Source organism: Leiobunum rupestre, chromosome 4 (genome assembly GCF_980474605.1).
Source record: "Leiobunum rupestre chromosome 4, qqLeiRupe1.1.hap1, whole genome shotgun sequence".
Taxonomy (NCBI): Eukaryota; Metazoa; Arthropoda; class Arachnida; order Opiliones; family Sclerosomatidae; genus Leiobunum; species Leiobunum rupestre.
In genome coordinates this window covers 74018355-74090443 of record NC_143387.1, presented here as the reverse complement: position 1 = coordinate 74090443, position 72089 = coordinate 74018355, and the positions used below count along the sequence as shown (strand labels likewise).

Sequence of the window (72089 nt, the reverse complement as noted above, 5' to 3'; positions counted from 1 at the left end):
TAGTTTGCACCGAAGGGAGGGGCCTATGGTCTCCAAGGAAACTGGGAGGGCGATCAAAAATTCAAACCATTTCGCGCGTAGCTACTAAATAGGTAGCCATTTTGTTGGTAATCTCGTCAAAGCGACAAAACTAATTAGATTTATGCTTTCAAATTTTAAATGGGCCCTAAACAAAGTCAGATAAGATTCTAAGGCCGGGTTATTTAAATAAAATATCAAATTACGACAGAAATATCTACGAAAAGAAGTTGACAAAGCTTATCAAAGTTAGGCCTTTGCGGTCATCCTTTTTACAATTACCTTCGCTATCGAATAAACAATTTTCGCTCTCCCTTGGTAATTGAACTACTCGAACAATTTTTAACCAGGCAGAAACTAATTTCTTAATCATTTGAAAATAATTAAAATCCGCAAACAGACGATTGAAACTGTTAACCCTCCCGTTTTACTAAGAAATCTACACCGGCAAAATGGAGGCATAGTTCATTCTAGCTCAAATTAAATATTTATTCTTGGTTCTTATATCTATACTTGGAACTGCGTCATTGATGACGTAGGGATGCAAACTATGTATTGATTGTTTATTTATTTATTTCCAAAAAGTAAATAAAGTTTAATTTTCAACAGGGGTAAGTTGGATATCACGTGATTGGCTGTGGCCAAAAGTTGCCAAGGGTATAAAGCGAAGGTCGCGAATTCGTTTCCCCATCTCGCAAATAACTAATTAGCATTTTAAACGGCGAAAAAACGAAAAAACGAAAAAAATGACACCAAAAGTAAATAAGTTGACGTAATCGTGGGGGTCACATATTACCAACCATATCTCGGTTCGACCTTGTCCGATCGTGACCAAACTTGTTGATTTGATAGACCGAGGCTTAGTGGTTGTGGACAGTGTTCGAGCGTCGAGGTCAAAGATCATCTTCAAGGTGAAATTTGAGATTTAAATTAAATTTTGTTTTTGACTTTTTCCAAGGACAAAAATTTTTGTTTTTGAAAATATTTTGGGGGTGTTATGGGGGGGGGGTTTTGGCGGCCATCTTGGCGGCCATCTTGGATTTACATGTTCATATTTAGTTATTCTCTACTTACATGGGTTGAATGTGATCACAGACCAAGAGGATCTTTAATGGGTTCTCTCGAGCCTACACCATATTGCGCCGGGTGTGGACAATGTGTCCAACATCATTATTAAGAACTCTACCCTGGCTTTCCGCAAAGCACTCCTCGCCAGGGTCGTCTTAAAGCATGGTATAAATGGGCTACAGCCCAGGGCCCCGAGCCAGTTTTGGGGCCCCGGAAAGGCCAGCCATACAGCCTCTAATTTAGGGATACGGGTTTAGTTGGTTAAATAATATATATGCTCATTTAATATTATGTATCTTTTAGTTACGTCTAAAGTAATTAGACTCATCGCCACATCGCGTATCATACGGTACCAGCAATTTCTAAACCTAAAGGCGAGTAAAAATCTTATTTTCAGTAGGCCTATGTTATACTTTTGAAATTAAAAGTTTTAGGTGGTTATTGTGTAGTTGAATTTAGACAACGGACATACGAAGGCTGACCGTTGGAGATCGCAAAGGTCTTAAGAAATAATTTAGCCCAGGGCCCCAAAAGATCTTAGACGGGCCTGCTCCTCGCTCTATATAAAAGCTTCTGGGAGGAGGATTCCATGCCCTCCAGGTTGAAACATGCAATCCTGCACCCGGTCTTGAAACCAGGCAAATCGCCCACAGAAGCAGTTTCCTACAGGGACATCTCACTGCTCCCAAACCTGGGAAAGATCAATGAATAGCTGGTTCTGAGCCGTCTGGTTTGGTATCTGGAGACTTCTCCCTCCCTCCGTCGAGAACAATCCGGCTTCCGCAAGCGCCGACAAGCAAACAACAACGCTCTTCGGCTTGCCCGGGCTACGCTACCTCCCGTCCACCCTCGGGGATATCAAGAGTGGGCCCAGCGCCGGCCCTAGGGTAGAGCAAGCGGAGCGGTCGTTCTAGGCGCCAGGTGGAAAGGGGCGCCAAAATTCCTGTTGAGAAGCGCGGGACGGCGTGTCAGACGGTAGAGCTGCCGTGGAGAAAATTAATTTGCACAATCTCGCTCTACCCTGACCAATGGCTAGGGACGGCGCTGAGAGTGGCTGCACACAAGAGATTAGGTTGGCGTGGAACGCAGACTGCCAATCGCTTACGGCGCCTTGGCCTCTACGGGAGGCTAAGCCCGTCCCTGGCTCTAGTGCCATCTTGCAGCTAAGCTGAACGACGGGAAGACACGTTGCTCACGCGTCTTGGTTGCGGACGGCTGCCCACAAAATCGGTCTTACATCGTTTCTGATTTAGTGCCACGGACCCGTGTCCAGTGGCGTAACTAGGAACTCCACCCCCCCCCCCCTGCGAAAAACAACAAGGGGTGCTTTTAAATAGCACCGATTTTAATCAGAAACGTTTGGGGGCCCCCTAGTTCTCGCCCCCCCCCCGCGTCGCGGCGTCTGCGGGAGCGCTATTTACGCCACTGACCGTGCCATCAGTGCGGCGCAGTGGAAGACGTCGCAAATATTCTTTTCGAGTGCCCTACAAATCTGGCGACGCACCACCTTCTTCTCAATGTTCTGAAGAAGCGCGTTTTCACAGCGATTTCGGTAGGGTCCTCCGCGCACTCCATGTCAGCATGCAGGATGTACTCGCTACACCTTGCGACATCTTACGAAGTGCCTTACATGGATAGCTTGTATCTCTCTGAGGGAACATTGTTAATTTGTTTCCGAAAGACTCACCGTGCAGTATCTTCCTACTACTGTCAATTTTTTTGTTATGTTTGGTTTGCTATACAGATTTTTCTTTTTTCTTATTGCTAACAAAGGTGCGTATGGTGTGAAGGCATTCAGCAATGCACACCAAATTAATTTTCCCGTTAATCTGACCCCACCATCTTAACCAATTGTCCAATTGCGATAAAATTAAAGCACGTGTAATATCTATTGACATTGGGTGTACTTGTGGTATTTGCAAATACCTTTACATTATGGAAACTGGCGAGTTTTTCTCTACATACCTTCAGTAGCCCCACCAGGATTTTTTCGCCAGTAGGAACGTTATAATTTGGAGGCCCCATCTAACTTAATTTTTCCTTGCAATCACATATCATTATAGGATTATAAGATACTAACAAGGAGACAACCCGAGGTGTTACACACCGATTTTGTTCAAACTCGGGGGATTTTTAGACCTTCATGTAACTTGAAAAATCCTAAAGGGAATTTATTTTTTCGCCAGTAGGAACGTTATAATTTGGAGGCCCCATCTAACTTAATTTTTCCTTGCAATCACAAATCATTATAGGATTATAAGATACTAACAAGGAGACAACCCGAGGTGTTACACACCGATTTTGTTCAAACTCGGGGGATTTTTAGACCTTCATGTAACTTGAAAAATCCTAAAGGGAATTTATTCAATGGGCAACGGTTTTGCCATGTCAACGAAAAATGTTTTTGACAACATAAAATTTAAGTTTTCCCATTGAAAATAACATGGGATTTCGACTGATTCCCTGTGAAAAATTTAAAAAAATTTAAAATACCAAAATTATAAAAAAATTATAAAAATTGACGAAAAAAATCAAAATTGATCACATTTTGATCAATTTGAACCAAATGGGTGAAATTGAACCGATATGGCTAAAATGGGAAAAATGTGAGGAAAAATGCAAACATTGAAAAAAGTATTTCAAAATTTATTAAATTAATTTTTTTTTCAAAATTGAAAAAATATTGATAAAAAACAGTAGTTTCGATCAAAATTCATAGGAATTGACGGAAATTTATAAGTTGTGTAAAATTGGATTAATGTATAGATAAATTGCGATTTTTTGAAAAACAAAGTATTTATTTTTGTCAATTTGATCAAACTTGACCAAAATTGGAAAATAATAGTATGGCCAGATTTGAAAGTCTGTCCTCGCCCATTGTTGTCCGTAGACGCGTATTAATTCTGTTGAGAGTACTAACACTTCTTTCTGAAATTGTATTTGCCTCGGGAATGCACAGGCATAGCCGGCTGAATGAAACTAGGCCATGAAATCGTGAACGCAGACTGCTGGCACTTCGGTTTTGCGGTTGCCGCTAGATGGCGATTATTGGTACTTGAAGGGAGTTTTATTCAGCCGGCTATGGCACAGAACAGTTTTATAGTACTTGACTAAATCTGGAAAGCCATCTTGCAACGTTACAGTGGCGGTGTAAGGGGGGGGGGGTGAGGGGGGCGGTCCAGCCCGGGTGGCAGGGTAGCTAGGGGTGCCATTTGCCTGTCAAAAAGTTCGGTATGGTGGCGGGCCATAGCTAGGCAGGGTTGGGCGAGGAGGCCGCCCCGCCGACGTCACAATGCCGCCCCAGGGAACCAGCCATCTTAAGCCGCCACTGCAACGTTATTAAATACAGTCAGTAACGGTGCTTAGGTTTTGTATTTAATCAAATTTCTGGCTATTCCGATCTGCCCTTTTAAAGCATGTATATCAAAATTGAACCGCTTGTATGTTTTACAATGAGATTTAACGTCATTTTCACCAAAGAAGGTTTGCGACTGAGGATCAGACGTGATTATTCCTTTGAAAATGCCAGTGTTTTCAAAAAATCTAGATTTCATTTCTGATATAAATTTATCAATTAACTCGTAGTAGGTAGATCTCATCTGATCGATTAAGGTTTTGGCCTCCATTTCTCAACTCCCTGTCTGGCACGTAATGACACTATGATTTAGCCTCTTGTTAGGAATAATCTTCGCTATTGCGATCAGGCACGGCGATAAGGGCGGATTCTGCCATCTTTGAAGCTTCTTCCCAAATGTTTTCAAATCGTTCAGAGTTTCTTCAACCTAGCAGCTTCACAAATAGCAACCGCTTCCGTGAAAATGACTTTTGGACTTTGCAAATATTCCGAAAGAAAATTGGTAGCACCTAATACTTCATCTAGAGCCTCTGAGCCACAATCAAATTCAAGTTGCTAAAGTTTTGTAATAGGCGATATTATAAAGTCAGATATGCTTGCTCAACTTGTTAAAATGGGATAACGAAATAGTACAGTTAAAGCCTACGGATGAATTCATAGGCTCTTTGGTGGGAAAGCTAATGGAAGCATAGTGGAAGGTGGCCTTTCCCATCAAAACAATAAGGCCACGTTACTTTATTATATCGCCTATTGAGATATATACCCACGACTTTCAGCTGCCTCCTCAGATTTCCCGTTTTCTACCAAATTCTCAAATGCCAAAACTATCGAATTCCACCTATTTCTAAAATTATGGAGGCCCTTTTTTTGCTCCACCACCTTGTGTTGCAGCTTTGTGGCATTTTTATGAACGACATCATAATCCAGATCTTTCTGGGAGTTCTCAAAATATTCACATCTAATAACCGAATTGGTTTGAAAGTTGTAGATGGCTTGAACTAAGCCTAGCAATTCCCGAACTGGCAATATGTTAGAGCAACAGTCAACCAAAACTAAATTTAAACAGTGAGCGTAGCAGTGCACATATGGACAATCGCCGCCCACCGCCGATTCTATTTTCACCTTAACCCCATTTACATGTCCACTCATTACGCTAGCCCCATTATACGTCTGCGCGACACAATTTTCAATTTTGAAACCGCTCTCCCTTAGAAGACTAATTATGGCCAAACTAATGGTTTCAGAATCAAACTTGTGCAAATCTGTTATCTGAAAATACAAATTCGTATTTGTATATTTTACTGACATTTTATTTGTCGATTTAACAAGAATTTGCTTATTGTAGACCCCAGCCTTAAGTTCTCTGCTCACAGTAATAAGGTCGACAAACGTGTTCGTTCCGTGGCTGGATTACTTCGCCGCAACCTTAATTTTCGTTCTCCCAAACTTGCCCTTCCCATCATTGATTATTGTTCCCCCATCTGGACCCCCCATTTATCAACTGATCTCTTAGCTCTGCAAAAAGCGCAAAACCAATTTTCCAAACTCGTCACTCAATTCCAAAAGTTCCCTGCCCCTTCTCGTTTAAAATCCCATCCATATTCGCCACAAAATTAATAATTTATGTCTACTCCACGCGCCATTTTTAGTTCCACATCGAGATATATATATATATATCGAAGTGGCACTATTGCTATTGACGGAATGTCTTAAAGTGTTTGTTTGTTTGTTGTAGTTTTTTTGGCGTGGAAAAGCGACGACACGGTAGATGGAGCTGCGAAAAATAATAAATATAATAAATAAGTGTGGCACTTTCTTATCGAAACAGTGTATGGTCAGAAGTAATAAATAAGTGTGGCACTTTCTTATCAAAACCGTGTATGGTCAGAAGTAATAAATAAGTGTGGCATTTTCTTATTAAAGGGAGAGTGACCGAAAAAAAACAGTTGGTCTCATTCGATAGAACTCTTTGACGCGCAAGCAGTGCCATTAATTTCCGCCCCCTCCGACCAACCCCCGTAAAGGGAGAGTTACCGGAAAAAAAAGTTGATTTCATGAGGGTGGGTGGTGGCCACTCTTTAACATAGGATGGTGAATTTTATATCAAACAATAGGAAATCACATGGGCTCAACAGCTTTTTTATTAGCTTGCCCATCCCGGTCAGCTGATGGTGGGCGGCATCCACTCTTTAACTTAGGGTGGCAATTTATTTATCAAACGATAATAAATCACGTAGCCTCATTAGCTTTGTATTAGTTTGCCTACCTGTGTCTACTTAGGGTGTATAGGTTTGTCCACTCTAATACACTGATGTGGAACTAATATTACTAATATTGACGACAAAATATACTAACCGAACAAAATTTATTTCGCTATAGTTAACATTTATTTTAAAAACCAAACATTATTTACCTTATGATTAAAAAAATACCGTTTTGTTAAATAAATAAATATAAACAATTTAAAAAAAATTTCATATGAGATTGTGTTGTGGAGGTTGTGGGTGTCGAGTTTCGTATGTATGGGTGCTTTCTCTCCAACTCTTTCATATTGACTTTTGGGACGGACCGAGTGCTGAGGGTTACGATAAACGTCTCAACGTCCAAATGGCAGGGTTTCCACGAATTGTTTACGGTATTCGTCTTAGTATCAATTTGCGATCGCATCGGGCGGGATCCGAACCCGGCCCACCTGCATGACAGGCGAGTGTTCTACCACAGAACCACCGATACATGTGACGGTTCAAAGAAAATTATAAGCTCAGCTTAAGCGGAATCATTTATTACAAATTAACAGAGCATTAAATTTCAGTTTTTAAAATAGAACGAAATTTCGTGTTCCATTTAAATTATTGCATCGAATGTATCGTCTTCTCTGTTGATTAAAAAGAATGCGCCGCCCAGGATTCGAACACGAGCCGTTCTATATGACAAGCGAATGTTCTACCACAGAACCACCGATACACATAACATTACTTAGAAAATTATAAACTCAGCTTAGCAGAAGAGTATATTAATGGTTTTTAAAGTCTACATTTTTTACGTATGAAATTTTAAAGGTCAAATCTTGTTTTAGCGCAGTCAGCAAAGATAAGAGGGTTAAAGGGTAGAACCTGGGGATGATCCACTTTGTTAGTTTTTTTTATTTATTTACAGGTCTTTATTTATTTATCGTCTTAAATATAGTTGTAATAACGCAAATGCGTTTATTTAACGATTATTGATATAAGAGCTGCCGTTTAGTCATGTGGCTCTCTGTGCCTTGTTGATGGTAAGGTTTTTGCTTCTTGGTAATACTTTTGGTGTGGATATTTGGATATCTACGATTCCTAACGCAGTCATTAATTTCCTGGGTGTGCGAGTCATTATATGATATTGGAAATTGGACGGCATTGGTCTTTTGCATGCGGTATGTGTCACAACGTCCACTGGAAGTCTACGAGTCGTCCACTACCAGAGGTCGAATATAGCTATTCTACGGTATCTTCATCAAGGGCGAGTGTTGAAATAATATGAGCGTTAAAGTTGCGGCAAGTATTTCGTAAGCGAGAAAAATACCAATACCCTGTGTAGATATTTCTTTCATTAAAATTTGCTTCGTATTATATTCAACTGATAAACTTGTACTGTAAAAAGGGGTAAATTCAATTGTGCATTGTTTTAGTACGTCTAACTCACTGTTGTAACTACTTAATTTACTGGGTGAAAACTCGGAACAACTCCTTATGCGTTGAGTTTGCAAGTTCTCTCCCCACTGGTTTAAGGGGTTTTCCCCCGAGTTCTTCGGTTTCCCCTTCTATAAAAACTTGTCGAGGTTAACGGTAATAGTTAGTGTAGGGAGCTGTTGGCTCATTCTCGTGGCATGCAGGGCTTGCCACCACCCTCCTACGCATTGTAACCCGGCCACCTGAATTAATGGCTTCAAAAGTCGCTGGATGACTTAGGCCTAAGGTGGTGCCTTGTATATTAGCCTAGCTGATTATTATTATTATTAATATTCTGAATAAATTAAAATCGGTTGTTTCGTCTCAATTATTTTAATCATAATTAAAATTTATACCAAGAGGCATAGAACCAGGATTACGTTTTTGGTAAATAACTCTGAATTGCGGAAATATCTTTAAGGGTCGTCTCGAGAAATTAATACAACTAGGGACAATTCTTCCGAGGAGAGGTATATTTTGTCTTGCCAACTTGTTTTTAGTGTTATTAACATTTTTCAATCTTGAAAAAAAAAATATTTCAAACAATTTTGAGATAGTTGGTCGAATTTAGTTATTTTTATATAATTTTTACAAGAATTTAAAATTTATTAGTTTAACTAATATCGGCAGATCTCCGAGTAAAGCCAGAGTTCCTACACAGTACTGATGAGCCCCAAGAGGGCGAAACCGGTCTACTGTTGGAATCTCTGGCTAAAATTTTGACTTTTGATACTTTTAAATTGGGCTAATTTAGATCTATTATTTTCCAATTTTGGTCAAGTTTGATCAAATTGACCAAAATAAATACTTTGTTTTTCAAAAAATCGCCATTTATCTATACATTAATCCAATTTTACACAACTTATAAATTTCCGTCAATTCCTATGAATTTTGATCGAAACTACTGTGTTTTATCAATATTTTTTCAATTTTAATTTTTTTTTTCAATTTTGAAAAAAAAATTAATTTAATAAATTTTGAAATACTTTTTTCAATGTTTGCATTTTTTTTCCTCACATTTTTCCCATTTTAGCCATATCGGTTCAATTTCACCCATTTGGTTCAAATTGATCAAAATGTGATCAATTTTGATTTTTTTCGTCAATTTTTATAAATTTTTTATAATTTTGGTATTTTAAATTTTTTTCAATTTTTTATAATTTTGGTATTTTAAATTTTTTTCAATTTTTTTATAATTTTGGTATTTTAAATTTTTTTCAATTTTTTATAATTTTGGTATTTTAAATTTTTTTCAATTTTTTATAATTTTGGTATTTTAAATTTTTTTCAATTTTTAAAAATTTTCCCAGGGGGACCCTTGGAATCGGTCAAAATCCCATGCTATTTTCAAAGGGAAAATTTCCATTTTATGTTGTCAAAAACATTTTTCGTTGCCTTGGCAAAACCGTTGCCCATTGAATGAATTCCATTTATTACAAAATCGGTGTGTAACACCTCGGGTAGTCTCCTTTGTTCAGCTCTTCATTGCAACAACTCTAAAGTAAAACAGCGTATTTATCTATTTAAGTTTCCAAAAAGTGAACGACGGTGGATATTAAATAAGTAATTTTTATTTTTCAAAATTACAGTTCACATGAATGAAATATAAAGATTATCTTTATCATAATCACAAAATATGCGCCATACATTTTGAAGAATCTTGTTTTATGCATGATAAAACAAAAAACAGACGTACACCAACAGCTATTCCTACAATATTTTCTAAGAATAATTATATACAAGCTTTGAAAAGTAAAAATGACTTATGATTTTTATTTTATTTTTAAGTATAGCTAAATTACGTGTTTTTAAATGGAAATAATCATGATGATATTAGAAGCTCAATCAAAAATAATGGAAACCAGTTAGAATTAATCACCCTTGGGAAGTGTCATACAATCTTTGGTATTGTAATGACATATATTCTGTAAGGAATTTAGGAAACTGTCATTAAAACTGTACGATGATACTCCTACAAAGAAGGCTCGCCATTCTATTGCCACATCTTCAAAATGTAAGTAAACAAAAAAAAATAAATATAAATAAATATTATATTGTTATTATACAGGGTGTTTTTTTGCTCGAAAAAGTGATTTTTTTCAAAAACTATGTTTTCTAGAAAGTTTAAATTTGTACTGCACATTATACGTGCCGGGGTACACTTTCTACCAAAATTGCATCTAAATCGAAAAATATTTTAACGTTTTTTTGAAAATTTAAATTTTAACCGCTAGGTGCTATAAGAAAATATTCAATGAGAAAATTGTAGAGCGTCACCGAAAAAGTACAAATAGCGTCGCGTTGGCGCAAAAAAATAGAAGTCTTTTTCACTGACAAAATACGACTTGCAAAATTGAAAAGTTGGGCAAGCTAAAATAACTTTTTTTGAATTCCATTGGGAGAGTAGTGTAACTTTATGAAAGTCAGAAATTTGTTAATGTGGTGTTAAATGCAATAATTAATGGCGATTTAAATTAGGTAAGATCTGGTGACCTTGCTGGCCAATGTGCCGAACCGTTTCACCCTATTCATCGTTTTGAAATACAGTATTTCACATTTCGGGGGTCATGAGGCGTGGCACTCTTTTTGAAACCACAATCTGGCTCATTTAGCTATTGACTTTTTCTATTAGTTTTTTAATCTAATAGGCCTGTGTTTGCATCTAGTCGTATTCGAAACCTATTTTAACCCTGATAGGCGAGAAGATAAATAGACCCAAGGTTTAAAGGTCAGTAAAAACCTTAAATTTATTTAGTATTTAAATAACTGTAATACATACTGTGTAACATTATTGTCGTAATCAATTTTAACAATGATGACTCAATATTCCAGAGCTAATCGTACGGAACTAGTGGCCATTTACTACGCGGAAGGTGGAAGAAATCTACGACGAGTGAGTGAGATCTTTGAGCAACGACATCCAGATAGATCATAGAAGACCATCCATAACTACTGTAAGGCGAGCTGTAAATGACTTTCGCCAGTATGGTAACGTACAACCTCGATTTCGTGGGCCTGGTCAGCGGGATTTGGACTTTGAAAACACCGTTTTAGCCTATTTTGCCGCATACCCACGTAGTAGTTGTGCCGCGGCGAGTAAGGATTTGGCTTGCAGTAAAACTCACATTTGGAAAATTCTACATAGGCATAAGTACCATCCTTACAGAGCAACGCTTCACTACGGTTTACGAGATGGAGACGCTCAACAACAGCTGGATTTTTGCAACTGGCTGCTAAATTCCGTGCACGACGACCCACAATTCCTCCGCAACATGCTAATCTCGGATGAATCCTCGTTTGAAAGAGACGGCCCTTACTGTCACAGTGGTGGCGTAAGGGGGGCGGGGGGGGGCGGTCCGCCCCGGGTACCAGGGCAGCAGGGGGTGCCATCGGAGAAGCTCGACGGGGGGTGCAAATCAGAACGATTAAACTTGAAGAAGATGGACCCGTGAAAACTTCTGTACGGTCCTGGGGGGTGTCACAAAACACTGCCGCCGTCCCGGGGACCCAGCCTTCTTAAGCCGCCACTCCCATTACAATCACCAAAATAATCATGTTTGGGAAGACACAAATCCACACTGGGGATATGAACACCATCACCAATTTCAATTTGGGCGCTTGAATGTTTGGATTGGTCTTGTTGGAAACCGGTTAAATGGTCCAGTATTCTTACCGCAAAATCTAAATGGCCAGAGTTATTTAGATTTCTTGAGAAATGAGGTAGAACAACAACTTGACGAAATGCCGTTGGCGCAATGAGCAAGACTGTGGTTTCAGCAAGACGGTGCCTCGCCCCATTGCCACAGAGCCGTGAGAGATTACCTAAACAACGAATTTCCGCAACGATGGATAGGGAGAAACGGTCCCGTACACTGGCCAGCAAGGTCGCCCGATCTGACTCCGTTGGATTTCTTTCTTTGGGGCTTCGTCAAGGACAAGGTGTACGCCACTCCGGTTGAGACCCTTGGAGAGCTGCGTCAACGAATTGTAAGCGCTTGCCGGGAAGTAACCCCGGAAATGATTCAAGCCGCCTTCGACAATATGATTGTTCGCGCCCAAACCTGCATCGCAGCCGAAGGTGGTATTTTCGAAACGTACTTATATATTTTGTTTGTAAGTAGATAAATAAAATCTCTCTTTGTTTCTTAAAAAAATTCGCATTTTTCATCCTACGAAATTAAATCGTATAATACCTTCTTCACCATTGTCTCTTCGATTTTTAAGCGGTGTTTATTGCATTAAACACCAGATTAACAAATTTCTGACTTTCATTAAGTTACACTACTCTCCCAATGGAATTCAAAAAAAGTTATTTTAGCTTGCCCAACTTGTCCCTTTTGGAAGTCGTATTTTGTCAGTGAAAAAGACTTCTATTTTTTGTGCCAACGCTATTTGTACGTTTTCGGTGACGCTCTACAATTTTCTCATTGACGAATTGATAAATACGCTGTTTTACTTTAGAGTTGTTGCAATAAAGAGCTGAACAATATGCTCCAGACATTTAAAGTAATTAAGATTCACAAGACGAAAATGCGTTACTTTAAGCTTTTTGTGTCTAAAATCCTCGATTAAGAATGCGCGCTTACTCCTGGCCGCAGGGCGTCGCTGATGCTAGCATTTTTCTTGTCGTTTTTCGGCGGAGTTTCATATCTCTACATGCCAATATGCCATGATCTATGATTTGAGTGTAGTTAACTATATCGTTGCACCAAGTCGCATCTGTCACGCTGGACTCTTCTGGAGCGAAAATCCCTGTTAAATTTAGTTCAAACATTTGAATTAGAATCAAATTATTTAACAATGAACCTCAAAAGTTTTAAAAGTATGGAAGTTATAGATTCAGAAGGCTGTGACATTGTTAAAAAGTTACAGGTAACCCTCAAATATTGAATGGTTTTAAGCCTTGTAATAGATAAATTTTACTAATAGTAATACGTAAATACAATGACTCATTCTTTAACAGATTGAATTTAAAGACCATGACAATCTAAGTAACAGACTCAAAAAAACCTTATATTATGGGAAAATTCCTAAAAATCAACGTTCTTCTCTTCCTTTAACTGGTAATACTAATAACTGATCTTTTCTACTTTAGGTGCCCAAATGAGAAACTAAAATTTTAATCTTACCTCAGAAGTGGCTGTTGAATTATTTGCCAAATCAGTTCCAAAAGGAAAACTGGATATTGTTGGTGTCGATTTTGCTTCATCGTTTTCTAGGCACGCTTGTATTTCCCCATGTTCATTAATGCTTGCGTTGGTATATTTGGAACGATTACGTCATAAAAACCCAGAATATCTCCAAACTGTTTCCTCGTGTGACTTGTTCTTGGTGTCTATGTTGGTTGCTTCTAAATACTTGTTTGATGATGGTGAAGAAGAGGAAGTTTTCAATGACGAATGGGCAGCCGCGTCCGCGCACTTGGACACCAAAGAATTAAACAAGCTGGAAAGAAATTTTTTGGCTGCAATGGTTGGTTTGTTAGCTGTTACCTCTGAGATTTCTTACACATTAAAAATTTGTTTTACAGAATTGGGAACTTTTTGTGAAACCACAGTCATTTTACGAAATGCTTAGGGATATGGAAAATCGGTGTGTTTAAATTTGAAAAGCTTATTTAACCCTAGGCTAATTTAATATTTTAATGAAATTTAAGAATTGCACATTGGGAAGGATGTAAGCGTGGGTGGTTAACGTACACCGACGTGTATGTCCTCACCCAAAAAGAATGGTTACTTGCTCATTATTGGAACATTGTCCTGGATATTTTCAAAGTAAAGAAATTTAAACTTGCCTTCCAAAAAATAAACAAAATAAAATAAAATTGTCTCACTTAGGTTGTTGCGGTTTCTGTCATAGCCTACGTTTCAGCAATTGCTACTCTAGTCACTGCCACCACCATCGCCCACCAATGTACTGCTATTCTCTCATCTCAAACAACCAGTTACTTTTCATCTTGTAACGTGTCTGCAGGCTTGCCATCATCGTTGAGTTTTGAAAACGCCTTACCGCAACCTTCTGGCCAAATTTACTACTACCAACAATGGCATTCCATCTTGTCCAACCACCTGAACAGTTACAACTACGAAACTAAACCAGAAAACAAAACTTGTACCAGCCAGGAGGGTAAGATGAAATATTCAGGGAACGACTGCGTCCAAGAAAAAGAACCCTCTTTTACCTGGGAAAATTTCTGGATATTTTCAAAGGAACAAACAAGATTTTCAGAACCCGATTTAACTGTCAATCGCAAGTTTTCATTATGGGACAGTTTTCAATATTGGCCTACATGTTGCGGGGTTGGCAACAGTTATTTTATTTGAAATATAATTTGAAATTAATAGTAAAACCTACAGTGACATTGTACCTCATTGTTTAAATACACTTTTTAGTTCGATATGATATATTGGAAAGCTTTTCTGACCCGACTCCCTAATTTTCAGCGCTACGATACAACTGAAGGAAATCTCCATTGTGTTTCTGCTGTTCTTGTTTTCTTTAGTTATATTGTGCAGTTGATAATTACTAATTACATGGTGTGCAAGTCTTCTTCTTTTTTCTTCAAGTTGAGTCTTAAATTAAGCGAAATTTTTCTTGCTTGAGTTCTTAAAAATGGTATTGAGTTCAAAATTTCTGTATAAACAGAATTAATTTACCAACTTCCATACTATACCTAATAAGAAATCTAAAATGGCTCTACTCTAGTATATTTTTTTTTAATGCGAAGGCAGAACTCGAACTTTTCAAGTATGTTTTCTAAATAATTTTTAAAAATGAGTAAGTATGAGAGAAAAGCATTCCTAATATAATTTTTTAAGAAGATTATTTAAACAATGAAGTATCTTGTCTTTATAGTGTTTGCTATTTATGGTTAAAAATGTTTGTGTAAGGAACTAATTTTGTATAGTTTGGTAACACGCTGGAAGATAATCATTTTAAATGTATCCTAACTTTTTATAACTTGTATAAGTGTGTATGCCAGCCTTGCCAGGCAGTTTCTCAGAGATTTTCTACAGGTGTTTTTGTGGTGTTTTGTAAGAAGATACATTCTCTACTAAAAATTTGCAAATCTAAAACCTTTAAAATGAAAGTTTGAGTATGTAAAAATATTGTAAAAAATTGAACTAAATTTACGAAATTTTTGCGATTATACTTAATTTATGCATTCATTTCTTTTTTAAAAATTTCAAGAGCTAACCTAATAGATGTACATGCAATAACAACAATACTCAATCTAAAAATTAGCATAAATGTTCCTTCACTCGACGTATGTTTCCATGTTACATTTGAAAAGCCAAAAATATACTCAGCTAAGATTTTTCAACCATACAACGTACTTTAAATACCTTTGTCACTACCATAACTGAGCTTTTCGCATAGACAATGTTGGAAATATAGCCGCAGAAAAACAAACCAAAATATCTAGTTTGCATTTGAGGATGAGTCTTGGTATAATGGTCCGAGCAATTAATAAACTGGTCTTTGACCCAGTGACCACCAGCCTTGGAAATAACGGTGGTCAGGTGGTCAAAGACCAGTTTATTAATTTCTCAGACCAGTTTATTTATTCAAAATTTGGGGGGTCACTGGTCACCGTGTTCAGTTTATTAATTCGAAATAATAACAAAAAAAAACAGAAAGTGACCAGTTTAATAATTCGAAATAATATAAAATAATAGGAGATGACCATTTTATTAATTCAAGGTTTCTTTTAATTTTGATTTCCCATTAAACCGGATTTTTATGTACCGCGACTCCGCGTACTACCGCCGCGGCCGCACGTCAAGGCTTTATGCAGAATCCCTCGCTCGCATCCCACGAACGAGTTGAAACTGTCGAACCCCTTCTGCCCCCAAACCCTCAATCCTCTAGCTCCCTTTCCCCCGAGTACGGTAGGCTACGCGGTAACGGACCGGGGACTCTGGAGCTACGGGGCCTAGAGCAGAGAGAGATAATACGGTAAATTACGAGGGTCTTCTAGGCTATGGCAGTAGTCTTAGGTGAGATAGTACTATATTGTGATACTAATAAAATAAAGTTAACTATTATTATGACCAGTGACCCCCTAGCCCTTGAATTATTTAACTGGTCTCGTATAAAATGTTCTAATGTCATTACATGTTTAGAAGTTAGATTATGTTGGTAACATTAACTTTACACGTATTCAAAATAGTTAACTTTATTTTATGAGTACCACAAGAATAGTACAATATAGTACTATCTCACCAAAGACTTCTACCATTATAGCCTAGAAGACCCTCGTAATTTACCGTATTATCAAAAGTGGATATAAAACAGAAAGTCTGGGAGGAAAAGGGTTCGTTAGCTTTCCCAGTGGTTTCCTTCAAAAATGAGGAGCTGTTTCCCCTATACAATGATTGAGCCAATCAGGAACGACTCTGTTACGTTTGGCCTATGTCTCATGACGTCACGGTCAGAGGAAATAATTCAGATGGGCGATGCTAGCTAACCTAGCGGTAAAACCAAGAAGCATATTCTCCTTGGTAAATCTCCCGAAGACGTTGTCTCGTTGGTTAATTTATTCCTTTTTCAAAAATTTTGCCTCTGTTAAGTTCAAGAGTCACTGTGGCTCAAGCTCGTAAGAAATATACACCAGAAGAGTTAGCTTTAAAGCCGAAAAGTAAATTTAGTCAGTGTAATTTATTTATAAAAGATTTGTATTCAATTGGTACTATACAAACCAGTGAAGATTTAAACCAAGGCTTAACTAAAATTCCAGTAGATAGGGATATAGACAAATTTTAGTATAGTAACACGGATTAAATAACCTTATAAGGTTATTTAATCAATGATAGTAATAACCAAGGTAATAATGCAGAATCGCAAACTGAGATTGGAGAGTTCATTTGCATATATTGGGTCACAAATTATAACTGGGTCAATTCCTTCTTCACTAAGTACTAAATTGTATACCCAATTGTTCCATGCGTACAGAAAGCCACTATCCTCCTCTTTCTTCAGAGTAATGCGAATGTAACAACTCGTGTTGAGAGCACATATCTTCTAGTAGTTCTTTTAAAGTTTGATTGTTTTTAAATTCGTTAAACACTTTAAGCCGCACACCCTATTCAAATAAAACAAAAACGTTTTTATCAATTATCTACCTAAGCCTTGCCAAACATGTGAATTTTCACAAAGAGCAGACGCACCAAATCCAGCCCAAAGACTATATAATCAGGTGGCTAAGGAACTGAAGAAGAACTATAATATATCAGCCGATTTACGCAGGTACATGCGAGTAAAGTGCCATTTGTAATGCTCCGCCAAAGGGGGTAGGCACAAACTAGGGGCATGCTTGGGGGATCCTCATTTTTGATGGAACAGGGCTACCGGGTCCTCCCAGACTTTCTGTTTTATATCCACTTTTGGTATTTTCTCTCTTTCTCTAGGCCCCGTAACTCCAGAGTTCCCGGTCCGTTACCGCGTAGCCAGGGTAGCCTACCGTACTTGGGGGAAAGGGAGACTTAGAGGATTGAGCAGACTTGTAAATAGCGGCAGTCCACGCGTCAAAAACCCCTGAAAAAAATCACGGGACTCCTACAAAAATGTCTTTAGAAGGGGGTAAAGAGTCCACGGGACTCCCTCAAATTATATCGTTAGCTGTGTAAAAAGAGGGAAAATTTCGAGAATGAAATAAAAGGTTGAATTAATTTTCTCTTTGGGGCATCTGTATAGTGTATACTGACCGCCACTTGTCTATTTCAGCTCTCCGAATATTAGTCGGACTCCCAACGGAACTAGAGCTCCCCTATCTACTTATCTGCAGGGGGTAGAAACGTACGCGAAATGCGTTGTCTCATGCGATTCCCTAGTCGGAGAGGTGGGGGTGGAAGTTTAGTCTGAAAGGTTTCAGCGGATTCGTCTCCTTCGGTATCTGGACCTCGTTCGGGCCTCGGGCTAAAAATGGATCACGCTTATTGTCAAAAGAAACAACCCAAATCTAAAAAGTCGAATGGTTAGTATTACAATTTTAATTATCATCGATGTAGTCATAAATTGTTTGTTTTAAATATAATTTCAGGGGTAAACTTTAAAAAATGCTTCAAAATTAATATATTTGCCCAATGAAGAGATTGAATCTCCTGATTAACCTTTTGTAAAAATAAGTTTTAAATGCTTAATTTCAAATGTTTTCTATATTTTTATTCTTTTTATACAGCTTTGCTTAGAAAAAAATAAGGGCAAATCCAATAAAAATGATGACATATGAAGTATTCCATTACTTGTCCATATTTACAATTGAAGGCACCAACGTATTAATAAACTTCGCTATAATTTCAATTTAACCCAACTTATGATTATAGATGATTTGTGATAGTTCTTACAACTCTTGAAATTGGCAAGATTTTCCCATATTTAGTTTACACCTTGGTAAAATAAAATAAACATAAGTTTAATATTATATCTGGTTAATGTAACTTAAAACAAATACCTTTGAAATCCAATCAGTAAAATAAAGAAAATTTACGCTTCATACAAACTTGGTCGAACAATCGGGCCTCGTCCTCCAGTCCCGATTTTTTTTTTGTTTAGACTGCCAGCAGCCAGTACCGACCGCGGATACGAAATTTAAAACTGAACCGAACTGAATTTTTCAGAATTTTTACCCTCACGCTATTACATTGCTCCCCGCAACTAGGGAATCGCGTGGTTAGACGGGAGCCCGTAGGAATCTCGCCGCATTTCCAATCTAGGGTACGTAGTCTAGATTATCTTTGTTATCTGTGAGGCCTATAGAAATTTACAATGACCAATGAAAAATTTGGAAAACTTGGGCCTAAAAGGGAAAAACCTCTTTTAACTTAAACAGGTGTGGCCGCGTGTGGGGAATAATTAGTCAGTAATTAATAGTCCATTAGGCACAGTAATTGTAACAGTTCCATTGAAGACTAAAATTTTGCTTTATTAGAATGAATAAAGGTAGAAAAAAATTAAGCTCTATGGGTTTGGAATGAAGACTTTAATGGTTAAATTAATTGTGATAATATTTACGAGCATTTTAATTTACCCGATCACGATTATATATGAAAATATGTAAACTTTGATGTTGGGAATATATAATGAAATAATGCTGTAGTTCGATTACTGACTGTCTCTTTTATAATTACCATAAAATTTTATAAGCTTTGCCTGGTTAGGTGCCATTTATTTTCGAATATAATATGGAGAAATAAAGAGAGATTAAAGAACAAATAAATTTAAACGAGGGGGGGGGCAAGAAAGAGGGAAGAGTCCTGGACTCGTCGAAAAAATAGATCGGCGGAGGGGTCCGGGTCCAGTGGACTCTCTTAAAAATATACACTATTTACAAGTCTGGGATTGAGGGTTTGAGGCCGGAGGGGGGTTAGACAGTTCCACTCGTTTGAGGGATGCGAGCGAAGGGACTCTACATAAAACCTCGGCGTGCGGCCGCGGCGGTAGTAAGTGGAGTCGCTGTACATAGAAATCCAGTGAATAGTGAAATCAAAATTGATATAAAACTTGAATTAAAAGGTCATCTCCTATTATTTGGAATTATTAAACTGGTCAACTTCTGTTTTTTTGATATTATTTCGAATTAATAAACTGGACACGGTGACCAGTGACCCCCCAAATTTTTAATAAATGGGTGGTTTTTTTTCGCCTGTTCTGGGTTTTTTGAGAAGGTTAAAAAGTGTAGCCATATGACGTCATTTTACTTCAATTCTGTCTTGACGAAAAAAACGAGTTGGAGTAGGAAGGGAGTAGTTAAAGGTTAAAGGTTATTTACAAAAAGTTTCCCGTCATATTTTCGTGCAACGAAATTTAAGCAGACGACAAAACTAGATTACTCCCTCTACACCTCCTTTCGAGGAGGAGTAATAAGTGTAACCTTAATACTCCGGAACAAGCGAACAAAATTCGGGACAGGGTAAATCTTAACCCGAGAACAGGCGAATAAAACGTCTTAGGGTAAAAAATTTACACTTTTTGTCCCCGGACAAGCGAAAAAAAGCCACCTAATAAACTGGTCTGAGCAATTAATTAACTGGTCTTTGACCACCTGACCACCGTTATTTCCAAGGCTGGTGGTCACTGGGTCAAAGACCAGTTTATTAATTGCTCGGACCAGTATTGGAGTTTTAAATCCAATGTTAATCAGCAGAGCTACCCTACACTAACTAACTAACTAATGAAACTAGTAAGAAATCATAACGTAGTAATTTAAAAAGACAAACGTTTATTAAGAATGAATACTTTACAAGATGAACGACATATTAGGAGTGACGATGATAATAAACGCTGTAAGCGAATATATATACACATAAGGTTAAAAAATAGTTAGATAAGATAAGTGATTAAATATATATCTTATTTACAATAACCATTTTTTAACCTATTAAAAAAACTAAACGAGAAAAGCCGATAACGCTTTTTATCTTCAACAACCAGTATTTTTATTCAAAAGCTAGGGGTTCACTGGTCCAGTGTCCAGTTTATTAATTCAAAATTATCTACCGTATAGGCGCTTAAATAAAACATCTTCCCAGAAATTGCCAAGAAGTAATATTTCCGACTGCCAGGACTCGTAAGTTATTATTTATATAGTGCTTGTTGAAATATTAGAAAGCTGGAAACTTTCTCGAACGTAACATCGGTTTTTTGCTAAGCCTTAACATGCCAAAAAAGTTACCTGGTTAAAAGGAAACACTTGTTGCATACCGTACTGCAAAAGTAATATGTTTAGTTCTAAACGAATGAGTTTTCATCTTTTTCCAAAAGATAATTTTATACGAAATGAATTAACTCTGCCTCCATGAGAAGCTTTAAAATTGCCCGGTATTATAAAAATATTACATATAATTTTAATTATTTATACCATAAGAGGATGATAATAATAATAATATTATCTTCTAATACTTAGATTTAGTAACATTATATATTTTACCTTAAAATATATTATCGAAAATTAACATTAGTATGTTCCTTATACAAGTGAGCCGACGCGTTTCTTATCTGATGCAAAATTCTCATGAGGGCAAAAACGCATCTCCAATTGGCTTAATATGACTTTTTGGCTAGCCATTCTAACCGTTTAACCGACCGACCGGAAATAGCTCCTTCCCAGATGAATTTGGAGAGGGGAGTAGAAACCGAGTATCTTTTATTGAAGCGTCCATTACTAACCAACTGGTCTACGTGACCACTTAAATAATTCCAGAGTTGGGAGTCACTGGCCAAATAGACCAGTTTAGAAATAAACCTTATTTCCAAGCCTGCTTCATACAACGTTTTTTGCTTATCATTTCCCAAAAAAAGTAAAAATGTCTCATCGCCCCCCCCCCCCCCCCGAATCAAATCCTGGGTGAGCGGCGAGCGCGACTATCCCTCTTTACCACCAGTCCTTTGGTAGGGTAAAAGGGGGATGGGGAATAAAAATAAGTAAGTGGTCACTGGTCAGTATAAGGTATCGCCATCTACCGACTCGTGATATATTGTTAATTTATTTTATGTAATTAATTAATTACTTGGAAAGCCTCAGGAGCTTATGCCCAAGCATCGGAATACAGGAAGTAGAAACAAAACCTGTTTAAAATTAATCAATCTAAATGCCGGCAAGCAGAAATCTTCTACGTGCTCGTTCAACAACCATACGTTTATTAAACGTATCACTCAACAACTGTTACGGTCTTTCTGATACACAATCGGGAATGAAACAGAAGGTTGTTGAAAGCAGCTAATATAAGATACGTTAAGTTAAAAAGAACCACCTATAGGGCTGCTTTTCATATATGGACTATTCTTAGTCCATATATGAAAAGCAGCCCTGGAAATAAGGTATTTTTTATTGGTCCTTATGATCAGTGACCCCTTAGAATATTAAACTGGTCATTATGACCAGTGACCCCCTAGCTTTTGAATTATTAAACTGGTCACCTTCTATTTTTTGTTATTATTTCGAATTAATAAACTGGACACGGTGACCAGTGATTATTATATTATTATTATTATTATTATAAGTATCACAGATCTGGAAAGCTTTATTTCCTGGATGACAGGTATGGTATAGCGGAACTCCCTTGAGCGTTGAACGATCTCTGAGTACCGGACCACTCTTCTCAGAGCGGTTGTCTGACATTTCGTCAGAGACTGTTGCCTCATTGTGTCCTGCAACCACGTCTTCCGACGCTTCGACGGATTTGGTTGTCTCGTCGTTTGAGTAGTCGGCAGCTCTGGTTGGCATACATGATGGTGCATTAGTGGCTCTGGCTGGTCCGTCTTTTGATGAGTTGGTGGCTCTGGTTGGCCGGTTTTCGCAAACCAAATCGTCGGTCAATTGCTCGCCTTGGTTGGACAACTCCTCAGAGACAGGAATCCGGGAATCAGGAACACACGTCTCGGGATGGAATTTAACACCTCGAGATCTTAGGACATCGTTCAGCTCTGGAACAAAAACTCGATATCCGTCTGCATTGCCTTCATAGCCAACCAGGAAACCTTTATACGCCTTCCGAGACAGCTTCTTTCGCTTCTGTTTTGGTATGTGGACAAAGCACTCAGTGCCAAAGACTCGCAGATGCTGGATCGATGGGTTTGTCTTCAACTGTCCACAATTCGAACGGTGTCTTCCCAGCAATGCATGTAGGTGCTGTTCGGTTCAGGACATAGATGGCCGTGTTCACCGCTTCAGCCCAGAGTTTCGGTGGTAGGTCCGATCTGGAATGCAACATGGCCCTTACAGACTCCATGATCGTACGATTTTCTCGTTCAACGACCCCGTTCTGTTCGGGCGTGTATGGTAAACCTTCTTGAGAAGTCCATTTACAGAATTCTTCGTTGACATATTCAGTTCCATTGTCCATGACCAGCTCTTGTACTGTGTGATTGCGGGTTCGGCAAAAGACAAGGAAATCTTTGAAACAGTTAACGACTTCGGATTTCTTCGTTAGGAAATATGCGGCTCGAACACTGGAATACTCGTCTTTGAACAGGATGCAGTATTTCTTCCCCTTCATGGACGGTGTCGGTATGGTCCCCAGAGATCTGAATGGATCCTTTCACCTGGTTTCGTAGCCTTCTCCAAACGAGTGCCGAAACTGTGCCTAGTCATCTTGCTGTAGATGCACCCTTCACAGAGCTTGTCAGACGTCTGGTTTAGAACTTCGTATCCGAGTCTCCGTAACGTTGCTGCTACATGCCGTTTATCCTGATGACCCATGCGCTCATGCCAGACTTGGAGATCTGCTTTCCGGTCATTTCTCGGATCTGCTGCGATGTGAGCGGAGCATGATGGCTGCTCGACTTTGATATCCAGACGATACAGACTCTCGACCTTGCCTCCGACAACTTCATAGAGACCGCAAGAATTTGTTGTGACCTTGAACTCCAGATTCTTGTTTCTTTTCATTGCGCTTTTCAGCGAGAATACATTGCAGGCAAAGTCACGGATGTGCCAGACATTGTGGACTACCTCTTGATAGAGTTTCTTTCCGATTCGGAACTGAATCCTTATGTCTCCTTCACCATCCGCTGTCATCTGCGTCTTCTTTCCAATCTGAAGAGTCGCTGGAGTAGCGAACTTGCGGAAATTTAGGAACTTTGTGGCGTCGTTCGTGATATGCTGTGTAGCACCCGAGTCAAAGTACCATGCTGCTTCAGATGATGAGCAAAAAATGAGACCGTTTGCTGCAATACAGACCCCCAATGCTGGTGCGATTACTTTCGTCATCGCTCGTCTTTCTAGGAGCTCTTTTTTGTCTTCGACAGTCTTCTGCAACGTGACCGAACTTTTGGCAATTGGTGCATTTTCGCTTACGTCTCATGCCTTTCATCTCGTTTAATGAGTGACCGTGATGACTTCCGGTAGTGCGTTTCGCCATCAGACCAGACGAATCTCGGAAAGCGTTACCTTCTCAAGTTGCACGGCCAATCAACAGACGTTCCAATTCTGCGACCGTCTGTTTTTCTGTTGGCAGCGTGTCCCAGAGCATACCGAATTCTCGATACTCATCCTGAGGTAGAGACTCGAAGATGCAGGCAATGAGGATGCAGTCGTCGAATGTTATGTTCTTCTCTGTCTTTGCCGTTGACAAGATGACTGTCCAGAGAGACCACATCTGGGCAATGTGGGTGGCCATGTCGACGTCTGGTGACTTCGTAGTTCACATAAGTTGCACCAGAAGCTTACGCAGACGGTTGGACGACTTCTGCTTGAAAATTTCAAGTAGTTTGTCCCACATCTCCTTTGGTGTCTCGCAATTTGTTATCATGTTTTGGACCTTCTTGGACAAGGCTGACCAGATGATACCCCGGACTGTACTGAATGCCACTCGGTATTTTTTCTTGTTTAAAGGGACTTTCAAGTGAGCTCTGAAGTCAATTTGAAATACGTCATTCGGTCGCCGTTCGTTGTTGTTCTCAAAAACGCCGCTTCACTTTCTGCGTAGAGAGGTGGCGCTAGTGTTCAGTGAAAATTTGAATTGAGTTGAGCTCACTTGAAAGATAATAACGGCCCCGTGGGTTCAACCCATTCACCAGTCAGTATCTCGTAAACGTCTCGTACGGTGAGGATGCCGACTATTTGTCGTTTCCAACTCCTCCAATTCTCCGGACCAGATAGCTTTTCAACGTCTTGGCGAAGTAGTAACTGGGATCAGGATACCGGATACAGCAGGCAGTAGACTAGTCCTTTAGTTTTGTTGTGGCGCAGTGGAATTGGGCCCATAACCTATTGGAGTTTTTAAACACCAATGATAACAGCAAAGCCTACACTACACTAAACTGACGAAACTAGTAAGGAGTCATAATATATTAATTAAAATAACAAACGTTTATTAATTAAAACATATTAATAGTGAATACTGTACAACAAAGACTATATAACGCTTCGCTTACTAGACAGGCGTGTTCCTAGGAAAAACCTGTTAATACCTCTGTAGCACTGTAAAAGCTGGGGTATTATTTGGACCCGCGGCTAGAGGCGCCACTAGTAACACAGCTCAAGGTAGGGGATATTTTGGGCCAGCGTCGAGATGGAGTCACAATCGGTATGCAAGTTGAGCCATAGAACACGCCTGTCTAGTAAGCGAAGCGTTATATAGTCTTTGCTGTACAAGATGGAATGACAGAATATAATGTGAGACATTAAATGCTATAAGCGGATATATATATACTAGGTTAAAAAACAGTAAACAAGATTAGCAAAAATTAAAAAATAATATCTTATTTACATTTAATATTTTAACCTGTTAAAAAAACAGTGATCCCCCAAATTTTGAATAAATAAACTGGTCTGAGCAATTAATAAACTGGTCTTTGAGCACCTGACCACCGTTATTTCCAAGGCTGATGAAAAGGGAAAAAAAGCTAACCCTAAACAAATTTGAAGAAATTAATTTTATTTAGTTTTTAAAGATCTATTTGGTCCGAGATTCGCGTTTTTATGTTTATTCGATGACGAGTTTTTCGTTAGCTTTTTTGTCCCTTTTCATTATGGACCAGGCTTGGAAATAAGTGGTGGTCACTGGGTCAAAGACCATTTTATTAATTTCTCGGACCACTGTTTTATTCAAAAACTAGGGGTTCACTGGTCCTAAGTTTATTAATTCCACCTAATTATGAAAATTCAACTTGGATAATTAGCCTTTTAAGTTTACATAGAGCCACCTAGTAGCAAATGCGAGAAGCTCATAAACTGCGGTATTTTCGTCTGCTAAGCAGACGATTTTTCAATAAAGCGTTTGCTTAGCAGATAAAAGTCCAGCAGTTTATGATCTTCTTGCATTTGCCACTACGTGGCTCTATGTAAACTGAAAAGGCTAATTGATAGTCAATCGGAGACTTGACGTTCAGCAACTTATCAACCTGAAAGTTCAAAGCAAATCTGATTGAAACGTGATAATTTTGTGATGTTAAATTAAAGTTAACTATTTTTAACAATTTAGAAAAAAACATTTACTAATACTTACGATGTTAGATTAAGCCTGGGAGCGCCTTGTGTTACTGTGTAAACAATTTCTTCTAATATTGGGACAAACACATTGGACTAGTAAAAAAATTAAAGCAAGGTGTCACTGGCCCAAGGACCACTTAAATAATGGTAAATATAGGGGTCCGAAGGTCACAAGGGCCAGTTTAAAAAAAACCTTATTTCCAAGCCTGTTATGGACTATTCTACCTATTCGCCCACTGGACGCTTCAATAAAAGATACTCGGTTTCTACTCCCCTCTCCAAATTCTTCTGGGAAGGAGCTATTTCCGGTCGGTCGGTTAAACGGTTAGAATGGCTAGCCACAAAGTCATATATAAGCCAATTTGGAGACGCGTTTTTGCCCTCATTAGAATTTTGCGTCAGGTAAGAAACGCGTCGGCTCACGTGTATAAGGAACATACTAATGTTTATTTTCGATAATATATTTTAAGGTAACATATATAATGTTTTTAAAACTAAGTATAAGAAGGTAATAATATTATTATTATCATCCTCTTATGGTATAAATAATTAAAATTATATGTAATATTTTTATAATACCAGGCAATTTTAAAGCTTCTCATGGAGGCAGAGTTAATTCATTTCGTATAAAATTATCTTTTGGAAAAAGATGAAAACTCATTCCTTTAGAACAAAACGTATTACTTTCGCATTACGATATGCAACAAGTGTTTCCTTTTAACCAGGTAACTTTTTTGGCATGTTAAGGCTTAGCAATAAACTGATGTTACGTTCGAGAAAGCACGGGGTAGAAACGTTCGCGAAATGCGTTGTCTCATGCTTTTCCCTAGTGGGAGAGGTGGGGGTGGAAGTTTAGTCTAAAACGTTTCAGCGGGTTCGTCTGTTTCGATATATGGACCTCGTGTCCTCGTTCGGGCCTCGGGCTAAAAAGGGATCACGCTTATTGTCAAAAGAAACAACCCAAATCTAAAAAGCCGAATGGGTAGTATTACAATTTTAATTATCATCGATGTAGTCATAAATTGTTTGTTTTAAATATAATTTCAGGGGTAAACTTTAAAAAACGCTTCAAAATTAATATCTTAATTTGCCCAATGAAGAGATTGAATCTTCTGATTTACCTTTTGTAAAAATAAGTTTTAAATGCTTAATTTCAAATGTTTTTCTATATTTTTATTCTTTTTAAACAGCTTTGCTTAGAAAAACATTAAGGCAAGAGGTCGGCGGAGCGAATAAATTAACCGTCAAATTTCGATTAACCATAGAAAGTTTGGTTAACTGTTTTTATGAACATTTTATACGAATAAACAACGATTTAACATGCAAAAATAATCGATTTTTTCGTATTTTTTTTGGATAATTTGCGGTTATGAATAAAAATAAATAATTGGATAATTTCTTATTCAAACGCCGATCTCTAATTAAGGCAAATCCAATAAAAAATGATGACAAATGAAGCATCCCATTAGGCCTACTTGTCCATATTTAGTTTATTTACAATTGAAGGCACTAACGTTATTAATAAACTTCACTACAATTTCAATTTAACCCAACTTATGATTAAAGATGATTTGTGATAGTTCTTACAACTCTTGAATTGGCAAGATTTTCCCATATTTAGTTTACACCTTGGTAAAATAAAATTCCAATCAGTAAAATCAAAGATAATTTAAACTCGTACCCTAGATTCGAAATCACTCTCTCGCGCGTTGCCGATAGCGTTTACCCACTTCCCGCCGGAACTCAGAAAAAATTCGCTCCATGGTTTGCGCCTTACCGCAACCACGGCCAACTTCGATCACGCGCTGCTGCGCAATAGCGCGGCAGCGCGTGATCGCAGTTGGCCGTGCCACAACCGACGGAGCCCGATTTTTCTGAGGTCACGTGCCGGAAAAGGGTAAACGCTTCGTAACAAAACCGTCAATGGGAAAGATCTCAGTATTCGAATCTAGGGTACGAGTTTAAATTATCTTTGGTAAAATAAAGAAAATTTACGCTGAAACTTGGTCAAAACCTCGGGCCTCGTCCTCCAGTCCCGATTTTTACGAGATTTAAAACTGAACCGAACGGAATTTTTCAGACTTTTTACCCCCTCGCTATTACATTGCCCCCCGCAACTAGGGAATCGCGTGGTTAGACGGGAGCCCGTAGGAATCTCGCTGCATTTCCAATCTAGGGTACGTAGTCTAGATTATCTTTGGAGAAAGTTTCCAGCTTTCTAATATTTCACCAAGCACTATATAAATAATAACTTATGAGTCCTGGCTGTCGGAAATATTACTTCTTGGCAATTTCTGGGAAGATGTTTTATTTAAGCGCCTCTTAGAGCATGTACGATTTACGAACATTGCTATTCGCCTATTTTATCACTCTTTGTAACATAAGTCACGCCTACTAGAAACTGTCCTATGACACGGGGAAAAAACTATGAAGGCCGTCTTTTTAAAAAAAAAACGCGTTGAAGGAATCTAACGAACTTTAGACAGTTTCCACCAATTATTTCGCTTGCCGCTAAAATTTGAAAAATTGAAGTCATTCTTTCAAACCAAACTTTCGGCGATGTTGTGAATATTTTGTGCAGTTAATATCGTTTTTAAATTGATGTACTTTTAATTTCAAATATTTATTTTAGTAAAATTAATATCTTAACATTCGTAGTTCAAAGTTAAATAACGCTTTAAAATGGCTTCAGCTTGTAATAAGAAAGAAAAGAACATACAAGTTTATGTTCGATGCAGGTAAATCAACATTCTATACCTCTTTGTAATATAGTTTTTATAAATGCTATTTATATTCCGCAGACCCCTCAATAACTCGGAAAAGAAGGCATTGTCTCCATCTGTTGTTGATGTAAATCCACAGAATCGTGAAGTGATTGTAAAAGAACGTTTGGGGGACAAGGAATTAAGCAAAAAGTTCACATTCGATCGAGTTTTTGGACCGGAATCATCCCAAGTAGGCAGTATATTCAATCCTATATTTCGAAAATAGTTTCAATCTAATATATTGATAATAAAATAATTTAGATAGATGTATATAACACTGTTGTCAGTGGTCTTATTGAAGAAGTCCTTACGGGCTACAATTGCACTGTTTTTGCGTAAGAACTTGGATATTATGTTTATAAATCCTAAACATTAAACATAATTTTGTGTGTAGCTATGGTCAAACTGGGACTGGTAAAACGCATACTATGATTGGTTCAAAATCATCGCCTAATCTGACTTGGGAAGAAGTAAGCTGATGGTTTTTAACATTCAACTTGCATAGGTAATCTATAAATCCTCTTTTGCGTTTAGAACCCCTTATCTGGAATTATTCCTCGTACCTTAAACAATCTTTATGATGCCCTTAACCAACTAGAGGTGGAATTCAATGTCAGGGTGTCTTTCTTGGAGCTTTACAATGAGGAACTTTATGATTTGTTAGCTTCCGTTCCTGATGGTTCCAAGTTACGTATGCTGAAAGACAATGGTAAAATGGGAGCAGGAACCATTTGGGTTCAAGGTTTGGAAGAGAAGATGGTTCACGATAAGGAAGAAGTTTATAGCATTCTCGAAAAAGGCACAGAGCGCAGGAGAGTTGGTTCTACTTTGATGAATGACCAATCCAGCCGCAGTCATACCGTTTTCACGATCACAATTCACATCAAGGAAAGTAATATTGACGGTGAAGATCTACTTAAAATTGGAAAACTCAACTTGGTTGATCTTGCTGGGAGTGAATGTATTGGCAGATCTGGAGCGATCGAAAGAAGAGCCAGAGAAGCTGGAAGCATCAACCAAAGTTTACTGACCTTGGGAAGGGTTATAACCGCTTTGGTAGAAAGGGCGCCTCATGTTCCATACAGAGAGAGTAAACTGACCAGATTACTTCAAGATTCTTTGGGCGGGCGCACCAAAACATCCATTATTGCAACTATATCACCAGCATTGGTAAATATTGAAGAAACACTAAGTACATTGGACTATGCTCATCGAGCCCGAAACATCATGAACAAACCCGAAGTTAATCAAAAACTTACGAAAAAAGCAGTGATGAAAGAATATATTGAAGAGATTGAGAGGTTGAGAAAGGATTTGGTCGCGTCAAGAGATAAAAATGGAATGTTCATCGATGTGGAAAATTACGAGTAAGTACCTTCTTTATTGAAATCTGCCATCTTCTCCCTAATCTAAAATATATCTTTTATTTTCTTTAGGTTTATGCAAAACAAGATTTCTGGATTATCAACTGAAGTGAAAGAGAAGTTTGCTCAAATTGAAGCCTTGAAGGAACAGTTATTGTTGGTTGAGGAGCGATTCACCGTGACCAAATCTGAGCTGTGTCAAAAAGAGAGGCAGCTTAATTACACCACCAATCAACTTTCCAGGACTGAAACCCAACTGAAAGGCACTATTTCCGTAATAAAAATGAATGAGATATTATCAAATATTTGTGTTATTAAAAACTTATATTACAGACATTGAAAGTAGCAGTTTGCGAACGAGATGAACAGAAGTATTTAGTCAATCACAGAGTCAAGACTGAAACTCTGTTAACAGAGCAAGCTAAAGAGGTAAGTGCTAGGAAAAGTACAAAAATAAGAAAGACTGTAACACATTTTTTGGTCATTTTCAGCTAATCAATGTTGTAGAGGAGACCACGAATCACGTGGAAGGTCTCCATTCTAAAATTGAAAGGAAGAAATTTGTGGAAAATATGAACCTGGAAAAAAATGGATTGTTCCAATCAGCATTTCGCAAGAACTTGATAAGCTTGGAAACCACAATTGATGAGGCAATTGATAAACACGGCGGTATAACCCAAGAATTGAAGGTTGATTTAGGTAATAAATAGAAAAAAAAAGGCTTTTGAAATCAACCCAGCCACCTGTTTAAAGGCATTAAATGTTGCTAGATGACTTAAGTATTAAGCCGAGCTGATTATTACTTTAATCATATATATTCCTCCATCTATAGCTGCTAGCGTTTGGAAACAAACTCAACTGACTATTGAGAACATGAGAGTGTTGCAAGAGCTAAGAGATTACGTGACCAAAAACAGCATTAACACTTCCCACTGTATAAATGACGCTGAATCTTTCACTCGCAAATGGACTGAAAAGAACACTGAAATTAATGATAAAACCATGGCAACAATAACCTCTGAACAAGAAACATTCTTTACCCAAAAGGTCCAAGTTTTACTTAATAAGTTATCAGAGTTGATCTTGAACCAGAACAAATTAATTGGAGAACAAAATGAATTATTCAAACAAAAAGTCAGTGTTTGTTTCTTTAAGTTAACCAAATTAATCTCATTTAATAGCAACTTTGTTTCTTTAGATTCAGTTTTCAAGCAGCAACATGGAAATAAATCTGGTTACTATTAAATCTCAAATTGGGCAATTGCAATCGTACGAAGACCAAATATCCCAAAAACAGGCTCGGGAATTGACACAGATTTTTGAAAATCGACAGGAGATGGAGAAAAACAGAGAGAACTTACTTTCAGTAAGATTTCCTTTTATGAAAATGAAAACCTCAAGTCAAATGTTAAATTCCTTTAAAACAGAAATGGGAAACGCAAAAAGAATTGGTCACTGACTTATTCTTCAAAGCTCTGAAAGAGGCTGACAAAATTATCAATGATCATTCTGCTACTCTTAATATAAAATTGTCAGAGGACGTTCAAAGTGTGAACAAATGCAAAGAACTTGGTTTTCAACGCTCAAAAAAATTGGCAGAGTATAATCATATTTTGAATTGGTGGTGAATATCTGTTTATGATATATATTTTCAGGGAACTTGATAAAATTTCGTTAACTACAACCAATATGGTAACTAAATCATCACAGAGTACGCAAGATGCGAGTGATTATCATTTTAATCTCACTAAGAAAGTAAAGACTGCACTAATTGGAATTTCTTATTTCCCCACCTTAATTGACTTTTTCTTAAAGATTGAAAATGATTTATCTGAATTGAACTCTACTGTTAACGCAACGGATGAGAGTTTCGCAACTTTTTTATGCAATCTCAAGAAGGGTTTAGAAGATCATAAAGAATTAATAATGCGAGAGACTGACATCCTAAACAATGAAACCTTAGCCAATAAAACTGCAATGTTAACCAGTCTAATGGTAAGCTACTGAATTTTCTCAAAAAAAAATCTTTAACAAGTTGTTAACTCGCATAGGACTTCACGCGACAATTTGAAGAAAAAAATAAGAGACTGATTGAACTGTCAACAATTAGTAAGGATGCGTTTAAAAAGTCTGCATCTAATCAAACTAAAGTTCATAATGTTATGGATGAATGGAGTGGTCAATTCAAACAACTACTTCACTCCGAGCTAAAAAATTATGATACCGCCGTTGAGAAATTTGTCAATGAAGAGTTTGTAAAGGACATACCAACAGGTAATACCTATGAACACTTTGCCTTGAATTTACTTTTAACATTTTGACTTGCGTTTAGGACAAACACCCATCCGAAAGGAATACATTTATCCCCAAGAATTGGTACAAACATCACCTCATGGCCAAATTCTCCGAAGGTTAAGGCAACAAGTATCGCTTGAAAGTGGTGTTAAGTTTCATTTGCCTGACGAAAATGAATCTGAAGTATCTGCAGTATCACCAATGCAGCAAGAGGCATCTCCAAATTCACGTAATAACTTGCAGAAAGCGTCTAGCCAATTGAGTATTAATTATGGCAGTACTCAAGATCTTTCTGCAAGTGTTGAATCTTATACCAGCGAAAGTTCAATTGTAAGTTTAACCATGTTATTTTTAAAACACAAGCCCCAAGCTATCCCTAATAAAGAATAAAGTAGAAAACCATACCCTAATTAATATAAAAAAAACTATCAAATTTGTTTAAATAATTTTATATCCTGTGTTACTTGGAATTGCTCAGCACCCATGGCACGAGTTAACATGGTTTTGCCATAAGTTTTTTGTTGTCCATTAACTTATGCTACTGGTTAAATCTTGAAGCTTCCCTTAGAATTTCAATATTTGGTTGCTAATCTAGTTACATTTCAATTCTTTAGAATCAAAATTTAAAAGAAAACCAAGTTCGCCTTGTCAAACTAACAACAGCCAGTAAATTAAAAGCTCCTACAATTACTAAGCCTGGTCAAAGAAAGATTTTGTCGAGTAGAAATACCACACCAGTTACTTCTTCGCCCAAGTTAAAAAGAAAGTGAATTCAGCTTTTTAATTTCAATTTTTTTTTAAAAGGGAAAGTAGAATTTTCTTTTAACAGTTTCAATTTTTGTACATGTATTATTTTATATTGTAATTTTAATAAATAAAACAAATTTTTGACTTGTCTGAAATTCAGTTTTTCTTTGTTTTTATTTTGTAATGTGAGGTGATTATTTGTGGGAAATAAGTATCTCTGTACATTGAAAACTAAAAATTGCGAATAAATTAGCAGTTGTTTTAATTTGAAATTCCAGGGGTGAAAGAGTTGTTAATAGTAATGCAATTAGAACCAAAATGTTATAATCCTACTGACATTTAATTGCCTCATTACTTGAGAGATTTGACATTTCGTTGTAGCCATGTTAATACTTAAGAATTTAAAGGGGATAAAAAATATTTCAAATTTCTTTAAGCCAATTCATAAAATAATACTGTAAAAACTTCTAGAAACAAATTTAACCTAAGACTTCATTTAAAATACATTATTTCCACATAATGGGGAAGACACAAAGTTAAGGTAATTAGTTCAGCCAATATTTATGTAAATTTCACATGAAAAGTTATAGATCGGCAAAATTTTTTAAGAAGTTGTTTTTTTTCATAATACTCAAGCTATTGGAATCAAAGATTAAGCAAAAACGCTTTTTATCACAACAGCAAAACTGAACATGATCAAACAAATCTATCATTAAGTACAGATTCGTTTAATTATTTACAACTCAATAGGATTATAAACCTTTTTTTTTTCGTTTTCAAACCCACAAAGTGCACCATTTTTTAGTTTAAATTACAAAAGCACCCCCAAAAATCTTAGCCTTACAAACATGCATAGGTTTATCCTTCCCCATAACCCCAGTTTTCATATTTCCTAAGGAAATTTTTGTTAGAACACAAACTACCAACTACTGAAATAAAAGATGTTTCGATATTTTTTGTAAAATGGCACCACTTCACGTGATCAGAGGAAAAAATTATCCCAATAGATAAAAAAACTTAACCCAGTGTATAATTTACGAATTGACCCCCCTGTAAAAATATTGGCATTTAGCACACTTTGGAAAAAAATTAAAAAAGGAGAAAAAAGTCCTATAGTTTTAATTAATTTAAATGAATGGATATTATCAGAAACCTATGAAGGTTACCGAGAATGTTCAAGTCGGCCTATTTACAGACCCAACTGAAAATCACAATGGAAATTGAAACACTAACGCTATATTTAAATATCTTTTCTTAACATGACAATTGAGAATCTACCAAATATTTCGCTATTTGTGAAAAAAATAGAAGTTGAATGAAATAAATTAAAAGTAAAATTTTTTATAACTAATTATAAATGTTTTATAGAAGATAAGAGAAAACATTATCTCAACTGACATTGGAAGGCAGTATAAAAATGGGAAAAAGGAGTTTCCATTTTGAAAGCAAACCTCGGGTAATAGCCCTTGCAAGTGAGCCTAGAATGTATACTTGTTAGATTCTCAGTAACCTAAATAAGTTTATGATATTATAATTTCTAGCTATCTCTTTTTTATTAAGGAAAATAATTTGTTTAGTTTAAAGGAGAAAAATAAATATTTTTGCTTTCATTTGTGGAGGGTTATTTACATAAAACGCAGAATTTACTTGTGCTAAAGGATCACAAAAAATAAAAAATTTAGGAGTATAACTATCATTTGTTAGTTTTTTATTTTAGCACAGGCACGAACACTATATTATTTTCCTTATTATTTTTACGATAAGAAATCTAAGCTATTCCTGTAAATCACGAGTTTACAACCAAAAAATCATTGTTGTAGAAAATTATGTACAAATTGTTATTTTGGAGTACGCAAAAGGTAACTCAAGGAATGTGTGATTTAACCGATTTGACTTTATAAAAACAATCTTTTAAAAAATTTCTAAAACATATAAAAAACAAAGGATTCTCTCTCATTTAACGATAAAAAATCTGCAAAAATTCGTTGAAAACATAATACAAACTAAATTTGAAAAAAAATCTGCTATGGTTTCCAACAAACCAACTCAAGTGCAATTATATAATATTTTTGGCTCCCAGATTTAAAACTTTGATCTCTACTTTAATATGAACAATCAAATGGGCAAGACACAAAAAATGTTCTTTACAGTACAGCCCCATTTTTTTTGTTGATTATTACCAAAAATTGTTTGTTTTTAAAGGAAGACCATGCATCGGGTCACTTAAGTTTGGATTCAACATTCCTTTTTTTAATTATTATAGTACTCCAACTCGAAGCGACTTTTTATTTAACCGGTACCGTAGTTATTGTTTCTTATTTTAATGTATTTTCTTTATAAGCTGCCGTTACATGTATTCATCATTTCATTTTTTCTTTTTATCAGCTTTTTTAAGCTGTTTTTCTTTGGCTTTAATTTCCCTTTCATGAATTTTCCGCTCACGATCAATTTGTGACCTCATTTCCTTAATTTTCTTCTTTAAAAGTGTTCGATCAGCTCCATTCGCAACACCCAGATTCTTTTCAATATAACAAAAAATAAAAAATTGAATTATTACCCTGATTAATTTTAGTAATTTAATTATTCTTTTATTAAATGACTAAACCTATTATTATGATTGAATTGAAAGACTAATCTTAAAAAACCTTCCCTAAAAGTAATATAAGCAAAAACATTTAAATTTTTAAACCAAAAATTTTCATTATCAAACTATTGGCTACATCTTTCAATGTATCAGCAATTATCATACATTTCTTGTGATACATTCCACTAAACCAAATTTATATTATTTTTAAAATTTTTATTTCTTAGAAACTGAAATAGCCAATAGCTTCAAAATACACGTAAAATATGGTAATACAATACAATCCCCAATCAACCATACTGGGTACTTTGAAATAGTTAAATACTTCAAACAACAGAAACTTAATTTTTTGTAACTCTTGGAGATTAAACTTAAATTTCCAAAATTTAATTTGAGTTAAAGGCCGACTACATAAATATTCGGTTTACTCTGTCTTTCACTGGAAGTCGGCTGACTGCAATACACGTGTGCCATGCAGTCAGCCGACTTCCAGTGAAAGACAGAGTAAACCGAAGATTAATGTAGTTGGCCTTTAAGATGCTAAAGTTAGCCTGAGACTTTCTATAGAGACTTTTCTTGGGCAATATAAGTATAAACATCTGAAAAATCTCTCTAAATTTCGGGTAGATGGGGCATAACCTAAGGATGTTCAGAACATTGCAGATGGGGTCATCTGCCAACTTTATTGGTGTAAGCAGTGTGTGAGAGTTTAGAGTGAACGAGATTCATCGCAACCTTGGTAAAAGTCAAACACTGGCATTCACTATTAACAAATTCCTCCTCACACTAGCCCCAAATAATCATCACCGTGTTAGAGAACTGAGGGATAGCCCTTTACTCCATGGTGCTATACAGGAAAGTTAACATCGCCCGTATTTTAAATTTTTTTTACAGTAAATTAGTGATAAGTGTGACTAGCATCAGTGGAAACTACCTACCCACAAGGCTCAACTTTTAATTCTAACAAAAACAAAAGAATGGCTTACCTTAAGTCTCGCGCTGTCTAGCTGTATAAGTATTTGCCCAGATATGTTGCTTTGAATGAACTGTGGTACGTATTTTTGTAATCCGAAGGATGACATCCATTGCCCAACGTCTTCACTCGTCCAGTCATGGGCTTTTAAAAACCAGAAAAAATAAATAAATACTATTATTTAACAGATTTTCCCCAAATACAGATAATATATCATCTTAGAAATTTGATATGGCCAGGTTTAAGGGGGACAGTTGCCACAAGGCACTGGCAAATTGAGTGCACAGCAACCTCATCTTGTTTTTAATTATTTTAGGCGGATACGATAGAGTTTGTCACGTAGATAGCGTGGGTATTTTTTATCTTGGCTGCAAATGATTATTTAATTTTTTAACTTAATTTAAAAAATTTAAATTTTTGGGTATTTTCACGTTTTTTATCTTGTTTTTTAATTATTTTAGGTGGATACGATAGAGTTTGTCACGTAGATAGCGTGGGTATTTTTATTTTGGCCGCAAATGATAATTTAATTTTTTAATTTAATTTAAAAAATTGAGCCTCTGGGTATTTTACATTTTATTCTGGTTATTATTTTCGTCTTGTATTTTTCAGCCCTTGGTATTCCGGTAGTTTGTTAAAACAAAGTATTTCCAAGTGGTATGCCGGTAGTTTGAAGAAAAAAAATTCCATGTGGTATTCCGGTTGATTGTTCAATAAATTACAAGTTTTTTTTAATTTAGGGAATTTTGGGCTATTTCTAGCTGTGCTGCCTTTTTATGGCTGCAACTGCTTGGGCCTTTTCACGATTTTTGTAATTATTTTCTTCGTGTGTTCGTTTAAGTATTGGCGCGGCACGTTCGCTACGCTCTCGTGCTGGGGGCGTGCGGCGCCACCCCAGCCCCATACTAAAAAAAACGATGGGCCTTCTATAACGCAACCTAGAGGACAGTACCTAGGCATACCCTACCAAGTATTGTCGGTCGTGAAAAAAAATGGAGCGTATATCGCAAAGTGGGGTTGCGGCCATAAAAAGGCAGCACAGCTAGAAATAGCCCAAAATTAAGAAAACTTGTAATTTATTGAACAAACAACCGGAATACCACATGGAATTTTTTTTTCCAAACTACCGGCATATCACTTAGAAATGATTTGTTTTAACAAACTACCAGAATACCAAGGGCTGACAAACCGGTGGTGTCGTCGAAAACAAGACGAAAATAATAAACACCAAAAAAAATTTAAAATACCCAGAGGTTCAATTATTAAAATTAAATTAAAAATTAAATAATCATTTGCGGCTAAAATAAAAAATACCCACGCTATCTACGTGACAAACTCTATCGTATCCGTCTAAAATAATTAAAAAACAAGATAAAAAACGTGACAATACCCAAAAAATTAAATTTTTAAATTAAATTATCATTTGCGGCCAAAATAAAAAATACCCACGCTATCTACGTGACAAACTCTATCGTATCCGACTAAAATAATTAAAAAAGAGATAAAAAACGTGAAAATACCCAAAAATATAAATTTTTAAATTAAATTAAAACATTAAATAATCATTTGCGGCCAAAATAAAAAAAATGCTATCTACGTGACAAACTCTATCGTATCCGCCTAAAATAATTAAAAAACCAGATAAAAAACGTGAAAATACCCAAAAAAAAATTACATTTTTAAATTAAATAATTAAATAATCATTTGCGGCCCAAATAAAAAATACCCACGCTATCTACGTGACAAACTCTATCGTATCCGCCTAAAATAATTAAAAAACCAAATAAAAAACGTGAAAATACCCAAAAAAAAATAAATTTTTAAATTAAATAATTAAATAATCATTTGCGGCCAAAATAAAAAAACCCACGCTATCTACGTGACAAACTCTATCGTATCCGCCTAAAATAATTAAAAAAAGAGATAAAAAACGTGAAAATACCCAAAAATATAAATTTTTAAATTAAATTAAAACATTAAATAATCATTTGCGGCCAAAATAAAAAAAATGCTATCTACGTGACAAACTCTATCGTATCCGCCTAAAATAATTAAAAAACCAGATAAAAAACGTGAAAATACCCAAAAAAAAATTAAATTTTAAATTAAATAATTAAATAATCATTTGCGGCCAAAATAAAAAAATACCCACGCTATCTACGTGACAAACTCTATCGTATCCGCCTAAAATAATTAAAAAACCAAATAAAAAACGTGAAAATACCCAAAAATATAAATTTTTAAATTAAATTAAATAATCATTTGCGGCCAAAATAAAAAATACCCATGCTATCTACGTGACAAACTCTATCGTATCCGCCTAAAATAATTAAAAAAAGAGATAAAAAACGTGAAAATACCCAAAAATATAAATTTTTAAATTAAATTAAAACATTAAATAATCATTTGCGGCCAAAATAAAAAAAATGCTATCTACGTGACAAACTCTATCGTATCCGCCTAAAATAATTAAAAAACCAGATAAAAAACGTGAAAATACCCAAAAAAAAATTAAATTTTAAATTAAATAATCATTTGCGGCCAAAATAAAAAAATACCCACGCTATCTACGTGACAAACTCTATCGTATCCGCCTAAAATAATTAAAAAACCAAATAAAAAACGTGAAAATACCCAAAAATATAAATTTTTAAATTAAATTAAATAATCATTTGCGGCCAAAATAAAAAATACCCACGCTATCTACGTGACAAACTCTATCGTATCCGCCTAAAATAATTAAAAAAAGAGATAAAAAACGTGAAAATACCCAAAAATATAAATTTTTAAATTAAATTAAAACATTAAATAATCATTTGCGGCCAAAATAAAAAAATGCTTAGTGATGCACCGATATGGGTACAGCCGATATATCGGCTGGCCGATTTTATCGGCCTAGGATAGCCGATATATCGGCCGATATTAACAAAGTTACCTATCACAATATTATGCTTTTTTGTTTACTCTCGTAACCACCTGTTAAAAAATGATATGATCTATGGCTTTTGGAGTCGAAAAACCACTTATGATTCCTGACCGTTTTGGACGCGAATAATTATTTCCTACAACAGCGATCAACTGGCCTTTTTAAAAGGAAATGTAAGGTTGTGGCAATAAATGTTTTCCATTAATTAGTTAGTTGAGTATCGCCTTTTTTTAAAGTTTTTCCTGAAAATATTTTTCTAATACCAGAAGTATCGGCTAATATCGGCCTCGCTTAAGCCGATATTGGCCGATACCGATATTTGAAAAATTAGCCGATATATCGGTGCATCCCTAAAAATGCTATCTACGTGACAAACTCTATCGTATCCGCCTAAAATAATTAAAAAACCAGATAAAAAACGTGAAAATACCCAAAAAAAAATTAAATTTTAAATTAAATAATTAAATAATCATTTGCGGCCAAAATAAAAAAATACCCACGCTATCTACGTGACAAACTCTATCGTATCCGCCTAAAATAATTAAAAAACCAAATAAAAAACGTGAAAATACCCAAAAATATAAATTTTTAAATTAAATTAAATAATCATTTGCGGCCAAAATAAAAAATACCCACGCTATCTACGTGACAAACTCTATCGTATCCGCCTAAAATAATTAAAAAAAGAGATAAAAAACGTGAAAATACCCAAAAATATAAATTTTTAAATTAAATTAAAACATTAAATAATTATTTGCGGCCAAAATAAAAAATTCTATCTACGTGACAAACTATCGTATCCGCCTAAAATAATTAAAAAACCAGATAAAAAACGTGAAAATACCCAAAAAAATTAAATTTTTAAATTAAATAATTAAATAATCATTTGCGGCCAAAATAAAAAATACCCACGCTATCTACGTGACAAACTCTATCGTATCCGCCTAAAATAATTAAAAAAAGAGATAAAAAACGTGAAAATACCCAAAAATATAAATTTTTAAATTAAATTAAAACATTAAATAATCATTTGCGGCCAAAATAAAAAATACCCACGCTATCTACGTGACAAACTCTATCGTATCCGCCTAAAATAATTAAAAAAAGAGATAAAAAACGTGAAAATACCCAAAAATATAAATTTTTAAATTAAATTAAAACATTAAATAATCATTTGCGGCCAAAATAAAAAAATGCTATCTACGTGACAAACTCTATCGTATCCGCCTAAAATAATTAAAAAAAGAGATAAAAAACGTGAAAATACCCAAAAATATAAATTTTTAAATTAAATTAAAACATTAAATAATCATTTGCGGCCAAAATAAAAAAAACCCACGCTATCTACGTGACAAACTATCGTATCCGCCTAAAATAATTAAAAAACCAGATAAAAAACGTTAAAATACCCAAAAATTTTAAAATTTTAAATTAAATTAAAAAATAAATAATCATTTGCGGCCAAAATAAAAAATACACATGCTATCTACGTGACAAACTCTATCGTATCCGCCTAAAATAATTAAAAAACAAGATGAGGTTGCTGTACGCTACTTCACCCATAAATTCATTTGTCTATATAAAATTTGGGGCTAAGATGAAGAAGATAGAACACACCTCTAAGGAAATCTGCTTAATCCTGCTTTTAAAGAATCCCTCACTTATTAACGGGTCATTCCATGACAAAACGACCTAGTTTTTTTTAATTTTAACACCCGACCCCTTTCGATTTCGCCAAAATTTTGTATACAAGGTTTTTTGGGCCTAGGAAAACGATTTTGACAGTTTCATAACGATCGGTTCAGCCGTTTACGAGATACAGCATACGCGTTTTTTCAAAAGTTCGCCTTGACCCCCTAAATGTTTTCTAGTATATCTTATGACATAATTGTCGCAAAATCACATGTAATACCTCATTTTAAAGACAATGCGCACCCTAATATGAATATTTAATCAGAGTTGTCATTTGACGTAAATGTCATTAAAATCTGGGCCTTTAAATAATTTGACCTTTGACCTTGCCCAGACACCTCAGTCGTACGTCAACGATTTTAGCATTTTTAAAATTCCCACTATCGAATACATAATAATCACTCAAAATCTCAAAGTAATATTTGTAGTTTTCGAGATATTAATTTTTGAAATTTACCCCACCACACACAAAATGAAATACCAAAACCATTTATTTTTATAGTTTACACACCAATTAATTTTTTATTTACACAAAACAGCTTAAACTTCTTTATACATGGAAAAGGCTTTGGTAATTTTATTTTTATCGTGTTCTTTGATTTGATAGCCTTTCGAATTTGGTAAACCTACAAGAATTTCAATTGCACATAGAACATTTTCACTTGACACCCAACTGCTATCGATCCTTCTGGGCCATGTGTATTTGTCCGAAATACCAGGGGGACGCAAAAAGTTTACAAAGAAGTCTCCAAACTCTTCTGATACTTCCTCAATTAATCCAACGTAAAGTTGGCCTTTGTAGACGCTGGCTACCAAATTTCCCACTTTAAAGTTTTCAGCCTCTTGATTTCGAGTATCTGACAATTCTAAAGTCGAAACCTTAACTGTGGTTAGCGAATCGTCATTAGATAACGGAGAAACCATGATTTCATTTAACGATTTCGGAACGAATTTATGAAACCCTCGAGTTCCTTTTACTGTTATGGCTTTAGAAAACCTTTCTTTTAAAAGTTCCTTTTGTCGCTCAATTTCTTCGTTTTTAACATAGATGAACTTGATATTTTCGAAGTTTGATAGGCAGAAATTAAACATATCTGTTGGAGTCAAAATCTGTCCAGTCACTGGTCGCTGAAGACTGACTCTTGCTGTTTTACGCTTCACTGTTCCGCCAATTCCGTCACAAGGTCCCTTGCCATGAGATGTGGCAAAAAAATGCCATTCAGCGTCCAAACCAAAATCTTGTTTGTGGCAACAGAGATTAGAAAAGTTGTATTTGTTTTTATACTGTCCAGCACATCCATCCGTAAAATAAATTAGCTTTCTAACATTAGGAACATGTGTTTTTATATTTGGAATTAGATAAGTTAAAAAACTGTGAACAGTATTGGTTGTATGTGTTCTGGTATCACTGATAATACAAAAATTTAAGTGGTTAAGTTCTCCGTTTTCGACTACCCTGAAGTAGATTACGAAGGGATGCACTGTCGCTTGAGAATTGTCCCAATGGAACCCTTGTGCTTCGTCTTGAATTACGAAGGAATAGTTCTCCGCAAAATCACCGAGAACAATTACGTCACCAGGTTTTAGAGTTTTTTTTGAGGTTTTTAAGATAATTAGATTGCGACTTAGATGTGTAATGATGACGCGTTAGTTCAAGTAGTTTAATGGCCAAAGAGTCGAAAAAGTTTTCAACACTCTCGCTCAAGGTCATGAGCTTTGTGCTGTCAGTTGTCACCCATTGCATGAACTTTATATTTTCAAAATCTTCTAAAAGGTTCGTTAAATATTCATTTTCAAGTAGACCATTTTTCCCAGGACAGTCCTTGCACACCCTCATCATACAATTCCTGTTTTGAGTGTCACACACGGTGAGCGCCATGAAATCGATATCACATTTTAAAGGACAAGGAGACGGTAGAGCTGATATCATTAGCTTGACATTTTGGTGATAGGTGCAGACACACACTGAATGTGTACCTGACGAACCTGCTAATACACACCAAGGTGGTCGTAGATAACAAAATGACGAAAATCCTAACGTCAAATCATGCTCTTCCTTGAATTTGTTATAGAGCTCTCTCAGGTTCAGCAGTACAAGCCTCTTTTGATGATGTTCTTTTTGACCTGTCTCGTGGTTTCTAACTGACACAAACTCCTTTTGTCCAGGTGTCATACGACTGTTATCGTCATTTTCGTAAAATTCAATGACCTTTGATTTAACGTCTTCGGTCAATATTAATCCCTTCGATTGTTTCTCTGGTAGCGAAAGAATTCCTTGACTAGATTTAAGATTCCTGCTTCGTTTGACCATGTATTCTGGTGCTCCAAATTCCTCCATTGTGCGTTGTATTCCAAATGGTGACAAGGTCAGGATCTGAAGCTTTTCGCCGTATGATGTCTTGGAGTTATTGAATTTCTCTCTCAGTTCGTTCAAAATATTCTCATATCATCGATGTTCTTCGAGCTTTCTAAAAACATCGTCCGTAACCATATTATCGTCTGTTTCATCAAGAGAAATTTCCATTGACTCTTCTAATTTGCGTTTCAATGAATTGTTCACAGCGTTTAACTTAGTCCTGCTTAGAATTGTTTTTTGGCGAGATGACAAACCTTCTGTACAAAAGTTAAAAAATATATGTATTTATATATGTATACATATATAAATTCTTTCAAATTGAATATATTTCTTACTTCTTTTAACAGGAGATTCTCCCAAGTTTATTAGAGTTTCGTTAACTGCCACTAAAGCTATAGCTTTGTCGTCTTGCGTCGCATCTCCCGATGAACAAGGTTGACTAAATGAAAAAGAATCGCTTTCTTGTGCAGTGTGAACTTCTGAAACGTCCAACTGTATTTGGAGTTCATCCTTTACTTTTTTTCCAGCAGACATAAAACACTGGATGCACAACTTATTTCCAGCGATAACTTCAATTCCTCGTAACTTTAATTTTTTGAACAAATCCAATGAAATAGTTTTTAGTCCACTCTTTCTTTCAGCGTCGTGAGTCCCAAAAGGATTCATACACTTCTTTTGACTCGTTGAATACCTTTTCATAAAAAGTTCTTCATGGTGACGACATATGTTTCTTATTTTGGACATAGGTATAGCTGTTCGGCTGCTAAGAACTAATTTGTCATCCTCGGACAGATGGTTGTTGATACCAACTGTTTTCGAAAGTGTTTGCAAATGACATTTACTACTGTCTCTCCAAAACGAACAATTTCGATCCATTTCAGGGCTTTGTTCGAGAATATACAGTTAAATAAATTCTATTTCGCTACTCAATTATCGCTGTTAATATATTTAACTACTCAATTATAACTATTATATATTAAAAAGATATTAAAACATTTTTACGTTATTAAAAACGTAATCGATATGACTAAGAGCAATATTGGGTTTTCTTGAGATATCTAACACATTTCCATTTTAGGGTGCAGTAAGATACGCTACAATAATATTGAACGCCAGACTATACTAAGGACAAGCAATTTAGTGATGTCTTCTGTCTACAGATAACATGCAAAACTAAAAATAATATGTAAATAACTCAACTTAATTTAAGAATTAGTGTATTTGATATTCTAAACTCAAAATTACCAAAATAATATTTTTAATTTATTTAGTAGGTCAACTAGTTTCGTGTATAAAATAGCATTTTCATTAATTTGAGGGGTAAATTTCAAAAATTAATATCTCGAAAACTACAAATATTACTTTGAGATTTTGAGTGATTATTATGTATTCGATAGTGGGAATTTTAAAAATGCTAAAATCGTTGACCTACGACTGAGGTGTCTGGGCAAGGTCAAAGGTCAAATTATTTAAAGGCCCAGATTTTAATGACATTTACGTCAAATGACAACTCTGATTAAATATTCATATTAGGGTGCGCATTGTCTTTAAAATGAGGTATTACATGTGATTTTGCGATAATTATGTCTTAAGATATAGTAGAAAACATTTAGGGGGTCAAGGCGTACTTTTGAAAAAACGCGTATGCTGTATCTCGTAAACGGCTGAACCGATCGTTATGAAACTGTCAAAATCGTTTTCCTAGGCCCAAAAAACCCTGTATACAAAATTTGGGCAAAATCGAAAGGGGTCGGGTGTTCTGTGGCAGGCGTTTTGTCATGGAATGACCCTAACCCAAACTGTCAAACCAATTATTTCAGTGCTTACCTGGACTAGCCTGCCAAAATGCCAGAGGACGTCCACCAATGGGAGAACCTTCGCTACTTCGAGGACTTTGAACTGTTTCACTTTTCTGTTAAAGAAACCAAACAAATATAGAACAAGAGCTACAGTCAAAAAACAATGTAATATTTATTGAAAGCATAAGTAACATAATAGAATGAGCACAGGAATTCCCACCACTGATTTTTTAATGATTATCTGTTTTGCCAACCAAAAAAAATCATCCAAATACTAACATGGCTAAGGACTGATACTTGTCGGAGAGTTGTTACTAGTTTTCGGACCTATCCGCAAGCAGTCTCTTTTTTTTGGGAAATTTTAAACAGTTTCAAAACCAAAATTAGGCTTGAACAAACTAATGAATAAATGAATCAAACAAAATTGATACTATAAACTTGTTTTCTGAAGGAAGTTATTTTTGAATTTAAGACCTAAGCAAGTTTTCACATTGCAGTAATTATGCCAACAATGAGAGTAGAGTGAGGAGTTCCCTCTTCTAAGACTTTTACAACCACTTTATGACTGACCACCATAAAATCGTCCAATGTCATATTAAAGTCTATTACATTACTTATAGTGAAAATCACTGAACACTTACACGAACACTACTTTCACTAGGATGATGAAAATATTGAGCACCTTTAACACCTAAGGAAAAAAACAAATTATAACATTATATTCAATTTCTGGTTAAAAATTAGTGATCTGCATTAATCATGCGTAATGCATTAAATGAGCTGTTATATGTAAAATGTGTAACTAGATCAAAATACGTTAAAGCAAGGATCTAGGCAAGCAATAAAGCGCTAAACAGAACCAAATAGTGGTATGTTACTCGTATAATCACTAATATCAGAATACCATAATCCATTCAAAAACCATCACGCAGGATAAAAATTGAATATGAAAAATAAATTACATGCTACAATTTTGCGTGTACAGTAAAAACCATTGGACTAAAGTGCTAAGGAAAAAAGAACACGATATAATATAACGTTCTATATGAACCACACAACAAGACCATCATCCCACATATAAACACAACATGGCGAAACGAGTCAAACCATCGTCTTCAGCAGAGGAGGCAGGTCCGTTCCTTGCGGGTGGAAATTTACCGTAACCTAAGCTACCACAACCGTTATAGGAAATTCGCTTGCTACTGCCGATGCTTTCGGTAGGCGAAGTTAAGCCAAGGCCTAGCGATTTCCGAGTTTCATCGTTGAAATAACAACCTCCACCTGTTGTAGAACTCCTGTCCGAACTTTGCGCGAACTTTTGGATCACTTTGCGGACCAGTTCGTCAGTAAAAGAAACATAGCTATCCCGACTACCTGGAGTAAAGCTGCCTAGATGTTGGGGTCGAACATACTGCCTCGTTGAACTTTTCTGGCAGCCCGAAGTGGTAGGGTTATTCCTGTTGTTGTTAACTGCAGAGACCGTAGTGGTTAGGGTGGTGGTCGTAACGGAATGGTGCTGTGGTTCTTTAACAATGCTACCGCTAGCCCCAACATCAAGTGACAAAGTAGAACGTGAAGTGGTTTCTATTATAGACGACCTAGCAGAAATGTCTGCGTAATAACGACAGACAGTAAGAACTCGGGACCAACCAAATAGCGCCATAACAATATTCCCTTGTCTTTAAAATAGCTACCTTTTTCCGTGGAATCATCCTTCTCATTTTCATTGCGCTCCTCCTTGGTAACTTTAGGTATCTTCTTGGGGTAAGCGTAAAGTTCATTGATAGCGGGATCAGGGTGGCTATTGCCAATGGAAGTGATTCGAGGAGTAGCATTAGGGACTGTTGCAGAGTTCCAACTACTTCGGAAACTAATGGTTGGATCCTGGTTTTCTTGGGGAGAGTAGTCCACAATTGGTGTTGGCGGAGGAAGATCTTCATGGTGAATTCTAGTTCAAGTTCATAAGGCAAAATTTTGCCTCAATCGGTTTTGCATTGGCCAGAACTCATTTAAGTATAAGCTTACTACATTACTCTAAACGAGGGTCATAATTACAACAATAAACCATTGTTAAAAATTAGATCAAAACAGAAGCTTCACATTTAGCAACCAATGTTGAAGATTTAAGCACATTTTGAGTTTCAGTGCCAAGGGATTTTCATTATGATCAACTAAGGAACAAAGATCTAACCCTATAGAGTAATATTTTTGGAAGAAAATAATATAGCCCAAAGGTAATGGATAATACAGATGTCTATAACCCACCCTCCAAAAAGTAAAAAATCACAGTGCAACAATCAACAGGGATAAATTAAAATTTTCACTCAAATTATAACGATCATCTAACATAATACTCTAAAAGTGAAAGGAGGGAAAGAAACAAAGTACCACAAAGTGGCCAATATTTCACCTACAACATGAATTCAAATTCTTTAACCAATCTGATAGAGCATTTAAACCACTCTCTTTCAACCCTCACCCCTGTGCTTTATAATAATAATATAATATAATATAACATATTAATTATATTATAAGTAAGTCTCTTTGGAAATTATAAATCTGAGTTATTAACAGCTTACATCATTAGAGAAATAAAACATGGCGCTGTCAATTACTATGTGATACATTTGTGAATCAGGGATAAATCTTGGTAAAAATTTTTAACAGAAGAAAACCAGTGCCAAACTACTACAATTATATTGAACAACGTCGAAGAAGTAAAAAAGACCAACAACTTTTGGGGGAACTAAAATATATTTATTAAATTTAAGTTACTTATAACTTCACCTTGAAGGATTGGTTCAATTTAATAAATAAATATATTTTAGTTTCCCCAAACATTTTTGGTCTTTTTTACCTCTCGACGTTGTTCAATGTGATCTTTGGACCAATGGTGGTTCTCGTTTTCTGGCATTTACTACAATTATAGACATGATTCTATCAGTAGTTTATAATATATATCTTTGAAAGAAGTACCCATCTAAATTAAACAAGTGCCTTCACAAGGTGGAGGCATATTTCCATTTCCTGCTCAAAATTTATTGTATATATTACTCCACCTGACAGTGTAAAAATTACACTATTGGGATACTTATTTAAAACTATCACTGTTAAAGTGTTCGAAAATTATAATACAATGTATTTAGCGACACTATTTTCGTTATCTCACAGGAGCATGCGCAGGCACACCTTTCAAGTAAATAGTAATAGCGGGATAAGGATATGGATACTTCTCTTGTAAAAGATATATAATTCTACTTAATTCTCGTTGACCTATTGCGTGACGCATTTAATTATTTTTTAAACCTCAGAATAATAATTAAAAAACGTGAATAAGAAATTATTATGAAATATATAATTTGGACAAATATAAGAAAGTTAACAGCCATGATTTCTCCACGCTACCTGAGAGCAAAAGTCAAGTAAGTCGAGATACGTGACTATTGAAAGAAATTCAAAATAAGAATCTTAAGCTTTTTAAATTAAGGTGACTCAGTACAAAATTTTCAACATATATTTTCACTCTATTTTAATCAATTTTCATTACTAGATTACCATTGTTATTATGCTAGATTTTGAACTTAAAACTGGTTTTTTCTCAAAAAGGGGTTTTCAAACTTGCTTGACTCTTGCTCTAAGGTAGCGCCCATATGAACTACACAGGTGCTAGGAGCTAGAAAGTTATCGCATTTCATTGATATTTATCCTGTTCATGGTATTTGATATTCCCCACAAAAAAATTAAAGTCCCTCATGAAAAAGCATTAAAATAATTTTTTTCAAACTTACGCGGTATAAATCTTGTTGGAATTCTCTTCAGCCTGACCAGTTTCTTCCTGAACCATTTCATCAATACTGTTACTGCTGCATTGTTTCTTAAGCGTTGGTGGTTGTCTATTAGCTAAGGAACCCTTAGACACCAACTCAGCTTTGCTTTTAGCAGCAGTGATGTCAAGTAGTTCCGTTTGCGGCACTGCCTTATTAAGGAACTCTTCATTGCGTTTACGCCTTTCAAGAGTGGAGAATTTCTTGCCATCTCCTTCATCCACGTCTGGAGTCACTTCATACTTTCCTGAATCATTATCAGACGTTTCGGAGTCTGATACGTCTAATTCCAATTTCTTGGTTCCTAAAAATTATGTTAAAATTAAAAAGATTTATTTGTTTTAATTTATAAAATGAGGTTAATTAGATTTACCCTTCATGTTTAAGGCAGTTTTTTGATATGTGGAAGCTTTTTTGGAAACGTTATTAAAGAGACGGGCTGTGTGGTCAAAAGGTAAACTAACAGGCAAACCAATTTGCTTTTGTAAATCAACAATATTCGTTTCTAGAAGAGATATCTGTGGAAAAAAATTATTTGTTTCCTTAAAAATTTAAAAAAAGGTTAAATAAAAAAATTTACCCTTTCTTTGAGAGCTTTGACGAGATCATTATATTCCTTATCTTTCTCGATCATTTGCTGTAGTTGGTTATCGTGTTGCTCTATCAGTTCTTGCTCTCTGAATCATAAATAGCAACATTAATATCTCAGGAAAATAGTAAAATTTCATGAAATATCAGCATTGAATTTTCGGGAAATATCAGAATTGAAACCTTTAGAGTTACATTTTTGTTTCTCTTACTTTTTTTGATATTCCCTAATAATTTTCTTGGCTTTTCTGTATTTCTTTTGCAACATAATGCATTGTTCTTCCGTATCTTGTACATGTTGTTGGCAACCCATTATATCTTTTCTAGCATTTTGCAACGTGCTCTCAGTTTCTGATAGCTTTCCCTTTAAGAACTCCAGTTGCTTAAGCCATTCCGACTGATCAGCTTCGGACTAATAAAAATTGTGATAGAAAAAATATAACCAACAACAACACTTGATAAATTTAAGAAAAAAAACTTAGCATTCAAAAAAATTGTTATTCTTTAAAGAAAACTTTGGCATACTCAAAATGAACCAATCTATCATGCCAAAAAAAGAAATTTCAGAGTTTTCAATATAGAAAGTTTTTTTTGAAAAATATAGCATATGTTTAGTGTTTTTCTACATAAGGGGAATCCATCACCAAAAAAAAAATGACAAAATTACAACACCAAACAATTTTTACCTTGGCTTTCAATTGCTTCAGTTCAGCATCGGTTACAGCATATTTTAATTGCCACTGCAAAATAAACGGCGCCTTTTGTTAATTTTAACAGCACGCCGTTTATTGTACATCAAAAGCTACACTTAATATAGGCGTCATGCATAGAAAATATTGCCATCTGCTTTAATTTATGAAGGGTGAAACTTTTCAATGGTTTTGATTACAGCTGTTGCATAATTTTTTTCTATTGAACAGATAACTTGCCTACAATCAATTTAAAATTTAGCCAATAGGCAGCGATACTTTTGACCAAAATTTAAACTTTGCATGAAGCCTATATATATAGTTTATCTTTCTTTTATTTATTGGGGCTATAGTAACATTTTTAGGCCTACATTGTATGCCCTTTGAAAGTCTAAAGAGTGCTTTAGAAAAGATCCAAAGACACATGCTAAGAAATTCAGTGCTTTCACACAATTAAGTCATTGCTATTAGTTTTCACTGCAATTCACTTGGTTAGTACTCTAAAATTTCACCCAATACTTGCCTCTTTCAATTTGGCCTTCAATATCTCAGGATCGTCTGAGGTGCTAGCCGAATCGCTACATGTACTAGCTGCTATGAGGTCATACGAATCCGAATGACCAATATGATCTCCTTCGTCTTGTACAGAGTTCTGAGAACTATCGGTGCTTTTCTGATCATCATCTTCGACACTAGTTTCGCAAGGAGACATGACGTAGTTACGAACCGCGTCGTCCGACTGAGAATTTTGATTCTGATCATGTTGCTCTTTATCAGCCTGTAGTGAAAGTGAGATCAGCTGGGCAATTTCGCTATTAGGTCCTTCTTTATCCCGACCAATAAGAAATCTATGAAACCCAAAGGCAAATTATAAAGAAGATTCATCCAGATTGTTTGTTGAGATTCAGAGTTGTACCTGACTAGACCACTTGTACTTCTTAAAACAGACGCAGCATAAGCTTGCGTTACACCCACTAAAGATTTGCCATCAACTTCAATGATTTGATCATTAACTTTAATCCTTCAAGAAAAAATGGCAACTTTTAACCATAGAACACATTTAAGAAAAATTTTTGCATACCTTCCATCTTTTGATGCTGCTCCAGATTCGGTAATTGTTTTAATAAAAATTCCTAATTTCTCTAAACCAGCATCAGCACCGACGCCCATTCCGATAATACTGAGACCCAGTCCTTCGGGCCCTTTCAATATATCAACCGGAAAAACATCCATGTTTTCTATTCTTTTCTCTAACTCATATTCGGCAGAAGCAGATACAGGATCAACATCATCATTATGTCTGTCGTAATCTTCAACAGAATGTGTGCTGTACATCTAAATTTATGATAAAATGTGTAAAATATGATGCGGTAGTTTGGGGAATTTAATATTAAATTTACCTTTATAGGGGCAGTACTAAACTGTACTCTATTCTTTTTCTTAGGGGGAATCGTACAAAAGAACATATTATCTTCGTCAGTATCCTCCGGTGGCAGTCCAGGTGTTTCAACAAAATAATGGCCGTCCGGAAAGACGTGGTACTCAACATCATCATGAACCACACAGGCTTCAACAGACTGAGAATGAGCCATTACTTCGGATGCACCGTCTTCAGACACATCGCTGTAGCTGTTAACAGTGCTGTCTCTGTTGGAGCTGCAGGCATCTTGAGAAAGGAGATATTCCACTTCCTGAGCTTCATCATCACTTAGAAGAGACTTTCTGGTCCTAAAAATATTTCAAAATTGACTGATAAAATCTAATGTTATTAGAAATAAATGGTGACGTACCTCTTGCTTAGTAACTGATCAGCTTCCTCCTGCGTCATGAGCTCAACATCATCCACGGGAGAACCTAAAAAAGTATGATTCTTCCTGGATTGTCCATTTTGGGTGTTTGTCCCTAAAACGGCTTCAACCAAGAACAACTCTTGTTCCCTACTTTCAAATTCCGCCAATGTTTCGCCTCCGGAATCCCTCAGATTGTCACTAGCTGATGTTCTTCCGTAAAAATTCTACCCAAAAAATACATAAATAATGACTTGTCAAATAATGAGAGACAAAGGGTTTTTTATGATTAATAATTGATGATAAATGAGTTCTAACCTTAATTCTGCCGACATCACTCCCTTCCTGCCAATTATCATTGTACTCTGGAGTTATGGATCTATTTTCCTTGTCATCCACAAAGTTCATCAAAACATTTTGACCTCCAGTGGAATAGTCATTAATGGAAGTATTTGAGTTATGCTTGACGTATTTTTTATCGTAAGTGGGAAAGTCATCAGAATTTGAGTTGGAAGAGTCTCTCTTTCTAACGGGACTGGGTGACTTGGATTCCGGAGTATTTTCAAATTCATCACTGCTAACACGATGATTAATTGTACCGCCATTTTCCACCACTAAGTTGAGACTTAGGTCCGTTGATGCACGTCTCTTTTCAGCGGCGCTGACCATCCTATCTTCATTATCAATGGCACTTGGCTGAGGTATATCGGGCTTCTTAGAGTTGACTGTTTGGTCTAAATTTGAGTTTTCTTTTATTTGATTTGATGAAGCTCGATTTTGAGAATCTTAAAAAAAAACAATTCTACTACCAGCTACAAAAACATGAAAATTAAAGGTTTAATGTTACCTTTAAAGGTTTTCTGAGCATCTGTTCTGGGAGTCACCACTACATTCTGATTCGCCTTATTTAGCAATTTTGGTTCCGTAATAGTTTCAATGTTGTTTTTATTAACACTCTCCTCGTGTAAACTGACACGAGGACTCTGAGTGGTTTCACTTATACTAACTCTGGGACTAAGAGTAATTTCGTGGAAGCTGCCTCTAGGACTCGAGGTTGTTCTAACGGGTTGGAGTGGTTGGCCACCATCAACTACAGTAGGTTGAATCAAAGTTCTAGCTTCTTCAATGGCCGCAGCACGATTTTTATTAGCATGAGGGGGTGGTGGAGGAGGAGGGCTCTCTCGTTTAGTCAAAGATACGGATTCCTTAGCAGTAGGCGTTTTATTATTCGCAACAGGTGGAATTTTCTTTGGCGAAGAAAGAGACATGGGTTGCTTCTGTTTCCTAGCCTCTAAATTCTCGAACATGGCTTTAGCGTTGTTGAATCTAGCAACATGACTTTCAGTTCTAGACAGAGACGACATTTTCGTTGGAACAACAGCAGTGTGTGGTGGGGGAGGCGGAGGGGGAGGTTCTGTTTGACAGTTCTGAATGAAAACCTTCAAGATTAATTACTGCTTTTAGACCTTCAACAAATTAACCACTGGATGAAGCACCAATAAGGCTATGTTATACAATTAGAGAAACTGATACACCTAATAACACTACCAAAAAATCTGGGACTAATAAAATGTCTTCACTTCTGCCTTTCTTGCCAAAATTTCTATTGCTGGATGGCCATGACCAAAGAGAGTGCCAACACTTGGTAGAGTAAAATAGAACCTAACAGATTGAGAGAGCACAAAAACTTGCCTCCAACGGAAGGTGATTGTGGGAGTCTATTACCATTTCTATACTTATGTGTTTTAATACAAGGATATTTTGAAAACAGCAGTGATGTGTGCCATGTCCAGGGGTTAATTAACTTATTTTAAAACCAAGAGAAGTAAAAAAAATAACGCTACCTGTGTAGAATTATTTATATTATTGCCACTCTCTGACTTCGCTACCGTATTCTCTTGCATGTACTTTAGTTTAGCACTGACAGTTTTTGATGTTATCATTGTCTTTTCCTCTTTCTGGGGTGACAAGGCTTGGAACATGTTAGCGATAGAGCTAACTTTACTTCCTAGTTTACGGACAGGCTCCATTCTGGTGGGACTATTGGGGTAACTATCGTCTTTCTCTTCAAAAGTCTTAATATTGTCAATGATTGGTGGTTTGTTACCGGTACCTACAACAAAAAACCACTTTCAGTTTCAATTGAAGTAGTTCTAATTTGAAAGTAAATTTTGGTAGATCCTGACCTAAGTGTTGTTCTTCTTCTGTTATATTGTGTTCCAGCCAACCTGTTCTGGATCGGCTGGCAGCTAAAATTTCCGCTCTTACACCTGCCATGTTTGATCATCTTAATGGCAGATGTCTTCCCTAATATATCTTCAATAAATTTGATACATTGTCAGTTTACCAAGAACACAAAATAAAAACATAATACCTACACTTTTAATTTATTTATTTCAGACTAAGATAAATAGAAACCCTCTTCACGCATAAATTTTGGTCTAAAGTAAAAAAAAGTAGATTGGAGATCTCAATAATGTTAAATTACTTCCCCTATGTGTGTAATAAAATAAGTATGAGCAGACCGGTTTAATTTCAGTTTGGTCAAAATAATCAGTTCTGCTTGCTCATTACTCCTATTGTCCGAGGAAGTCAATGACTCTGGTTTTTATAATTTCAGACCCCCACTGAGGCACAGTACTCGGCTTCCTAGCTCGGCCAATGGCCACTGATGGCAACCAATTATAAAATATTACAGTTGAAACTGATTTTAAATTGTAATTTGCATACGGAATAAGAAAAACGCGAGTGGAATTTAAAAAAATTTCATAATATGGTCACCCACTTACCTAAAAATACCTGATGCCAAAGTGGATATTGATACAAATCACAAAACTTAACGAAAAGGGGGCCTAGGCCTTATAACGATAATATTGAAAGACTTTTTTTTACAAGTTAAACAAGGTATATAAATAAAAAAGGTCTTATCTTAATTGATAAAAACAACTATTTGTACAAGTAACACCAATTAATTACGCGAAGATAAAAGTTTACATTAAAAACGTTACGATTTCATAATTAACAAAGGTCGAAGACCACACGGCGGTGAGATAGGGTAGCGTCCGAAACCCGGCTGGTTTTTGGCAAGGTTCCGCCGCCGTGAAACCCAACAATCCCGATTACGGGGACTTCCGGAAAACTAAGTTCTATGATAGCAAACTATAGGGAGGGTACAAAATATTGTGGTGGGGTGGGGGGAAGATTTCCTAGGCGTAGAAACCTTTTCTATTTTCACGATGTACTATGGTGCGGGGGATAACGGGAGCATAGAGGAAGCCTTAACACCAAAGATAATATAACTACGTACCCTAGATTCGAAATCTCGGCATTTCTCGATAGCCGGTTTTCTCGTGAAGCTTTTACCATGGAAGAAAGATCTTTCTTCCATGCTTTTACTAGGTGGTTTTTTTTCGCCTGTTCTGGGTTTTTTGAGCAGGTTCAAAAGTGTAGCCCTATGACGTCATTTTACTCCAATTCTATCTTGACGAAAAAAACGAGTTGGAATAAGAAGGGAGTAGTTAGAGGTTAAAGGTTATATATTTGTTTTGTTTTAAAGATGGCCACCGGTGGTGAGATCATCATTATAGGACTCATTTTTCTTATTTATTTAATAATAATAATAATCAGCTAGGCTAATACCCAAGACACCACCTTAGGTCTAAGTCATCAACCAACTTTTAAAGTCATTAAATAGCATTAAACAATTGGATATTCTTTATTAAAAGCTTGCCACATGTGAAGATGTTCAAAACCCGTTATGTTTTCGTGAAACGAAATTTAAGCAGACGAATTTTCTATATAAGCTAGATTACTCTACACCTCCTTTCGAGGAGGAGTAAAAAGTGTAACGTTTGAGCTCTGGAACAAGCGAACAAAATTCGGGACAGGGTAAATCTTACCCCGAGAACAGGCGAATATAACGTTTTAGGGTAAACGGTTTACAATTTTTGTCCTCGGACAGGCGAAAAAAAACCACCTAATTATGAGTTCGTGCCGGAAGTAGGAAAAATCGGGCTCCATAGCAGGGTGAGAAACAGTGTTGCCACTCTATGATTTACAAAAAGCCAAGATCGAGCTCGAAAAAATGCCAAGAAATGCCTAGCGCGAAATTTGAAAGCAGAAACGAAAATTTAGCGTGAAAATTCTGTTTTATACAGTGTGCTCAAATTGACTAAAAATCTTTAAAAAATATATATTTATAATCGCGACTGAAACGGTTCTAGGTGGCGTTGCGGTGCCGACAATTTTTTAACCACTTATTGTGCGAAAGATGGGTTAATTCAAGGACAGTAGATACAGGGACGAGAAAGCAGGGGAAAAAATTTCGATTTTAAACGTCTTCATATTCACGGGGAGTTAGATGTAAACAAACCACGGCCATTGTTAAGACGTGGTTCACCATGGACAGTATTATGGTAGTTAGTTTTTACCATTTTGGTGTTAAATTAAAAATAAAACTACGAGCGTAAATAATGAAATGCCCATTTGTTTTGAACACTTAAGCCTCGTTAAGATCCGCTAAAATTAGGTGCCCGCCATTTTTTTTTGTTTACAACTAACTCTCCTTGCGTTTAGGTCGTTTTAGGTGATATATTCCAACAGAGGCCGCCAATACACTTTCTCGTCCCTGTATCTACTGTCCTTGGTTAATTTTGGTGTCGTTTCCGTTCTGTTGTACATTGAAATAATAAAGCGGGTAATCCAAAGGAAAAAAATACCTTTTCATAAATGTAAGCGTCGGTTTTAAAACTTTATTTGTCAGTAACGTCTGCTAACAGTGGCGATGCTAAGGCCCCCGTTCCCCCGAAAAAGTCTTTTCGGGATTTTAGCCGGCATTTATTATATTATTTGATGGGAATTTAGGGGCCCCGGAAGACCTGGGGCTCTTCCGCATTGTGGGGGTGCTATCTACATGACTGTCTGCTAATGCACTACGTCTTACTGATTTCGTCTACGTTCGAAAGACGTCCTAGCCCTAGTTTTCGGTGGGATTAAGGGGTTTCACCCGACCAGTGGCGTAAATAGGGCCCCCGCGCCCCCGCGTTGCAGGGGGGCCACGGAGTTCCAAGGGGCCCCTTTTTAGTTCATTTTATAACCTTGCTTTGGTTCTATTCTAGCACGGCAATTATAAATTATGATTGGAAAAATTGCGAGGTAGAAGATTTTGTTTTTAAATTACCAAACTTTCTGCCTGGCAGTTAACGGACGCAGCCTTAAATCGCAATGTTGCATAATTTTCGCGTATTTAGTCGACGCGTGTTAAGAGCTTTTATTTAGTAATATAACGGCACAGCTCCGATCAAAGATAATTTAAACTCGTACCCTAGATTCGAAATCACTCTCTCGCGCGTTGCCGATAGCGTTTACTCCCTTCCCGCTGGAACTCAAAAAAAATTCGCTCCATGGTTTGCGCCTTACCGCAACCGATGGAGCCCGATTTTTCTGAGGTCACGTGCCGGAAAAGGGTAAGCGCTTGGTAACAAAACCGCCAATGGGAAAGCTCTCAGTATTCGAATCTAGGCTACGAGTTTAAATTATCTTTGCTCCGTTCTACGCTGAATTAGAGAAATTCAGGCACAGTCTAGTTCGAGGGATCAGAGTAAGTGCAGCTCGTGAAAGGTCTTCACTTCTCGATTTAGAGAGTATGTTGAGACTCAACTTTGTATGAAACCGTAAGTTAATTTTTTATCTAATAAAATTAAAATATACTTAAGCTTGTGACTGGGTGTTAGTAATAAACATCCCGATATCTTCTAATCTCTACGGTAGTCAACTAGTCATTATTAACATGATTGGTCACAGTCACTAAATTATTTTGAAAGATTGAATTTTTGCGTCTTTCTGTAGCGATGCTCAAACAAAAGCCCACCTGAGGCTTATTGAGCAATTATTTTTGTCATAAATAAATAAATCATGATTATGCTCTCCGAAATTCTAATAACTAAATTACTACTTTTTTGATTGGATGTTAGACTCATAGAAATCGGATAACAAACTAGAACGATTTTTGAAATTTTGTCGCGGGTTCCGATTAGAACTTTTAAAAAACCCTGCCTTTGGCCCATGCTTTTCGTTTGGCTGCAACGAAAGTTACGCCATCGGTGCCTAAAATTAAATGGCCGACTTTAGCTCGACGCTAACGCGGTTTTTTTAAATCTTTAAAGTAACTTATGTTTAATTAAAGTTGAAGAATGGCTCAAAACTGCGTAATCAAATCGTGTAAGAGTACATACTCAAAAAAAACATATCTTTTCACAGGTTAGTGTTAGAAATAGTTTTCTTTTTACCATAATTTCCAATCGCTAAGAACGCACTAGAAAACGCGCTTCTTTCAAATCATAGAAAGCTAGTTTTTTTTAAATAAAAAATGAAGAATGGTTCAAAATTCCGTAATTAAATATTTTAGGAGTAATTACTGATTATAACTCAAACAAAAACATATCTTTTCACAAGTTACTGTTAGAAATAGTAGTTTTACGAGCAATGGTTATGGGGGAAACCGGTGCATAGTAATGGTTTATCGCGAATATCTACGTTAGTATTGTATGTACGGCTATAAACCCCAGTATGAACATTAGGGTCTGGCTATTTCCTACAAAAAATATGAACATTTTACATACGAGCAATCGTTCTGTCGTAATCGCGGTTTTAACGTTGTACCTGAAACGCGTCTTACAATTTGGCGCCTTCGTTGACTTAAAACGCATCCGCCGCTCTTCATGTAACCGCGTTTAAAATTTACCACCCAGCTAACTCTTGTTATTTTTGCAATAAATCGCTTGAAAATGAAGCTATTGTGAAGGTTGTGTGAGACAAAATGATGGGAAAGTCTGAATAATGGGTCACTTCAATTTAAGTTCATATTGACTGCCGTAAAGAATAAATCCAAAAGACCAGTATCAATGCTTTGAAAAGAAAAAACGACACCGATGAGACTGTTCGACATGTAGAACGCGAGCGAATCAACCTACCAAACGATATAAGAAATATTCAACATACAAATTTTCCCGTTTATATGAACTTAAATGTAATATAAAATCGTCTTGAAAAACCGTTTATTGCTTTATAACATTCAAAAATAATATTAAAATTATTAACATTAATAATATAATAAGTTGGCGTTGTCAACGCGCGTATTTTGAAACGGAAAAACCCGATGACTTATTTCAAGTCATATTTATAATTCACTGATGACAAAATTCCGGAAAAGTATTAATATCGTTCCGAATTACAACTTTCTAAAATCACACTTTGCTTTCTAATACGCGCGTTGACAACACAAACTTTACCTAGACGACCAGATGTTCGGTTATCTACATGGTGCGGGAAAATATTATTTTTGAATGTTATAAAGCAATAAACGATTTTTCAAGACGATTTTATATTACATTTAAGTTCATATAAACGGGAAAAATTGTAAGTGGAACATTTCTTATATCATTTGGTAGGTTAATTAACGATTAATTATCGCCAACTTGACATTAATTTCAATGGGGTGGGGGAAAACTTTTAACCAAGTTACGCGCGAGCGTGCCTCTTTAGGCAGTGCAGATGGCGTTACTGTCGTTTTAGCCAAGAATCTAATCGGTACCTTGTCAGCCATTCGATTAAGCGTTCTAGTTTGTTATCCGATTTCTATGGTTAGAGTATGATATTTTGTTCAAATTAAACCGCCGCTTTTGATGAAAGGAAAAATAATAAAATGCAAGGCAAGTTGTGTTACGCGAGCAATTTTAGTGTTAAACTGTACTAAAATACGTAGGTTAAAAGTAACATCAATATATTTTAGGGCGGTTAAGTGCCGTAACTAGGGCGGTGCCCAGACACAGGGCGCAGAAATTTTGGCAACACTGCATTTTTCACAAAACGTAATATTGTACCTGAAGTTAAGTAGATGGCGAAGGTGCCCCAACTTCAACGAGCGCTCCCAAAGCAGAGAAGCTCGCACCGGGCGCATAAAAAGCTAGTTATGCTACTGGAACGGTTCACTCAACCCCGTTTCGAATTGTTTCTAAATGGTTCGAAACTTTTTCTACCTCGTAGTGTAACCGTAGCTTCAATTTACTGATACTGTATTAAATAAATAATTTTTTTTCGCTTGAAAACATCAAAGTTTATTTAATTCGTTCCTCTGCCCGCAAAGTAAGTAAATTGAAAAGTAAAAGTTGTTACGTGTTTAGAATTGTTGGTGTGATAAGTAAAATAGAAATGGAATTTATTTGGCGATTTAAGTATCGTGAATATTTCCCAGAGTGTGGCTAAAATCACCTACTTTACAAAATTATTTAATATTAATTAAAGGGCTAAATGAAAAATGTGCTTCCTAGAAAACCCTGGTCTACTTTATATTCATAAAATGAAACCAACTACCAGCTCTCCTGGCTATTTTATTCATAGTGCACCTATTATATTCCCTCTCTTACTGTGCCATATGACAATTCTCAATTTTTGCCTTCAGATAGGCAGTGTGTCCTGCCCTCATTTGCCCTGAGTAGCTACGGGACATCCATTTCGGAGCGGTTTTTAGGTATTCGGGAAGGTTGGCAGAAGTAATATCTTTGAAAGTGCTAAATCCCCAAAACTCACCTTAAATACGCCATTGATTATTAATAGTAAACAATAGCCCCTCAAAAAGAGTCACATAAGGGGCCCCCAAAAAGATTATCGCGGGGGGCCTCGAGGAACTTAGTTACGCCACTGCACCCGACCGTGAAAAAAATAAAAACTAGAGATTTGAAGTAGCTACCCATGCTATGATATCCGCCCGGGTGTCACCCAGGCTAGCTACGCCACTGGACAGCAGTCAACGCCACCTATAAACGTTCCTTATAACGATATCACGCTGCCTTATTCATAGATCATTTATCTATGGCCTTATTTCCAAAACCACGTAACTTTGTACACAAATCTTAAGAAGATACGTAGTTTTGAAAATAAGGTATCTCCCCTTATTTTTTTTATTTTGTATCAAAATTAAAAAAAGAATACGTTTTCGCAAAAAAAATCCTAGGGAGAATAAAAGATCCTAGAACCGAAAAAACCCTAAGTAAAATGCCAAGGTGTTGAAAGAAAATACCCAGATGCCAAGATCGATCTCAAAATGCCAAGATCTTGGGAGAAATGCCAAGGAGTGGCAACATTGGTGAGAAATAAGGAATTTCAATAGATAACCCAAAATTATATTACTCACCTTTAGTTTTCTTTCGTTTAGAATTTTTTTTGAGAGCTACAGGCATGATCCATTATTGTTTTAAAACAATATAACGCAAAAATATCTGGTATCTTGAAAATCGCAAGTCAAAAACCACGGCGCAATTTTCACTAAAACTATTTAACTAGATGTCGGTAGCCCTGCCAGCAGCGGCTCTATCGAGGCAGTTTTTTCCGACTTCCGCCGGGAACTCAGTAGTTATATTATCTTTGTTAACACTAAGAGTCTCTGAAGGTTTTTTTTAAAGGATTACACCACTATTCCAAACAATAAGTCGAATAAATTACAATCAATAATGTATTTATTTATATTTAGGGATAATTCCTATATTCGCGATTGAGTTTTCAAGAAAATAAATTCCTTAATGGGACAAACCAGGCGCTCCTTCTATTTTCGGTCCCCGCGCCTGATACGTACCAGTGATTAGTACTTCCTCAATTAAATTTTGCCTCGGAGGTATGGAGCCCTCAGCTGGCAGGAGACAAGGATCAACTAACAAAGGCACATAATAGATTAACTAAGTTGACGAAAGCGTTTGAACCCTTCCGCCGGACGTGCGAAATTCCAAACTTGCTTAAAAATTATATTAAAAGTCACCAACAGATGGTGTCTAAAGACTACGGCCTGCGGAAAGGTCAAGCACTTAGTACTAAAATGCTAAGAGAGCTCGCGCTCTTGGTCACGTGCCTTCCTCGGTGTCTGCTAGGTGTCAAATCCGTATTTTATGTTAGGCTTAGACACCCCTAAATTTATCTAGACCTTTATATACATTTCTTATATCTATGGTTGGCAACTCTGCCTTAAAAGCAGATACTTTCTTCGGGTCGACCTCACAACGCCGAATTCTCCTTTCTCCGAAATCCCATATCACCGAATTCTCCTTTCTCCGAAATCCCATATCACCGAATTCTCTTTTCTCCGAATTGATATAATTCCGAATTGCTTTTACTCCGAAAGTTCATATCTCCGAAGTCCCATTTCTCCGAATTGTATTTAGTGACCTCACATCTCCGAATTCTCTTTTCTCCGAATTCCCTTTTCACCGAATTGACATATTCTTGATTTTACTCCGAAAGCTCATTTCACCGAAGTCCCATTTCTCCGAAATGTATTTAGTTACACTATGCAGAGTTAAACCTCCTACGTGTCACGCCCGCTTGTGGCTAAAGCAAGATTATTGAAATTAAATAATCTTGACTAAAGTTTTCCCTTTATTTTAATTTTTGGTCGTAATTAAATATGATGTTTTATTACAGTATAAGAAAATTGTTTGGTAGCATATTTTATTGTTACAATACAAATTCTATAATGTAGATGGCATTGTGTTTTCCGTCCTCTGTCAGAAGGGGACAGAAGAATGAATTTTTAATATAAAAACACATATTAAGCTTTCAATATCCATGTCAGCTACAGTACACAATTAAATAAAAGCAGGAGCCGCGGAATTGGGGGGCAGGTAGGGCCAAATGCACCCCCATTTTGCATGGTAATGTAGGGTTATTTATGCTTTAGTCGTAGAAGCCTAGGAGGAGCTAGTCATGGAGAACTTCCGCGGTTACTGAATAAAACAGCTTTCAAAAAAAATTCTTACAAAAAATGTCAACGTTTTGTAAGTAGAATATGATACTTAAGACAATATAAATTGCGGTAGATAAATAATTTTAAATAAAAAACACCAATATCAAGACCCTAAAAACTACGACTTTTTAAAATCGCGCGGGCAGACTGCCGTGGCTCCTGACAATCGTACCTTTATAGTACAGGCAAACCGGAAGGTGGGAAACATGCATTGAAACAGGGTCAATCGATAAATTTCTTGATATCCAAAATTCCACATACTATAATTAAATAATTTGTTAAAATTTCACTGTTTAAATAGTATGAAGTGCTCTTCTACGAATTATTGCCTATCACACGTTTAAAGAAAAGAAAAAAATCGCCATTTTGGTAAATGGCGACCTAAATTATGAAAAAGTCGAGCGAAAAAAGCTACATTTTAACATAACGAGTAATACTTTAGAACGTATACTATAGTTATCTACCATATTATTATTGAGAATTATATTAGCCTTAAAAAAACGTAACACAATTTTAGTTTATAATTATAATTGCAATTTTATATTAATACATAATAACTATAAGTATGACACGTCCTATTCTCCCAATGCTACGTTAGTTAGTGATAGTCTGTCTCGGCAATTACCATTCAGCCTATGGACGAACAGATTTTTGCAAATTAAATCGGGACAAATTTTAAACATTACCCTGGTGTTTGAAGGAAGTGCTTTGGCTGGTACATAATACGTAGGTGTCATTTTTTCGACGAATTTGCAGTTCCAATCCACCGATTACGCAATCACCCCGCGACAGATCATCATTAATATCATTAACCGACGTCGTTCAGTGATACTTATGATATTATATTAAATCATATATTTTATTCAGTTGAGTGGTAATCAGCTTATTTTAATAACAAGTTTTTAACAATAAAAATATTTTGGTGCAAGCTAGAGCAGTACAATTAGAATAATTACGTGGTGAATTGAACTAGCGACGAAATAGAACTTAATCGGCGATGATTAGGTTCCATGTCGCCACTAGTTCATTCCCCACCTAAGTAATTATCCCAATATAAGAGTCTCTAATAAGGGTACAAACTGGGCACTTACAAGGAGAGTCCCCGATGTGTTAATTGCCGATTTTGTTCAAAGTCGGGCGTATATAATCAAAGATAATTTAAACTCGTACCCTAGATTCGAAATCACTCTCTCGCGCGTGTACGATAGCGTTTACCCAATTCCCGCTGGAACTCAGAAAAAATTCGCTCCATGGTTTGCGCCTTACCGCAACCGATGGAGCCCGATTTTTCTGAAGTCACGTGCCGGAAAAGGGTAAACGCTTCGTAACAAAACCGTCAATGGGAAAGCTCTCAGTATTCGAATCTAGGATACGAGTGAAGAATTTCGGTTTATTTCTTCTCGTAACAATTTTAATTTTAGGAGAGCGTTTGATTTTAGCAATCGGACTGAAACAATCCACTAAACTATCGTTTGATCGAATTGGTGAAATAACTAGTGAAACAAAGTATATTTAAAACCGAGAAAAATAGCTTTATTTTTGAGGACTTTTATTTTTTACAAGGTGAACGCTTTGGCGTCCGAAAAGCCAAAGATACCGTTTAAACCCCGCTCGTTCCCTTTCCGCTCCCCCCAAGAGATGTCACTTAACACGTGTCTTGGGCCTTCTAGAAAAGGAGCATCCGCGAACAATGCGGGGGTCCCCGGTCTCATCTGGCAGCCATTACAAGGGCTTGTCGAACTCGAAAACGTGTACGAATACATCATTAACGACAGAAAGACAAGTTTAAAAATACAAAATACTTTTTAAGAAAACCTTTAATTTTTATCTTTTTGACATTTAGTTTTGAAACTTTTAATTCTTAATTTTAACATTCCACATAGTTTTAACAGTTTCTTAACAACGAGTTTAAATTATCTTTGATATAATGTAGACCTATCTGAGATATGAAATTTCCCAAAAGGAGACGTTGCACTTCCCTTTCGATTTGCCATGGAAGCTGAAAATGTTTTGACCACTTTAAACAAAAAATCTCCATTTTAAAAAGCATGGAATGTTTTCGGTTTTACCTACGAAAATTTAAAAAAAATAAAATCACGAAATAGGTAATTTCGACCACGTTTAGGTAAATTGGAACATTTTTGGGTAAATTTTAACATTTTTGGGTTAAAGTTGTAAATATTTTTGGGTAAAATAAGGAAAAAATCTCATTTCTGTTTTAAGTGGTCAAAAACATTTTCGGTTGCCATGGCAAAACCAATGGATAGTGCACCGTTTCATTTTGGTAAATTTCAATTTTCATATTGGTCTACATTAAGCCCGACTTTGAACAAAATCAGAAAAAACACCTCGGGTACTCTCCTTGTTAGTATCCGTACCATGGTTTATGAAAATTAAATCTGGGGATCTAAATGGCGGAACTAACTTTCGTAAGTTATTATATTGTTTTCAAGAAATTGCAGTCCATTTTCACTTGAAAGGGGGCGTTAGTAGTTTAGATTATTATTACTGTGTTAAAGTATTTCAAGCAGAAATACAGAAAATGGGAAATAGAGTAGTATCAGTGTGACGTCTCCCATACTTTTCACACGTTCCTAAAATTCTATAACATTCTGAGATTATGTACGTTAGGTTAGGTAGAATCCGACTCCTTGAAAATAAGAGCTGGCCTGTAGTCGTTTATTCACTTCATTGCATCGAGTCTTAATTTTTTTAAACATTTCTGCTCATTTTGTTCTTTGAAATCGAATTTGGAATTTTTTGGATACAATTTAGCTTTACCGAAGCAAGTCAACAAAAAATAAAAGCAGACGAGGAATCGGAACTTTTTGCAGGTAAGCTAGACGGCGAAATGAAATGCGCCCAACGGGGCCAAACCCGAGGCCAAACCGAAGGGCAGTTCACTCCTTCTTAGAGTGCAGAAGTAATCAAGGTTAAAAATTTAATTGGATTAAATTTAATACAGCCAAAGCTACAGACATTAAATTTAATCGGATTAAATTCAATACAGCCAAAGCTACAGACATCAAATTTAATCAGATTTAATCAACCAAGAGTGCAGATTTAATCATGGGAGTGAACTGCCCCTCGGGCCAAACCTAAAAACTACGAATTTTCAACGGAGCCTTTTTTCTAAATTATGACAAATTTTGGGGCTTTCCTAATCGAAGAGCGATGCTATTCATTTTACAGAAAGAGAACAATTGTAAAATACGCTAAAATCCCCTGATACTACATAAACACTCTTTGCTTTAAGGGCGTACCAAAATATTTTTATTATTAAAAATAAAATATACCATTTAATATATAATATCATAACTAACATAATAACCATTATTATGAAACTGAAAGACGTCGGTTAATGATATTAATGATGGTCTGTCGTGGGAGGATTCCTAACCGGAAATTCGTCTAAAGATTATTTTTACGGCTGTATATACGAGCCAAAGCACGTTTGGGCAAGGTTTGGGTCTCAAAACTACCTTCAGAAACAAAAATAAAGTTTAAAATATGTTCCGATTTAACTCGCGGAGAGTTGTCAGTCCTTAGGATGTAAGTGACCTTCTTGGTTTCTTACACGAGACTCTTCCACCGCACGATGTTTTCATCTTAATGGGAGATTTTAACCTACATGTTGACCGGTCGAATCCGTCCCTTTGTACAGCCCAGGAGCAAATTTTTTGCGATACTGTGTTTGGCCTTGGACTTCAACAGACGGTATAACAAATCCCACACGTGGAAATAACTTCCTTGACTTGGTTTTCATAAATGACGAACGTTTCCTCACTGAGATTCACACTAGAGACAGCCTACCAGGTTGTGATCACTTTTCGGTTGCTGGAAGCCTGAACTTACCTCGGCATTTTGTTCAGAGAATTCATCGAACTATTCTCAATTACAAAGATCGGTCTAAAAATGATCTTGCAGGCACTTTGTACTACGCTCCTTGGGACATTGTTTTTTCTTCAAGTGATATTGATGTGACTTGGGAACTTTGGCTTGATCTCTTTTGGGCATGAGTTAGGGACAATGTTCCGAGTATAACCATTCATGGAAAGAAGCGTCCGCCCTGGATTACGGCTGGTCTTGTTCACGCGAGCCACGTGAAGAATTCTCTTTTTAGGAAGGCCAAATGGTTGGGAAGAGATTTTTATTGGAAGAAGTATCGGGATTTTAACAACACTTTGAGAACTAAGACTAGAGGTGCACATGATATATTTGTGTCAAATTTGCATGATACCATTGCTACTTATCCTACGCGGTTTTGGAGTTACGTCCGCTCAAAGTCCCAACTCCCTCCACCGCCTTCGTTTAAAGTAAAGAATGGGCAAATATCATGTCCTTTGGCCATAGCTAAGGCCTTTGGTGAATTCTTCTACCGAAGCTTTAGCATGTCAGACACTACCTTAACTCTACCATCCGTTTCGACACCAGAAAAAACGCCTTGAAACGTTTGAAGAATGGATCGGCCTGTGGGCCGGATGGTATTACATCCTAGGCTTCTTAAATTGATGTCTCCTGCCATAATTGACCCGATGGTGAAAATGTTTAAGTTATCACTATCGATGTCTTCTCTGCCTACTGGTTGGAAGCTTGCTAATGTTATGCCGGTCTTCAAAGGGTCGGGCAAGCGCAATGATCTTTCAAATTATCGACCTATATCACTCACGTCTGTCGTTGGAAAATTACTGGAATCGATTGATTACGAGAAGCTGAATAAGTTCTTGGAAGACAGTTCCTTAATACCTACCTCGCAGTATGGATTTTGAAGGGTCGCGCTTGCACGCACCAGCTTCTGAAGTCTTTCCACGAGTGGTCTTCCTTTCTCGATGAGCGTAACCCAACTGACATTCACGTGGTGTCGTTTGACTGGTCAAAAGCTTTGGCTCCGTTTGCCACAAGCGGCTTATTTTTAAACTTCAAAGAATCGGGATCACTGGTGAGGTATTGCTTTGGCTTCGGGATTTTTTATCCAATCGCTTTCAACGAGTGACCTATCGTGGTGAATTCAGCACGTACCTTCCAACCTTCCAGTGCGTTCTGGAGTGCCTCAAGGCTCGATTTTGGGACCATTACTTTTCAACGTCTTTGTGTCTGATCTGCCATCTGTGTTGACTTCAAAATGTTATCAATATCAGTATCCGGATGACAGCTATATATCTCTCGCAATTAGATCTTCCACGGATCTTTTGAACTTGCAAGATAACATCACTAGTATTTTCAATTGGTGTGGCCAACAACATTTCCATCAATATTAAAAAATGCAACGTCATGGTAATTACAAGGAGGAAGTCCCATGATGATGTCACCTATAATATTAATGGCGTTCCACTTAACCGTGTGTACGCTATGAAGATTCTCGGTGTCGTCGTTTCAAGAGATCTAAAGTGGACCTCCCACATTAATTACGCTAGCAATCGAGCTCGCCGCTTTTGTGGTCTTATTCGTAGAACCACTGGTTTTACGCCTGCATCTACCACATTCTTTCGTTCGATGTGCTTGCCAGTGCTGGACTATGCGTCTCCAGTTTGGAATCCTTATCTCAATAAGGATATTGCAGCACTGGAACGCGTACAGCGTAATTTCCCGAGTTACTACCTTAAGTAGCCTCGGTCGTATTTGCCTGGTCATATTCCTTATAGCCAACGCTTACGAAATCTTCACCTTTGGCCACTCTCCGTTCGTAGAAGTGTTTCGGATATGGTCACACTCTTGAAAATTGTCAAGTCACCGACCTTTAATACAGACGACAAAATGACATTATGCACCCGGAAGACCTGCCCTACGTATAATCTAAAGTTTGCTAGATGCTTGGCTTTAGAAAATTCATTCTTCTTCAGAAGTGCACGGACTTGGAATCTTTTGCCAGCTGACATCCGGTAGAATGCCACTTCTCTTTCAATTCAACATTTTCGGTCTTCTTTTCGGATTAGCTTATTCAAAATTCTTAATTTATTTATTTATAATTTAATTAATATCAGGTATAATTTATATTGTGTATTTGTTTTTAAATTATTTATTTTAATTGTTTGTACTGTTTTGGTAACCACCCTGTATAGGCTTTGCCTCTGTGGTTGCCCGCAAACTTTGTGTTGCGAAATAAATATTATTATTATTATTATTATTAATGATTTATATGGTCATTGCCGAGACAGACTATCATTAAGTAATTTATCATTAGGAGAATAGGAAGTGTATTATGTTACTTATGGTATTACGCAATATGTGAATATGTAGCTTTTTTATAACTTTGGTCGTCATTTTCCAAAATGGCAAATTTTTTCCTCTTCTTTAAACGTGTGATAGAAGAGCGCTTCGTACTATTAGTAATAGATTTATTCACTTTAAGCACTTAAACAAAGTTACATAGAATGTTTATGGTGAACCAAAATAATATAAAAGAAATTAGCACAAGGTTGCCAGGTAATCGGCGAGCGAAGCACCAGGGGGGAACGAGTTAAGAACTGATGCTGCGTTCCCTCTTTGAACCGCAATAGCAATTCTTTGCGTGAGAAATTCCACCGATCGCGGCTCGCCGGTAACCTCACGAATTCGACGCCCGATTTAAACATCGCAATTTTACAAAATCTTTAATTGTAATATGTGGAAACAATATCGATTTACCCGGTTTCAATGCATGTTTGACAGCTTCCGGTTTGCTGTATTACGCCAAGGGGCGGACTTAGAGTTCCTGGATCAGGGGCCCCCGAAAGATCCCACGTCAATACGCTAGTTCAAAAAAACATTAAGCTTATTGAAATTGAATAACAGTTTTACCCCATGCTTTTTCAAAATGAAAACAACCAATAATTTTGAAACTTTATTGATTCTATTTTTCATATTTATAGTATAAACGAAGTATGAAATACTCTTTCGACAAACACTAAAAAACGAATTCGAGTAAGTCGAAATACGGTACCGCGTAGCCTCTATTTCGTTTTACGGTGATCTATTGAGGTAAAACCATACCAAAACGACTACCTTGTAACCTTACATAACCAATCTCTTATCCACTCTGTGACTACGTGTCAGGCGCTCAGCAGAGTGGTAGTAGCCCCACCCTTTTCCCAGCATTAAACAAATTTGAATAGTCAAACTATAATTTGGATAATCATGGTCCAGTCGTTTCTTCCTTTAAGTGGGTGCTATGGCATTTCTTTTTTTGGTTTTAGTATTTAGTTACGTTGTGACTTGTCACGTATAGAAATCAGGAACGTATGTAATTAAGTGCTTCGTCTTAGACGAGGGGTAAGACACTCTGCGAACTCGGTGTACACTGCCGTACCTTTGACAGTGCTAAATGGAACTCGCGAACTCTTGAAAATATGTACCTTTAACAGTGCTAAATGCACGAACTCGGTGTACCGATTATATGAGACTGTCTTACCCCTCGGTCTTAGAGGGGTAGGGTGAAAAGTTAGGTTTTTGCCTAGTCAAATAGAAAAAGGTTCGTTTTTGGGTTCAAACAGAGTTCAAATAGAGAGGAGCATGCAGTGGTATAGCCAGATGGGTGGGCCAAGGGGCAAGTCCACCTCCCCCGAAACGTATGGCTTTTTTTATTCCCATTGTGTGCTCCCTCCGAAATCAAATCCTGGTTACGGTGCTGGGCTGGAATCAGGGAGAATGTCACTCAGAATTCAATTCCGCTATTTCGTTCTTGAGTATCGGAATTCTTTTTTGGCATTTGGCTTCCGCAAAATTCTTAATTTCTTATGTTAAATTTAATTTTTTTCTAATTTGGTTTTATCTATTTAAACCTTTTTTGTAGAGCTTTCAAATCTTTAATCTAATTTTTAATGGAATCTAACCACCACGTATAGGCCTCTGTGGTTGCCCGCAGAGTTTTATTTTGCGAAATATTATTATTATTAAATCAACAAACCTTTCTAGCTTGAATATTTTTTAGATATAGACGCGTCATCAGTCATGATATTTTAAAACTACTGTGCAATAACACATTAATTGGTATAAACTAGATAGTAACAAATTTGCAAATAGCATTTTTTGAATGAAGGTCTATTAGTTAATTAAGCAAAAACGTATTAAATGGTTTTTACCTCTCCGAGGGTACTTTGTACCCTGGAGGGGTATTACAATCACCGTGTCTGTCTGTGGGTCTGTCTGTATGTCTGTGGGTCTGTCCGGGCTTATTTATTTAATAATAATAATAATAATAATAATCAGCTAGGCTAATACCCAAGACACCACCTTAGTGGTCATCAAGCAACTTTTATAGTCATTAAATAGCATTTAACAATTGGATATTCGTTATTAAAAGCTTCAAAACCCGTTATGTTTTCGTGAAATGAAATTTAAGCAGATGAATTTTATATATAAGCTAGATTACTCCCTCTACACCTCCTTTCGAGGAGGAGTAAAAAGTGTAATGTTTGAGCTCTGGAACAAGCGAACAAAATTCGGAACAGGGTAAATCTTACCCCGAGAACAGGCGAATAAAACATTTTAGGATAAAAAGTTTACACTTTTTGTCCTGGGAGAGGCGAAAAAAAAACCACCTATTAAGTAGACCCCAGTTAGTTATTTCTGAACAGCCTCTATCTAAATTTAAAGTACCCTTTTTTCGAATAAATATGCCTTCTAAGAATTTTCCCAAATATGCTTCGCAATACCATTTGTCAAATCACAGTTCTTTATACAAATTTTATGTTCTTTAATTCTATCGGTAATTGAACGTTTGGTTTCTCCAATGTATACATTAGAACACGAGCAGGGAATTTCATAAATTACACCTCGTAAATTTTCTTCGGAAATTTTTGGTTTTAATTTTGAAAGTTGTTTTCCTAATGTGATAGTGGTTTTCGAAACTAGATTAA

General features: G+C 36.3%; 3 protein-coding genes across 7 annotated transcripts; 2 read left to right on the top strand and 1 right to left on the bottom strand.

Annotated features, from left to right (window-relative positions):
• The first annotated feature begins 12847 nt into the window (after nucleotides 1–12847).
• Nucleotides 12848–15282, top strand: LOC149949033 (protein CNPPD1). The gene is made up of 6 exons (XM_090174246.1): nucleotides 12848–13017; nucleotides 13109–13208; nucleotides 13280–13617; nucleotides 13676–13737; nucleotides 13802–13919; nucleotides 13983–15282. Exons 1-6 carry the CDS (start codon nucleotides 12946–12948, stop codon nucleotides 14466–14468), a joined length of 1176 nt encoding a protein of 391 aa, XP_090030372.1. The 5' UTR covers nucleotides 12848–12945; the 3' UTR covers nucleotides 14469–15282.
• Nucleotides 15283–28117: 12835 nt separating this feature from the next.
• On the top strand, nucleotides 28118–33403 carry Klp61F (Kinesin-like protein at 61F). Of its 2 annotated transcripts, XM_090174245.1 has the most exons (17): nucleotides 28118–28254; nucleotides 28736–28815; nucleotides 28879–29032; nucleotides 29104–29177; nucleotides 29237–29312; nucleotides 29377–30209; nucleotides 30279–30480; nucleotides 30540–30635; nucleotides 30698–30905; nucleotides 31039–31340; nucleotides 31405–31572; nucleotides 31634–31806; nucleotides 31862–31961; nucleotides 32022–32201; nucleotides 32258–32480; nucleotides 32539–32831; nucleotides 33116–33403. In XM_090174245.1, exons 2-17 carry the CDS (start codon nucleotides 28760–28762, stop codon nucleotides 33269–33271), a joined length of 3294 nt encoding a protein of 1097 aa, XP_090030371.1. In that variant the 5' UTR covers nucleotides 28118–28254; nucleotides 28736–28759; the 3' UTR covers nucleotides 33272–33403. The 2 variants fall into 2 exon arrangements, with proteins under 2 accessions (XP_090030371.1, XP_090030370.1); XM_090174244.1 differs by lacking the exon at nucleotides 28118–28254 and having other exon boundaries at nucleotides 28472–28815.
• Nucleotides 33390–55586, bottom strand: Spn (protein phosphatase 1 regulatory subunit spinophilin). 4 transcript variants are annotated; one of them, XM_090174241.1, is made up of 22 exons: nucleotides 55256–55586; nucleotides 54653–54782; nucleotides 54311–54579; nucleotides 53314–53905; nucleotides 52785–53251; nucleotides 52621–52693; nucleotides 52470–52533; nucleotides 52080–52407; nucleotides 51761–52014; nucleotides 51596–51700; nucleotides 51203–51527; nucleotides 50677–50730; nucleotides 50203–50402; nucleotides 49983–50079; nucleotides 49776–49920; nucleotides 49367–49706; nucleotides 47273–47526; nucleotides 46854–47189; nucleotides 46220–46269; nucleotides 45607–45691; nucleotides 36819–36949; nucleotides 33390–35766 (listed from the first exon to the last, which is right to left on the bottom strand). In XM_090174241.1, exons 2-22 carry the CDS (start codon nucleotides 54741–54743, stop codon nucleotides 35614–35616), a joined length of 4413 nt encoding a protein of 1470 aa, XP_090030367.1. In that variant the 5' UTR covers nucleotides 54744–54782; nucleotides 55256–55586; the 3' UTR covers nucleotides 33390–35613. The 4 variants fall into 4 exon arrangements, with proteins under 4 accessions (XP_090030367.1, XP_090030368.1, XP_090030366.1 ...); XM_090174242.1 differs by having other exon boundaries at nucleotides 46953–47189; nucleotides 52470–52693; XM_090174240.1 differs by having other exon boundaries at nucleotides 33391–35766; nucleotides 52470–52693; nucleotides 53314–53893.
• Between the last annotated feature and the right edge of the window lie 16503 nt (nucleotides 55587–72089).

Coding starts and splice junctions, on each gene's coding strand:
- LOC149949033 (XM_090174246.1), top strand. CDS start 12,946: ATGAACCTCAAAAGTTTTAAAAGTATGGAAGTTATAGATTCAGAAGGC. Junction 13,018..13,108: donor ACATTGTTAAAAAGTTACAG/GTAACCCTCAAA, acceptor ATTCTTTAACAG/ATTGAATTTAAAGACCATGA. Junction 13,209..13,279: donor TTCTTCTCTTCCTTTAACTG/GTAATACTAATA, acceptor ATCTTACCTCAG/AAGTGGCTGTTGAATTATTT.
- Klp61F (XM_090174245.1), top strand. CDS start 28,760: ATGGCTTCAGCTTGTAATAAGAAAGAAAAGAACATACAAGTTTATGTT. Junction 31,807..31,861: donor CGCTCAAAAAAATTGGCAGA/GTATAATCATAT, acceptor ATATATTTTCAG/GGAACTTGATAAAATTTCGT. Junction 32,481..32,538: donor TGTAAAGGACATACCAACAG/GTAATACCTATG, acceptor ACTTGCGTTTAG/GACAAACACCCATCCGAAAG.
- Spn (XM_090174240.1), bottom strand. CDS start 54,743: ATGGCAGGTGTAAGAGCGGAAATTTTAGCTGCCAGCCGATCCAGAACA. Junction 49,921..49,982: donor TCAAAGCTCTCAAAGAAAGG/GTAAATTTTTTT, acceptor TTTTTTCCACAG/ATATCTCTTCTAGAAACGAA. Junction 46,270..46,853: donor GAGTTCTACAACAGGTGGAG/GTTGTTATTTCA, acceptor TTTTTTCCTTAG/GTGTTAAAGGTGCTCAATAT.